Below are 72,089 nucleotides of genomic sequence, written 5' to 3'. Positions count from 1 at the left end.
TTGGGCCTCTATAATCTCATCAAATTCAAAATGATTTTTCATGCCTTAAATCCATTCCATAAGTACCTATACATCCATTTTCCCACTAAAAATAGGTATGCCTTCTAACGCTTTACCACTTAATGCCTTCAAGGCTTTGAGAAAAGGTTCCTCTACTAATGGAGGATCTAGTGTATGTGTTATTTCCTCATCTTCTTTCTCCTTTCCTTTATCTCTTTCTACTTCTAAATTATCTTTCATGTTACCTGCAGTTTCTATCAATTGTTTTAATTTTTGCTTCATTTCCTCAATAGTTTCCTCAAGAACTCTATTCTTCTCTTGCTTCTCTAAAAAATCCATTTCCAATTTTGCATTTTTCACCATGGCTTTTTCACCTATGGATTCTACTTCTACTGACATCCACTATTCACTTCCCAATCCTTAATGGATTTGATACCACTTTGATTAAGAGTTTCTCACACTTAGAGCCTTTTTTCACTAACCAAGGCTTTCTCGAGACTTCTTAGGGTTCCTTCTAATACCCTACTCTAGAGGATATTTTCCTAATCCTCTCCAACCTAGAAAATCACCTATCAATTTCAAATCACACTCCTAACCCTTCAAACCCCAACTAAGAACTTAAGTGTTCACCAAGTAGACAAACACAACTAAGGCTCCCAACATGGCCAACATATTTTTTGGTCATCCCTCAATATTCTTGGTCATTTACCAACCACTCTACACAATCTTTCTAAGTCCAAGACTTCAAAATCACCAAATTTTTCTTTTAGGCCTTATAGCCCTATGAGCATCAAATAAGCCTCCTACAAACAAGGAAGTTGAAATAACTTTAGAAAATCCTTAACAAACCCTATTGGTTTCTTCTAGAATTTATTTCACAAACACCTAGGCTCAAGGATTTTATAGGTTTTAGACTTCTATGGCATCCGTATAGTACTTTTCTAGAAAACCTTATTTTTTAGGGTTTCTAGGGAAATGACAACAATATCTTCTTGGTTTGTTTGGTTCTACTTATCATAACTTCTCCTCTAGCCTTCATTTCCCCAATCAATATTTTTTCATCCCAATCGAGCAAACACATTTAAACCTTCTTGCAAGCATCTCAATTCCTAGCCAAACAACTCTAGGCTTGCCTAGGGATCACTTGAAAAAATAGAAAAACTTATTCTCCCAACCTCCAAAACCCATATTTACATAATGTAAGAATTCTACTTCTTTAATCCCAAAGGCCGTTAGGTTTTATCCATGGGCATTCAACTTAGAGATATTCTAGTGCAGACTACTAAATGCATAACCTAATATAGGTTCACAATCAATAACATCTTCACAATCTAGAGTAACAATAAGTTGAAGAATACCATGCATTGATGGATGATGAGGACCCATACTTACCATCATGAGGTCTTTCTCCCTAGCAACCATAATCATAACTCTCTCTTGGTTAAAAAAATCAACGAGAACGAAAAAAAGAATGTCTAATTAGGATTCAGAATTTAATAAAACATAATTTTTGAAAATGAAAATTTCATTCAAATCAAAGTCAATGCAGTCCAAAAATATCTAATTGATTGATTAAATGTTTTTAATGAAGTCTATCTTTTTTGAACGGATAAATTAGAAGTCATTTATGTTTACCCACAATTTTCCACAAACCTCTTTGTGACAAGTAGTCTCTTATGTGTATGTTTAAATGTTTAGTAAGTTTTTGAATTCAACTAGTTAAATAATATACTTGAGATTAAATAGATCCTCTTTGTTCTCTATGAATCAAAGAGGAGTGAACAAACAAATTTTTGATCCATGCAAAATAGAAGAAGAATCAATCCAAAACAGCATGTCTTATGGCAAAAACATGGTTTCTATGTATTTCTTTCCTTCTTTCACATGAATAGTTTGTACAAGCCAAATTTCAACCATTCACAAATGATTGATTTTTCCTTTTTTACTTTGTTTCTAACTATCCACACCCTTATTTTGAATCCCAATCCTCTTTAGTGCCTATTCCTAAATTTGAGGAAAAGTTGTCATGACAACTTTGCGAAATTGAAAAGTTGTAATGAGTAACTTTTGCAATTTTTGAAAAAAATTACCTTTTAACCCATAAAACCTACCTAGTTGGATTCAATCTCATCCAAATTGATTTAAAAAATTCTATGGACCTTATTTTAACAAAAATTTATCAATTTTGAGGTATTTGGCAACTCTGACCATAATTGACCCTATCAGGTCCTTGTAGCACTAACTAGGTCTTAGCAATTAAAACATGATCAACTTTTGTTCTCAACCTTATAACACATTCTTCAATGCACCTTAGGACTTTATAACCAATCCTTATTTGTTCAATGGTTAGCTAAGCCATTTACAAGCCAAAAATGACTATTAGGGTTTGCCTTTCCCTTAAGATGCTCCTGCACCACTCTAACTTTAAATAGATACAATTTCATTAGTCATTTCCATGTTGGAAAGTTCTCCTTCAAATTAGGTACCTTTCTCTTATACTTCTTGATATTTATCTTAAATCCTTAAAATTTTCCTTACAAGTAACAAAATCTTTCATACCAATTGTTAGAATATTTAGAGTAATTAAGAGGGGGTGAAACAAAAATCCTCAGGTCCAGATATACTAATTCAACTTTTACTAACTTTGAACAACTTATTCAGACTCATAAAACCACTTGGTCCATATAGAAACTCACCAACAACTTAATACATGCATTCATCTCTTAGCTCTATTTTCAATATATGTCAACCAACAGTACATATAATGCATCAAACATATAACATTCACACATAAGTGACACTAGTAGTTAATGTGGAAACCCAATTTGGAAAAAACCATCAAGTAACATGCTACCACTTTTCACTCTTCTGAAGTGATCTTAGTTAAGAACCAACCTTGTTAAAGGTTACAAAACAAAGTGTTAGTTATGACCCTATTAAAGGATTTATCACCTTGTTAGGAGTGACCTATGTTGAAATAATGGGTGTTTTACACATTGCATAATATTGTTATAATGTATTATTTTATTTTATTATGTAATGTTGCACCTAGATGGATGTACAACATGTAAAGACTCCCATGGGATATACTTGATGAGTTTTATTGTAACATTGTAATAACATTTCATGTAATTATTTAATATTGAGGAAAAGAATTAAATTTTTAATATTAAATGTGGGGTCAATGGGTTAGGTAGCACATGGTTTTAGAACATGGTTTATGTAATACCACTTGGTGGTTTTGTTGGAATTGCTATTATATAAGAAACCACAAGGGAAGTTGTTGTAGTAGGAAAAAGACAAAAGGTAGAAAGGGAAAGAGTCAAATAGGACAAGGCTAGATAGGTTAGCCAAGGTAGCATTTGTGAAGGTTGGAAGCATGGTATGGGATGTGTAGATTCATGCTTGTTCACATCAATTTCTTAGTTGTGGCTATGGCTTTGAAGGCTTACATGTATGTATTGGAATGATTTTTTTTGTCGAATAATACATGGTAATGGATGCTTTTGGACACTAGGTTTTTTTCCCTTAATGAGGGTTTCCCAAGGTATATCTTGTTTCAATTTTTTTGTGAGTATGTTGTCTATTCTCTTACATGTAGATTTTAATTGCATATTTATTTCAGATCTATTATGATTTATGTGGAAACAATTATATTCTTTGTTGCAAGTCTCCTTACAAGTGGTATCAGAGCTATGGTTTTATTATTGTAACCCTAGATTGAATCCATGGTAATGCATGAGAGGATAAAAGAAATGGCAAGATATATGAGTTATTTTTTGTGAATCTGAGGCTTTTAGGTTTTCTATTATGATGGGATGTTGGTAGATTTTTGGCATGTGAAATTGTTTGACAAAAGGGTTTTTCAAATGTTTCATTTCAATGAGGGTTTTGTGGGGAGCTTGCAAAAATGACCTCCTAGGTAAAAGCAAATCTCACTATTGCATTTGCTCAATGTTTCCATAAATTTTGATGTATAATATGCCCTAGCTTGGACATGTTGAGAGGAAATGAAAGAGTTTTTAGTTTTAGCCTATGATGGCTATCAAATTTAATTATGTCAGATTATCGTCACAAAAAAAATTATAGTTAAAATGGTAAAAAAAAACTAGCTTAGTAAAATAGCCATAACTTTCTCTCAAGATATTGGATTTCAAACTTCTTATAGGTGTTGGAAAGCTAATTCACAGAACTACAAGTTGGTGTAGGTTTAGTTTTGTGATTTTGAAATTTTTTTAGGTTTTAAGAGCCTAAAAAATAGATATTGTCTATTTTAATCACAAATTAGAGTATAACTTGGGCATACAGAGTCAGATTTTGGACTTCAAGTAGTCAACAAAAATCTCTTGGAGATCTCTACACATTGGTTTAGATTTGGTGTAGGTTTGGCATGGTTTATTTGATGATACATTAATATGAACAGTTTATGGTATATATTGACTATGGTAGCATTATGAGCTTATGACATTGTATGTTTGGAGATTTAAGATTTGATTTCATTGTTTACTCAGTTCATATTTTAGATTGGTCTCATGATGATATGGTTATCAATATATGTATGATGACTTGTTGGGTTTGCAAGTTGTGTAGTGTTGTAAGTGGTCTATACTTATAGGTTGCACGTATAGCTTGGTTATGGGTTGTCTTTGCCCATTGATCTTTCATTATTGATGCATATTCATATTGGTAGCTTGAATTTGGGTTGTCTATGCCATAAGTCACATGATTTTTGAATTTTTTTTCATGTATAACTAGATGAAATGTTGTTACCAGGTACATTCATTGTGGAGGATTGTGGTTCACTATTTTATGCTAACAGGTTGGACATATTCAGAGTTAGTGTCTTAGTTCATGGATGTGATCATGGTGTCATGGATTTTGGCATGACATGATTAGATATATAGGTACATCCTTGATGTTTATTGGTTTGGATTCTTGATTTGGTTATGGTGGTATATCTTCTTGGTTGAGGATCATGATTATTTTGGTTTTTTTGAGGAGCTCATTATGTGCACTTTGAGTTCTTTGATAGTTTTATGCGTTGGTTGATTCTCATTGTTAGAGGATGGCTTTTTCCTCATGATGTCATGGATAGCTTGGATACACAATTTAGTGAGAGATTATGACAACAATGAGGTGATAATATAGGATTAGTTCCTAGTTTGGTTTGTATCTTCTTGGTTTTGAGATTTTAATTTCACTTTGTATTAACACTTTGGTTGTGTGTATAGAACTAAAGGAAATTCATGTAGGATATGAATTTTATGATGCCATAGGTGACTTGGTACCACATTTGAGTGGGATTTTTTTTTTGGCATTGATATATTTTTGAGTGTTTGCAGATGTTGAAAGTTTTTCTTAGATCCTGTCGTTGTAAAAGTGTCTTTGACATTTGCATGGTGCACTTGTTATCTTCATGGTGTATTGAGATGGTTCTTCATAGTATGTGGAGATGGTTTTCTTCATGGTGTGTGGAGATGGTTGCATCTTGAGGACTAATGGGGTTCTTGGTAAAGGTGTGGTTTATGCTTTCATTAGACATGTTATCCTTTATATTAGGATGGTTTCATTTTACATCATGGTATACTCTTGATACACATTTAGAGTTTTGACATGTTATAGTATGTTTTTTATTAAGCAAGATAGGATTTTTATAGGGGTTCCTGAAACCCACCAGTTAACACCATAAAAAAAAACCTAATAGTTCAAGTCTAGCTACTTAACAATAGGAAAAACAATAGGCCTAACCCAACCAACAAATGAAAGCAAATTAAAAAAGGCTAACAGCTAGATTACAAGAAAAAACTAGGAAGAGCAATCAAGGAACAAGATCGTTAGCCAACTCGTATTTCTTTAACTCCATCTCTTCCTTGGCCTAAGCCTCATTAGTCTTTGAGTGACTATTGTCCTGAGAAGCCAACTCATCCCTCTTTCTCTTTTCCACCTTGCTCTTTCTACTCGGGCTCTCCTCGTACAAAGACTCCTCCTCCTTAGTCCCCCTAGTTTCTTATATGTCCTTATCCTCCTTACCCTTTTTATTTTCATCCATCATCCTATGCAACTGAATGATGTTATCATTTAGACCTTTACTAATGCTAAGGCTCTAAATTTTCAAGTTGTGAAGCTTAATCTCCATCCTTTCCACCCTTTTTTCAATCTCTAAAATCCTAGCCTATCCTATCCCTACAATCTGAACTTTATTTCCTCAATTTCATGAAATGTCCATTTTATGGATTGAAAATTGTCCACAGGGCTATTTCTAGCATTGTTAAGGAAGTTCATACCCATCTCTTGTGCATTGTCACTAAGAATCACCAGGCCTGGACCAATAAGCTCTTCCTGCTAAATTTTTCCATCCCTTCCCTCAAGCACCTCTAGGTTAACATGTTCTTTGACAAGCCCCATCTTCACAGTACTAGCATGAAAATTCCTCCATACTATTTTCCTTCCCTTTTCATCCAAAGAAATCATAGTTTTTACCAAGCCCTCTTCCTACTTCCTTTCTCCTTGAGCTTTAGAAATACTATCCTTTCCCTTGCCATGGGCCCTCTCATCTTCCTTACCCCATCCTCTTTTCCTTTTGATTAATCTTTCCACCTTCCTACTTACATGCACCTTACTAGGTCCTTCCTCTCTCACATTGCCTTCCCTATCCATGTCCATCCCCACTTCCTCATCATTATACTATTCCTCTAAGTCCTCTTCCTATTTTATCATTTTCTAAGCCTCTCCCTAGTTTTCTTTTATTCTTCTTACCCATAACCTTCATGATTTTTAGCACCTCCTCTTCTTCTTTTGAGTGCATACCTACACTATCCTCTATATCTGATGGGAGGTAGGAGCTCTCTATTTCCTTGGAAGAAACTACCTTTTGGGAAACAACCCTTCCATGAGTTTGAACTTTAAAGTGCTCATATAAGAGAAGTAAAAAACCCTCATGGAAGGTAGGGTTAGATTATACTTTCTTCTTATAGTCCATTATACTCTTATTAGCAGAGAAAAAAAATAGTAGGGAATGAAAATCTTGGTGTCGTACTTGAAACGATTAAGGATTACAAATTGGTGGGATTGAATCATGTAAAACCTAGTGTCAAGTGTAATATAGGAGATAATTTTCCTTAGGAAAAACCTCTATAGATTTTTTATATACATAGGCTCATAATAGGTACCATCTTCACAAGATCCTTCATTTCTTTTGAATCCCTAGCAAAGTCCTTTACTGCATTTAGGGAAATTTTATTGTCCCTATAGAATTTAATGCCATAGTTTGGAAAGATTATCACCTTGAAAATAACCTCTTCACTAATCTAAAAGTCCACCCCATCTATCTTCACCTTCCCCTTTGTCCATGTCTTCACCATTAGGTTAGTAATCTTTGGGTCCTAGCCATGAAGTTTTTCAATGAAGAATGAGATACCTCCTTCCCTCAATTTCTCCCACACCTTCAATCACCTCTTCTACTTCTCAACTTCCCCCTCTAGATCCATTATATGCCTCTCCCCTACCATGTTTTTTCAAATAGAATAGTAGAGCCTTGTTTTTCTAGTCTCCTTGAGCTGAGACCTAATTTTTCTCCCCAAAATTATACTTGACATTGCCCTCAAACAAGAAAAAGATAAAGCAATTACCAAAAACCCCTAAGATCACCCATAAAAATGTGTTCTCCAATTATGAAGCCTTTGGATTAGCTCGTGCCATCCTCTCAGTACTTTATATGACATATTAACAACATTAAATACCATAATTACCCTTAATGTTGTTGATTTTCACTTGAATCCTTTCCAAATCCATAATACTTCTTGTGTCTACTAGAAAATCTCTCCACTTGACCATCTTTGTGATGTGTCCCTCCTTATTTCCCTATTTTCCATCCAATTAGTAGCCATGTCACCTTCATGGTACACATGTGGTGCAAATTCCTTTTCAAAGGAAAGAAAAATATTTTTTGTTTCCTCAATTGTATTCTTTATACTCCAAGCTAGATGGTGATCACCCCTTAGGCATTTGATAATGTTTTTAGAGTCCCCCTCCAACCATAGGCATTTGACCCAAACATCTTTAGCCAATTTCATAGTTTGAAGGGTAGCATTGGCCTTAGCATAATGGTTTGTTTGAAAGCATAGGGAGAAATTGATCAGCACAATCCCATACCCTTGACTATTTCTTATCACTCCCCTATATCCAACCTCTCTCGGGTTGCCTTTAGCTACACCATCAAAGTTGGCTTTGTGCCAACCTTTTGAGGGTAAGGACTAGAAACACTTCATTCTTTTAGTTTAAGAATCTATAGTTCTTTTGTTATCACATGTAAAAGGGTTAGTTCATTTTATAAACATATAGTTTTCCAACAGGGAATTTTGAATTTTATCGAACACAATTTAGCTAAAAGGTTAGTATCCCTAAAAATCCTATTATTGCATTCCTTCTAGATACCCTGGCCAAAATGAGGCAAGGCCCATTTGCTTATAGTCTAGAACCCTACCAAGAATTTTCCCACTACCTTAAGAAATCTATAGCTAAGTTGGGAACACACCAACTGATCCCAAAAGCTTGACTGAATAAAGACTAGACCTCTCTAGAAAAAGACTAGTGTATAAATAGATGGTCCACCTTTTTTGCCTAGTTTTTGCAAAGGAAACACCTATTAGGAATAGGATGTCCCCTCTTGCACAAGCTGTAAATAGTTAGAATCCTATTAAGATCAAGGTACCAAGATTTTTTCCATTGTAGCCTCAAATCCTATTTCATAATAGCTAGGTACCCCAAGGCCATTGAATAGGTTCCATCCGAAGTATTCTCCCAAACAATCTTATCCTGATCCTCATTAACAACCACAAAGAGTAGAATATTCATAATGTTCATAAGGGGTTTAAGGTCCATATAAATGGTAGTTAGATCACTCCAACTCTGATCTTGTCTATTCTTTGATACAAATCTCCCAACCTTTAGATGCACATGCAGCCCCATCTCTCAAATTTAGGGATGGCAATAAGAGGCCCTTGAATTAGCCAAGTATCCTTCCAAAAAAGAGTTTCCTCTCCACTCCCAACACACCATTTTGTCCTACTAATTGCTACTTCTCTTGCACTTAGAAGTCCATTCCAAATATTAGATCCTCTTAGAATAGATTCACTAAAAAATAAGCTTTTAATAGAAGGTCTACAGAGATATTTATCTTCCATGATGTCCCTCCACTCCTCTTTACTAGAAAAGATTCTTCATATCTATTTATCCTGGAGGACTTTATTGAAAGGACACAGTTTCCTTATCCCCAAACTACCATTCTATTCTAGAAGACACACATTATCCTAAGCCACCAAGTATAAACTCTTATTACCTTCTGACCCTAACCAAAGAAAGTCCCTCTAGATCTTCTCCATATGATCTGCAAACTTACTAGGAATCCTAAAAAGACTCAAAGCATAGGTTGAAAGGTTCTGGAGAGTAGCTTTAACCAACTAAATCTTGCTAGCTTAGCTTAGAGTAACCCCCTTCCAACCAACCAAATTTTTTTTAAACCTATCTAAAATATTATTCCAAAAAGAATCTAGGGGCCTCAAACCAAAAGGGAGGCCCAAATAGCTTGAAGGAAGACAACCTATATCACAACCCAAAATAGCAACAATATTCCTCTGACACTCAGCTAGAGTATTAATGAAGAATATAAAACTCTTGTTCTAGTTGATAAGCTACCTCAATCCCCTAAAGTAAGAGCTCAAAATATTTTTCACTACCTTGGCTTTACCAACTATAGCTTTCCCACCCATAACAGTGTCATAAATAAATTATTAATGGGGAAAAAAAGGGGCCTAAAGAAGGTTTAATACCAGTCAGAGCACCTAAAATTATATTAGCAAAAATCATCCTTTAAAGACATTCAACCAAAATAATGGAGAATAGGGCATATCAGATCCCCTTGACTCAAACCTCTGGAAGGCTTTAAAAAGGCCAAGGGGGATCCATTAACCATCATAGCCAAGGAGGTAGTAGTAACCAACTGGCCAATAAGTTTGATAACCCTAGAGCTAGACAGAAAGGCCCTAAGAACAATGAAGGGAAAGGTCCAATCTACACAATGATAATCCTTAAACAAGTGAAGCTTTAGGAGAAACCCTTATCTCTTACCCTCCTCTAAAGAGTGGATCACTTCATGGATAGTCATAATAGAGTTTATTTTTTTTCATACAAGGACAAAACCAGATTGTTAGGGAGCTATAATAGAGGGGAGAACCTTGATGATTCTTGAAGCCAAGACTTTGGAGATAATCTTATAAAAAAAGTTACATAGATTGATAGGTTTGAATTGGTCCATAGATTTTTCCCCTACCACCTTCGAGATGAGCACTAGGAAAGTGAAATTAATCTCCTTGAGAAGGCTTCTAGCACTAAAGAAGTATTTCACCACTTTAGTTACATCTTGTTGAATTACATTCTAGAATATCTAAAAGAAGGATAGAAACCCATCTGGTCTGTGGGATTTTTCCATAGCTAGGGAGAAAACAACCTATTCCACTTCTAAAAGAGAAGGAATAGCCCCAATCATCTCATTCTCCTTAGGTTGGATCAAAGTCAAGATGTTAGATAAGATTTCCATCTAATCTTGTTCCCCTAGGTTATGGTTGTTTGCAAGAATATCAAAAAAGAAGAAGATAGCCTCACGTACTATTTCATCATCTTCTTTGAAAACCTCTTCACCCTTCTTGATGTTGCTAATTCTTTTATGGGCTCTATGTTTCAATGAAGAGGTGTGGAAGAACCTAGTATTCCTATCCCCCTGTTTCAACTAGGATTCTCTTGTCCTGTATTTCCAATAGGTCTCTTCTTGACTAATAATATTGTGAAGCTCAGACAAGATTGATTTCTCCACCTCCTTTCATCATTATATCACTCCTTTTGAATAACTTCCTGAATGATTCCTAGGTCCTCTAAGATCTGAGATTTGGACTGAAAAATATTACCAAAATTAGACTTGTTCCACTTTCTAATGTTCAACTCTACATTTCTCAATTACTTAGCCACCTTGAACATAGTAGATCACTCAATATGGATATTCCAGCACTCTAATATATGCAACAAGATATCTAGGTGAGAAGTCCACATTTTCTCAAATCTAAAAGAGAAGTTATGCTTTATATCAATAGGTTCTAAAGTGAGAGAAATGAGAGAGTGATATGATCTAGCATTAGCTATTAACAACAGATTGCAATTATAAGACATCAACTAGACTAAGGAGATAAGAGCCCTATCCAAGTGGACCTGAGTACAATCTATTCCCACTCATCTATTACACCAAGTGAAAAGACCTCCATAAAGATCAAAATCAAGATAGGCCAATTCATTGATAAAATCTGAGAGGTATGTCTAACTATCCAGGTCTGGAGGCAAACCCCCCTTCTTTTTATCCTCCCTTAAGGGGGTGTTGAAGTCCCCCATAATAATACGCCTTCCCACATGGAATATAGATTTAAAAAATCTTTATTTTACCCAATAATTCTTCCTACCATTCTTAAATTTAGGAGCATATACATTCAACAAAAACCAGAATTCTTTATTTTTAATGTTTTCAACAAGAATGACAAGAATATGACCTTCACCATAAATAGCTTGAGACTTAAAAGAAATAAGAGCTACAAAGGGTAAGTATACCTCCTAACACTCCTTTCAAATTCATTGCAAATCCCTCCAATGTACTACTACTAAAAGAGATTCCTTCCACTACCTCCTTTCTCATTTTAGTTTCTTAAATAAGGAATAATTCAAGCCTATGATCCCTAACCATATTTAAAATTACCTCTTGTTTGTGGGCTCCATTTAGCCCCTTTATGTTCTAGGATAGGACCTTAATTTCTTCTTAGCTTGAGACATGTTATAGTATGTTCATATAGAGCATGCTATCTCTTTCGTTGAGATGGTTAGATCATGTTGTCATGTTTATGTTCCTCATGCCATGCTTGGAACTTTGGCAATGGTCTTGGTTCAATTTCTTGGTACTAAGTACATTGATCATAATTTGGATACTTCATGATATTGTTGTGTTGGATTTGGACTTAGCATGGATTGATTGGTTATAGGTGCTCATGGATACTTAGAGACAGTGGTGATGGTCATTTCTCTTGGATTAAAGAATTACTTGTTTGGATAGTTGATGGTTTTAGTAGGAAGTCTAAGGAGAATTGAAATGATATGGACTTGAGAGTAGATTGTTCTTAGATGATTCTTGGTTGGTGGCTTGGATATTTTTATGAGTATTCTCATTCCCTACTCTTGGTCTACTTAGCAATTTGCTACTTTAGCCCATTGTTTCTCTTAGGTGCATTATGTTTATGCTTTTCTTTCATGGATGTGGATCTTGAGCTATGGTACATGAGTTAGTACTATATGGTTCATTTGAGAGATGGTTTAGCATTGGTTGTCTCCATTTTCATATATTGTTACATTGGTTCAATTTAGGAGATGGTTTTATATTGGGCATATTCCTTGGATTAGGAATGGTTTATGAGTTTGATCTTCTTGTGAGAGGATTACATCCATGATTAGTTATATGGTATGATTTGGGTCTTGTTGAGGTTTCCTGGTTGGGGTTTTATGGAAGAGATCATTATTGTACAATTTACATGTAGAGGTGTGTGTAGAAGGACATGATATTGGTTATGATTTGCATGGTTTCTATTGGTCTTGGTTATCTTCCTAGATGTTCAATTTTTCTTACATTGGATTTGAGATTCATTAGAGATTGTGATCACTAGTTTTTTCTCTTGTATGTCATGTGAGAGATGACATGGTTATTCCTTTATCTCTTTCCTCCATCGGTTTTCAAGAGCTTGGGAGACTACTGGAGATTTTTTATGGGAGTTGTTCTTGTAGGATATTGGTTTATGTATTGTGGACGTCCCTGATACTACATGGATTCACTTCTTTGAGATGTTGTGAGTGGATTGGTTATAGAATTGGCATTATCTTTTGCAATGGCAGATTCTTGGTATATATGTGGTAGGTATTGTTCTTGAGGCTTTTGATTGTAGGTTATAAATTGGATAAGTTAGTGATGTGAGATTCACTTGGTATACCTTTGGAGGTATGGACAATTGGATGGGTTTGGCACTTGTTGTGGGTGCTATTTCAGTTATGGATATTTTGACAACTATAGATACATGAGATTACCTCTAGATAAATTTTTTTGTGCTTGGAATTTTAGTTGATATGGGATTTTATGATCTTCTAATGTGATAGGTTGGGTGGCTTTCTCTTTGGATGGCTTTTATGTATGTTCAGTGGTAGTGGCATAATAGGAGGTGAGATCATTCATGTTTGAGAAGATAGATACTTTGATTTTGTTGTGGGTACTAGGATGGAGCACTTGGTGTACTTTAATCCATATGGTGGATGTGCTAGGAGGGGTTGTTATTTATGTGGCTATATATTGACCATATGCAATGTATACAAAAAGTGGGAGATTATTGAGATAGTGGGTGTTGCACACATTGCATAATATTTTTATATCATATTATTTTGTTTTATTATCTAATGTCACACCTAGATGGACATGCAATATGTAAACATTCTCATGGGATATACTTGATGAGTTTTATTGTAATATTGTGATAATATTTTATGTAATTCTTTAATATTTGGGGAAAGAATTAAATTTCCAATATTAAATGTGGGGTCAATAAGTTAGGTAGCACATGGTTTATGTAATACCACTTGATGGTTTTTTGGGACATACTACTATATAAGTAGCCACAAGGGTAGTTTTTGTAGTAGCAAAAAGATACAAGGAAAAAAGGGAAAGAGTCAAGTGGGACAAGGGTTGATAGGTTAGCCAAGGGGGTATTTACGAAGGTTGGAAGCATGACATGGGAAGTGTGGATTCTTTTTGGTTCACATAGATTGCTTAGTTGTGGCTATGGCTTTGAAGGCATTCATGGTTGTATTGCAATGGTGTTTTTTAATGAATAATACATGGTGATGGATGCTTTTAGAGGCTAGGTTTTTTTCCCTCAATCAGGGTTTCCCAGGGTATATCTTGTATCAGAATTTTTTGTGGGTATGTTTTATATTCTCTTGCATGTGGATTTTAATTGCACATTTATTTTAGATCTATTATGGGTTATGTGGAAATAGTTCTATTCTTTGTTGCAAGTTTTCTTACAACCTGTTTAGAGGACTTTGGATCTTCATTAGAATGTCACCTTGATTATAGGATTTATAAAATGATTATTAGGTCAACCTTGATTAATGGATTTTGACACCACAATGGTTAAAAAGTAACAACAAGTTTGATATGTTTAGATACCTCTTGCTTTGGAAATTCAAATATCCATTTAGCTCATTTGTTGGTTCATTGACTAGACTTCATTATCATCTCCTTCTTTGATCTTCTTGGCAACCCTTCAAGCAATAACACTTCACCAATCTTCTTAGATCTCCTCTGCTACTTTGTTCTTCATAGGTTCTCCATAAAATTACCAATAAACCAAAAAGCAACCTTATAAAACATCTTCTATGCCTCCCTAAATAAGTAGCTAATGTATATGCTAATTGTGGGTCTCTAACTTAAACACACTTCAACATGATCTTTACATGTTAGAAACATCTCGAAATGAATATAGGATAATCCATTCAGAATGATCCAACAAACTGATCTATTGCCTTCTAACTAAATGGAATTTTTTGTCCACTCTTAGAATTGAGAAATCAGCAACCGGACCACTAGTACGAAGGATTTAATCTAGATGAAATGTAAGATTAAAATAAATAATGAGCGTATTATCTAAATGTATGCATTTCAATCTATATTAGAAAGTATATAAAGTAATGGAGTTATTAATGAAAATACTTGAGTAAACAAATTGGCATTAATTTGATACTTTCCATATGCATCTCCTAAAATGAGGGGTTGAAGGTTTCTTAAATAAACTCTAAGAATTTGATCAATAGTCAAGATAAAACTGAATAAATGGTTAAGATTTAAGATGAGATTCAATCAGAATAGAAAATCCTTTATGAAAAGGAAGTGTTAGCCAAAATTGTCTTCCCACCAAAAATTGAATTTAAATGCAAAAGCCCACCCAACAGTCACTTCCACATTTGAATATTAAATGCCAATGGAAATAAAAAATAAGAAAAATAAAAAACCTTATTATATTTCCATATGAATCAAGTTATTTCTATGGCCCACAACTTTCACTACCACCATATCTTCCCAAATATATAGCCATTACAATCTTGCTCTACCAAGAAGCATGAATTTTAGCGAATGTGAGGAAGTGATAGGTCAACACCTGGCATGGTGGGTCCATTCCTCTCTAGTGGGTCCGTTCCTCTCTAGTGGGCTACAACAAGTTTTGGATGTGTTAGAAGTTATACATGTGGCTCATTCCTATTAACTAGGTAATTGAATCTACATGCAACTTTAGGGTTTGATCTTCATCGTCAAATCAAAGAAGATCTGCAATGGTTTCTCATTCACCTTTTGGAGTTGCAAGGTTTTTTTACAATGTGAGAAAAAAGAGGTGGAAATGTGTATATGGTAGGCCTAGTTGGAAGGTAATAACATAATTAGTAGTAATAGCTAAGGGCAAAGTCAGTTAGATGAAGTGTTCTAATCTTACAACGAAGGAATGTAGTAAGATTTTAGGTGCAATTGATGTGACCCCTAAAATCATGTCAAAGGGTTAAGTTAACTATGATTTTAGGTTTGTAAGGATTAAATTTTTATGTTCTAATGTTATTTAAACCACAATTATAAGATCATAAGGTTAGTTGGCTATATTGTAACATTGCAAGGAAAAATTGAGGGTTTGGTGACTGGATGACAAGGCAGATCATAAGCTCATAAGGGTAGATTGGTAGGCTTCTGATGGTACAAAATATTGGTGTGTTGTAAGATTGTAAGAAGGGTAAAAGGAGGGCCTTATGTTAAGATTAGTTGATGAGCATAAGATCATAGAGGTTATAAAGGAATATTCAACCAATAAAATTATAAGAAGGGTATAGGATGAAGATTGAATATGTTTGACTTACTAATATATCTAATTTGCTGAGTGTCAAGAACAAAAAGATGGTTCTTAATGATAAAATTGATCTTTTCATCATCTACAACTACTTTTTGCTTTCTCCAAGCCTGGTAAATGAATTTTCTATCTTCTTGTAGCTGTGAGTTATCCATCTACCCAATCTTTAATTATGGTCATCATTTTTGTCCCTTCCAAAGTTGAATATACGTATTGAAATTAGATTTTTTTCATATTGGCACACACCTTAGAAAATCCTTTTGTATCAGCATTGATGTCTCTCTGAAACTTGATAATAGTGGTTGATTTACTAGCCTCTAGTAGAATTTTATCAATTATGCTTAAACTAAAAAAGCAAGTGTTGTACCATTTAAAAGGGTTGAGCTTTCTTTGATTCTCCACTATTGCTTCCCATGCATACTGCTATAATTTATTGTGCCTTTGAGCTATTTTAATTCTTTTTTGTATCTCTTTCAGCCATTAACATACTATGCAAGACTCATTTGCCTCTGGTTAATGTTCTTGTATATTTTCTACAATTTTCTTGATTGTATCTATTTTTGGCATTTGAATGATATTGAGTGAAGCTTCTTCCTATAGTATTATTTTCTTATCTGATCTACATGTGGTTATTAGATTAAGCAAGATTTGAATCTATATTCTTTGAGGTTATAACTAGTTAAGTGTGCATTTGTAGGTAGAGATAAGATCAAACACTCTATTTTGGTGCATCACCCCTTAGGTTAAAATAAGTAGATTTGATTTCTTGCATCTCCTTCTCCCTTTTCCTCTCCAAGTGTAGTTAGGTACATCCTAGCAATAAAGGAAGTCAGCCTTCTCTAAAGACTCAACCTCATAGTTCAAGTCCCACAGCTTGGAGGTCATTTCCATATTTCACAAGGTTGTCCTTAGGTAAAACTTTGGACAACAGTGCAAAATTTTGTGACAACAAGAAGTTAAATGATCATTCTGAGTGTAATAGGGAGTTAACTGATGTAATTCCTCTTTTGATTTTAGTCCACTCAGTGTTTCCAATTTTGAAATAAAGAGAGAATTTAATAGAAGATATTTGATTTTAAAAGTTAAATATGATCTCATAGTTGAATAATCTAATTAATTAATAATTTAATTCAATAATTAGAATAAGGGTGTATTAATTAAATTAAATATATTTAATTCCTTTTGTATATTAGCTAAAGGGGTGAACTTAATTTAATTAAAGTACTAATACTTGTAATTAAATCAATTTAATTAATAGGTTTTAACTTAGCTAACTTAATTAGTATTTAGGAATTAAATAAAGTATGTGATCAATGCAGATTAGGGGTTTTCTGCATTTGACACTTAGGTCAAGAAGATATTATGAAAATAAAAATTTCCTAGCACAATAGGACTTTGAGTAAAATTGATAGACTGAAATTGGTTCAACATACTAATGTGCCAATTTAGGAGTAGCACATTGATTCAAAGAAATCAAAAGTCTAAGAATATAGACCAAGAAGTGAGATTGGTCCCAAGATTGATGATAAAGAGACCAATAGATGAGCTTTTTAAGGTTATCTCCAAAATGAAGCTTAACCTTAGGGAATCTAGATAGAACACCTAGATACTGATATGAAAGAACAAAGCTTATCAAACTTCATAGAATTGTTCCTAGAACTAGACTCAATTTTTAGGAATCAAGGTTAGATAGCCTTAATACCTATCTATTAGAAGCTGAAAAAATTAATCACAATTCATATAATTATCCCTAAAATGAGGCTTAATCCTCAGGAGTCAAGGTTAGATCACCCCAATGCTTGTCCATTAAATAGTGATTAAAAGAAAGAGTTTAGAATTATCTCTAGAATGGAGCTTAATCCTCTAGAGTCTAGAAAGAACCCCTAAATATTGGTCCATAAAAGATAACAAGATCCAATCATGAGTCATAGATTCAATCCTAGAATGAGGCTTAATCCTTAGGAGTCATGGTTAGAATACCCCAATACCTGTCCATCGAACTATGACAAGAACCATTATAAATGTGATCAACTGATCAAAAGATGAGATAGATGACATATGATGCCAGATTGACGGAACAAGGATATCCTAAGTGATGAGATACCCTGAGCAACCAAGACATAATTAATCTTCAGATTGAGTTGAAGCCAATTTTGAAAGATTCAATGATGTAATCAGCCTACCCCCTTGGGAGTGAAATCAAAATATGACACACCAGAACAATGATGAAAAGCCATAGATTAGAAGACACTAAAGTGATCCAAGATTTAGAAGAATGTAGAATAGATTAGAAGAGCATGAAGAAAATTTGGAATTGATTCAAAGTGATTTTGAGGTCCAAAAGACCAAGTTTGACTTTGGTTGACCACATTTTACCAGAGTTGAATTTTCCAAAAAAGTTGGAAAATTTCAAAGAAATATGATTTGAAAATATTCCAAGATTCTCAAGGTATTAGTAAAATAAACTTCACAAGCATTTGATTGAATCGGTCTCAAAAAATTTAAGTGTGTTTTTTAGTTGTGGAAGTGTGTCAAATTTTGAATTTGATCCTAGAAATAAGTTCAAAACTACCAAATTAGATAATGGGGTAGTTTTCATGTCAAATAGAGTACTTTGAAAAATTAGGTCAAAACCTATATAAGGGCCCAAAGGCTCATTTTCAATTCACTTGTGCATTTTGTCTTTTGTGGAGAAGGAGCTTTGAAGAAAAAATGGTGGTCCCCATACATACTCATCGATTCGAGTGTTCGAGGCAACATAGCTAGCCAATAGACTATTAACCTCTAATGAATAGCTGATTAACCTCCTTGTCATTGAAATTTCTTTTCTTTTCGATCATGTTTTAGCATTTTTTGAATATTTTAAGAGTTGTTGTCATTAAGTCTCATGTAAAAACCCAATTTTTCACACTAGCCTATAAGAAAGCTTGTGTGAGGAAGCACACTAGGATACTTTCTTGCATAAGATGTTGGGTTTCCTCATGCAAGAGGTGCCCATCTCTCACACAAGAGACCCAAAATCCCTTTTTTTTTTGCATGCTTTAGTGGATTTTGCAATCTTGTGGAAACAAGTGAAAATTCATGCAAGAATGTGAAATCTTGCGCAAAAATCTGGTGTTTCTTTTATGTTGAATTTGTCAAAATTTTAATAGTTCTAGTCATTCTTTTTCATATTCATCAATTGATGTTGTATGTATTAAGTAGGTTGTAAAACATGTAGAGATAGTATAATGTTTTACATGTTAGATACTAATCGGGTTCATGTTGGTTTCATGTTTGCAAGTTAGCTTTCTAGATGTTGCATTCAGATCTCGCTATCCCCCATTGGGGTGTTGATTTGTCAATTAGATGTCATAGAAATAGCATATATTGGTTCCATTGGCCTCTCATATCTTTATGATATCCCTAATCTGTGGGTGAATCACGGGTTACTGATAGCACTTGTAGAGTATATCCATTCAGAGACAAACACTTTCCACACTCCCTTTAGAGAGATGACAAACACCCTTGAGGACATATACAAGATTCTACAAATACCTTTCCATGGGTCACGGGTTGAGTATGATATTCAGCTAAGACCAAGTATATTGGCACTAAGGCCATCTTCTAGGAGGATCTCATCATGGGTAGGACCATTGTGTGGGAGGAGTTGGTGCAGACATATGGTCCTATGCACAAATTAGCAGCAATACTTGGTATATTCCTCAGCTTCTTTCTGATGACTGAAAGAGGTTAGAATGGGCTTGAGTATTGATGGGGGTGGATGTTATAGAGGATACTAATAGAGCCAATAAATTTTGGATGGGGTCAATGTATGTTGGCCCATATGTATGATGAGATGCATGAAGTGGTATATCAGGAGAAGAAGAGCATGGCAACATGCTTGTATTTTCTACAGGTATGAGCATAGGAGCACTTGCCCATCACAAGGTTGATATGTATTGAAATGAGGTAGGATCATGAGTAGTATATCTACAAATACTAAGGGAAGATGACCAAGATAACTCTAGGTAATACTAAGTAGTGGTGAGGTTAGCTAAATGATCTAATAGCAATAGTATGTTTGTCATGGAGAGATTCAGAGGCATGGAATGATGCACAAGTGGAGCTTGGACAAATATTTTCCTCTCAACCACTGATTGGTCAGTTCATCTAGGTGATTGAGATATTCCCACTAACATGTGTGTGGCAATAGTGTGGCAAGCCACAGGATACTCACAAGAGTACTACACTTATGCCCACTTTTCCATGGAGGTGGAGAAGGGGTGGTCTATTTGATTAGATCCTGGGAGGTCTATGATTGATGTGCACTCCCTCACCCTAATACACTAGGATTATATGTTAATGGGTATAGATGGGGCAAAGGATTTGACATATAAGGAGCATTTTTTGAGTCATTCCTTACCTCAATTCACAAATCTAGTGGGGATGCAATGCCCATATAGCCTACGCAAGCACCACAACACCAGCCATAGTAGTCACAATAGCCACAGTAGTAGGGTCTAAGACTAAAAATGATGCAAGTGTAGATCCCTTCTCATTAGATGAGATTGGATCAAGATTTTGGTAGTAGTGGGATAGGACATATATGTCCTTGGGGTGACATGGGTAGTTTGGGAGCCATTGGTGAAGATGCACAAAGGCAACATGTAGAGGAGTATGTAGCTTAGTAGGATGAGCCTATAGTGGCAATGAGGAGATGTAGGATAATATTTATCCTAAGCCATATGGTGGAGACATCCTGGCACAAACCCAAGATGTCTTCAAGAGAGTTAGAGATAGATTGATAGTGGCATAGTAATAGCTGGGAGATCTTTAGATCCAAATTACCATGAGAGATACATGTTTAGTATAATGAGAGTGGGATAACTACAAGCTACAAGAGTAGATGGAGTGATATCAGGATGAGTCTTGGCTATAGTCAATGAGACTAGCATACTATTATGTAGCTTATTCTGGGGTAGTTCTAGATGCATCAGAGCACGTGCCACAACTATTAGAGTAGGAAAGAGAGTTAGGAGGTGCACATCCTCTAACTAGAGTAGTTTTCCATCCTCCTCCTCTACCTAAGTATGGAGGAGAAGCATAGAGTTAGATGTTATCTTTTGATCTTTTTCTGGCTATGTATTGATTGGTGTTCCAACACCATTTTATATCATTTTGAGATCAACAGTGCTTGAGTAGCATACAATTTTTTTTGTATCAATGTACACTTGACTCCATTGGAGATGTGTGTGTGTGTGTGTGTGTGTGTGTGTGTGTGTGTGTGTGTGTGTGTGTGTGTGTGTGTGTGTGTGTGTGTGTGTGTGTGTGTGTGTGTGTGTGTGTGTGTGTGTGTGTGTGTGTGTGTGTGTGTGTGTGTGTGTTTGTGTGTGTGTGTGTGTGTGTGTTTGTGTGTGTGTGTGTGTGTGTGTGTGTAGATTGATATGATGTATAAATATACTATAGATGAACTAACATCTCACTCATATTTCAATTTTGTTATCAATGACAAGTACCCATGAAAGTCAAGAGGATGAACCAAGGAGTTGAACACTTGTGCAGTCATGTAGAAACATGATACTTTGAAAAAACCAAGAACCTCTCATGTCAAAATATGCAAGTAAAGAAATGATCAAACTATGCTCTTATGTAAGTGAAGTATGAAATGAAACCCTATGCTAGATGCAACCCTAGGTCTAGTTATTGAAATCATATAATTATCATCACTGAGTGTTTAGTTAAACCCATAGATGTAATACAATTCACACTAACATTACAATCATGAGAATATGAATATGACATGTGTCTTATTTTTTTCAAGATTAAATGTAAGAATTAAGGCACAAGAAGGAAAAATGACCATAAAATTTTTCCCTTTTAATATAACAAGCTAACATAAGCATCAAAGCATAAATGATAGGATGACTAGATTGTTTCTTGCATGAAAACACACCAAACACACAAGAGATCCTTCTTATGCTAAGTATTTAGTAAGTTTCTATCTGCAATGACCCTTGCATTTGTAACTTGAGATAAAACTATGTTAAGTATACTCACAATGACCCATGAATTCACTTAAAGGGATGAGTATTAGTATTTACTATAGCATAGAGAATTCACTCAAACAAGCAAGAAAGAGAACCAACCTCATTGAAGCATCTATATAAAATGAGTCAAGGTACACACAACCATCCAATATGAGATAGAGGCTCTTTTAGTGGAAACCCTTTTTATAGGTATGTTTTAGATCATCGAAACTAAACCTTCAAACAAAAAGCAAAGAAAAGATCATGCCCTCAGTCCTCACTTCTCTAGTCAAAAGGGACATCCTCAAGTTTCTTAAAGGGAAATGATAAAGTGAAAGAAAAATAAATAAATAAAAGCTCAACATATTTCAAATAGTGTTAATTTTATAGGATTGATTTCAAGTGTCAATGTTCAAAACTTATGTGAAAGAAATCTCTTCAATAGGAGAACAATAGTAGACAAACTCATTTAGGAAACTAATGACTAATGCCAAAGAGAAGTCTTCATTAAGAAGACCCTCAGTAGGAAACTAAGTGACAATAGAAAGACACAATTAGAACAACTAGTGATTGAAGCTTAAAAGATCTTCTTTAAGAGGATTTTTTGTAGTGAAGCAAGCTACAGTAGGAAGATGTAGTTAGAACAACTAGTGACTAAAGCTTAAGAAACCTTCTTTGAGAGGAAACTTTGTAGTGAAGCAAGTGATAGTAGGTAGACATAGTTTGAGCAACTAGTGACTGACGTGAAAGAGATCTTCTTCAAGAGGAATTTATGCAGTAAACAAAGTGATAGTAGGCAAACACAATTAGAATAACTAGTGACTAACACGAAAGAGATTTTCTTCAAGAGGAATCTCTATAATGAAGTAAGAGATAGTAGGAAGAAATAGTTTGAATAATTGGTGACTAAAGCTTAAGAGATCTTTGAGAGGAATCTCTATAGTGAAGCAAGTGATAGTAGGTAGACACAATTAGAACAATTGGTGACTGATGCAAAAGAGATCTTCTTCAAGAGGAGTCTCTATAGTGAAGCAAGTGACAGTAGGAAAATGCAATTAGAACAATTGGTGACTGAAGCTCAAGAGATCCTCTATGAGACTACAGGGTGTTGCCCCCAAGACTATGACAAGGTTTTATTTATGGATACATGAGTAAAAGAAGAAAATTAAAGTAGGAAAGCAACTATGCAAGAGCAAGAAGATGCAATGCAAGGTGTAGCATTTGAAACAAGAGGCACATGTTTACTAGGTTTTCACCTCTTGGTAGAGATTTTAGTTTTGCTACCATGATGCATGTTTTCTAGGTTTTCATTGATGACACATTTTTGTTTTCAAATATTCTTTCTTCTTTTTTATTCTTTTTTTTTTTTTAATTTCACCTTTTTTGGATTTTTTGATTTTTCACTTTTTTGGTATTACCCTACCTATTGCTAGGTTTTCACCAAGATAAAAAATTTTAGGACTTTTCAGTATGTATAAAGAGTTTTTGAAAGCAAGTTAGTTGTAGAACCACTTTAGATGAAGAGTGTTGACCATCTCTTTGAGTGATTCTTCCTTAGTTGTTGAAAGTTGATAAGCACCAGATCCAAACACTGCAGTAACTATGTATGGACCAAGTTAGTTGGGTTCACACTTCCCTTTTTGTATCTGTTGTTGTTGATTCTTAAGGTTTTCCCTCAAAATAAGGTCACCCAATTGGAAGTCACATGGCTTAACTTTCTCATTGTAGCTTTTAGACATACATTATTGATAAGCATAGAGATGATCACATGCCACTTGTTAGCATTCATCTAACAACTCTTGCTCTTGAAGCTAAGGTACTCTTTAACCATCATTAGTAATGAGGCCTTTCATAGATATTCTTAAAGTAGGAATATTGACCTCAATTGGAAGCATAACATTTACTCCATATACCAAAGAAAAGGGTTTTTTCCCTATTGGAGTTTTGATGCTTGTTCTATAAACCCATAAAGAAAGATTAATCTAATTGTGCCAATCCCTTCTAGATTTTTTGACTGTGTGATGTAAGATCTTAAGGATAGCCTTGTTGTATGCTTCTACTTGGCCATTACCCTAGGGATAATAAATAGAAGACCAATGCTTCTTAATTTAAGATACTTGTTTTTAAACTGTCCTCCATTGTTAGTAATGATGGAGGATGGTACATCATACTTGCATATGATGTAGTTAAGAATGAATAGAACTACAATTTTTCCATTTTCTACAAAAATGAGTGCTTCCACCCATTTAGTGAAGTAGTTTGTAGTTGTGACAATGAAATTGTAACCATTTAAAGAAGACAAATGAATATGACCCACTAGATCAAAGGCCCATTATTTAGATGGCCAAAGCATGATAGATGGAATAAGCTCCCTAGTTGGAGCACAAATCAGATTCCCATGGAGATGGAATTTTTTACAAGACTTGGCATATTTAATTTCCTCTTGCTCCATATTTGGCCATTAGTAAGCAACTCTGATAAGTTTACGAGCTAGTGTCAGGCCATTAGAGTGAGATGCACAAATGCCCTCATGTACACTGATTAATGTGTGTTTGGACTCATTAGGTTCTAGAAACCTAAGGAGTGTCTATCAAGACCTCTCCTAAAAAATTCATCAATAATAATGACATATTGTGATGCACTATGGATTTGGTGACATTTTTTGTTCTAGGTTATATTGTCTAGAATGATTTTTTCATGTAGGTACGAACAGATATGATGGTAGTGCGATGAATCATGTCCTTTAATAGAATAGATCATCTGAGATTCACATGAATTATAAGTAGGGTAAAGTAATGTCTCCACTAGGAATTTGTGTCAAAAATCATTCTCAAGCATTTGTAGCATGGAAGTGAGAGTAGCCATTACATCTTGTTGTCTACCTAAGGAATTTGTTGAAAATTGATGTGAGCAAAGTATTTCTTTAAATCATCCACCATTATTTTATAAGGTATCAACTTCTCATCCTTTTTCAGACAAACAACATTGACTTAGTTGATTATGAGCAATGAATCACAAAAGATATTTAGTTCATCTACTCTCCATTCAACTACAATCTTCATCATTTTGATTAGGGCTTCATATTCTACAATATTTTTGTACAAGGAAATAGAATCTTATATGCCTTAGGAAATGAATACTTATGTGGTGTAATGAATAAGAGCCCAACACTGAATCCTTTTTGTGTGAAGGAACTGTCAAAGAACATCACCCAAGTTTGATGTGTTAGCATTAAAATAGATTCATCAGTGAAGTCAATATCTAGTGGGAGAAGACTTCACATTGGTGCTTCTACTAATTAATAAATAATTTCCTATCCTTTGATAGCCTTTCTTTCAACATATGTAATATCAAACTCACTTAGTATCATGACCCATTTGGCTAACCTCCTTGTTAGAGTTGCCTTGCTAAGTAAGTACTTCAGTGGATCAATTTTGGCAACCAATCACGTAGTGTGAGCAAGCATGTAGTGTCTCAACTTTTGAGAAGCAAAGACAACTGCCAAGCAAGCCTTTTCAATGATGTTATAGTTCATTTTATATGAAATCAACATGCGACTAAGACAATAGATAGCTTTCTCCTTGTTATCATTGGGTCCTTGAGCTAGCAAGATACCAACAGATGATGTTGTTTCTAAGATGTACAAAATAAGGGGCTTTCCATAAATAGGAGGCATTAGGATTGGTGGATTAGCAAGATATTATTTTATCTATGTTAAATTCTTATCAAAATCCTTGTTCCAATCATATTTCACACCTTTATGCAGAGTCTTAATAAAAGGTTGTGACCTATATACCAACTATGGAATGAATCTATGGATGGATTGAAGTCTTCCTTGTAACCCCCTCATTTGACTAATATTATAAGGTGGAGGTATTTTCATTATTGTTTGAACTTTTCTTGGGTCCACCTTGATTCCTTTTGTAGAGATAATATAGCCAAGTAGCTTTTTGGAAGTTACACCAAATGCATATTTCTTGGGGTTGAGTCTAAGGCTGAACTTCTCAAATTTGATCTAGGATTGGTGCCAAATCTTGAAGATAAGTGTTGCATTGTGTACTCTTGACCAAGGTGTCATCGACATAGTCCTCCATCATCTTATACAAAGATTTTTGTAACTACCCTTTGATACATGGCACCAACATTCTTCACACCAAATGGCATCACATTCCAATAAAAGGTACCCCATGCACAAGTGAAACTAATTTTCTCTTGATCTTTTGGTGTAATTTTAATTTGATTATAGCCAGCTAAATTCTCCATGAGTGAGTACATTTCATATACTATTTTTATATCCACTATCATATCAATATTAGGAAGTGGAAAATAATCCTTTGAACATGCTAAATTTGGATCTCAAAAATTTGTACAAACTCAAATAGAGTTGTCATGTTTCGAGACTGCAACAATGTTTGAGATCTATTCAGTGTAATCAATAGCACAAATGAAACCAACATTGAGAATCTTTTCCAATTCATCTTTAACGAGTAATGTCACATGAGGATGCATTTTCCTAAGCTTCTATTTGACCGATTTTACTCCTAGAGCAATAGATGAATGATTTAAATGTCCCTTTTTTTGATTTTATATGATATTTTAAGCCTCTAATCAGATTTTCAAAATCAAACAACCAATATTACAAAGATCCACCAATTTCTCAATAAACTCCAAATCGAGTATGTCCGAAATAGTGCCAAAAACTTCACAACTTCACAAGTTATTAATAAATCTGAAAATGGACATTTTTAAAGAAATTTAAGCAACATAACAGCCTATAAAATTACATTTCTATATCTTTATATCATTTACACAATATCTCACAAACATAGGACAAAAACTATGCTCATCGGGCTCCCGAAATTAACACAAAAATGCCTAGAAACACCACAAAAACACTAATAATATATCTAAAAAGTTTAACCACGTCCCAATACATATATTCAGATCTATTTTAACATCTTAAAGTCTGAAATACAGCAGCAACACAAACTAATATAAAATACTCAACTGAAAAAGCCAAACTCTTACAAAAAACACACCTGAAAACCCACAAATTTGCACTATTTAGCACAAGGGAAAACTCTGCATGAGCTTGCACATGGAATGGATTCAAACTCCCATCCTTAGCCTTCCTTGAAATCTACAAACTCCCATCCTTGGTTCTCCTTCTCCACAGGTTTGGTAGCCTCTGAAGAACAACAAAGCAATAAGTGAAAATCAAGTTCCAGAATGACCCCAAAATGCCTCCAAATCCCTTAAAAGAGGGCATAACCCTAACTCACATCCAAGAGGGGTTAATAAAACATATTTTAATAATAATTTTATTTATTATTCCATTTTTTTCCAAAGATTAGCCCCTTTTGCCGAAACTTCACCTTTTTTGGGCCTGCCTGCATTAGCAAAGATTATTATTTTTAAATATTTAAAAAGGGGACATGACAAGTCCTCCCCTCCCAAATATTTCTTGTCCTCAAGCAATAAATATTTTAATGTTCAAGAATATGTTCTCCTTCCCAAGTTGCATCCTCTAGTGGTAATCCTTTCCATTTGACCAAATGCTCTATGATGCTCCTGTTTCTCAATCTTTTCTCTCTTGTATCCAAAATCTCTTTTGGTATCAAAACTAATTTCCCTTCATCATCAAGAGGTGGTAATTTTGTAGATACTATGGTCTGTTGGCCTAGAACCTTCTTTATGCAAGATACATGGAAAACATTATGTATTTTGCTGTTTGGTAGGAGCTCCAATTCATAAGCTACCTCTCCTACCTTCACATAGAACTTTGGCTTGAGTTTCTCTGCCCCACTCCTCTTCAAGGTGCTTTGCTTATATGGCTGCAACCTGACAAATACCAAATCTCCCACCTCAAAAGATCTTTTAGTCCTTTTCCTATCAGCATACAACTTTTGTTGGTTCTATGCATGTTGTAGATTATCCTTGAGGGACCTTATTATGTCTTGGCTTTGCTTGATGAAATCACTTGCTGTAGGTACTCTGCTATCTGAAAGTAATAAATCAACAAAGGAAAGGGCATCATAACCATAAAGAGCACAAAAAGGAGGCATACCAATAGACATGTGATGAGATGTATTGTAACAATACTCTCCTAGGTGCAACCATTTCACCCAAGCATGTTGTTGATTTGAAATATAGTTTCTCAAATATCCCTCTATCCATTTATTAACTATCTCTGTTTGTCCATCTGTTTGAGGGTGATAGCTAGTACTGGGAGTGAGTTTAGTTCCTGCCAAATGAAAGAGCTCCTTCCAAAAAGAGCTGAGGAATCTACTATCCCGGTGACTGACAATGTTTCTAGGCAAGCCATGTAATCTAAAAATCTCCTTGAAGAACAATTGGGCCACTTGTGATGCCTTGAAATCAGATGTGATAGGAAAGAAATGTGCATACTTAGTTAGTTTATCTACCACCACATATATGCAATCCTTACCTTGAACCTTGGGCAACCCAGTGATGAAGTCCATGGAAATACTTTCCCATTTTTGTTCAGTAATAGGAAGTGGCTGCAACAACCCTGCAGAAAAAATTTTCTCACTCTTGCTTTCTTGGCATACCATACATTCCTTAATGTGTTTAAGGACATCCTCCTTCATACCCTTCCATGAAAACCACTCTCAAATTTTCCTATATGTCTTGAAGTATCCCTAGTGACCAGCCAAAGGTGTGTCATGAAAGGCCCTCAATATCCTCTCCTTAGTTTTTGATCCTGGCACTAAGAAGATCCGGTTCTTGTAATAAATCAATTCATCAACAACCTTGTACCTATTATCATCCACTAACTTATCCAAAATCTTGGTGGCAAAGGAATTTTTAGCATACTCTAGAATTATGGAGACTTTCCAATCAGCAGAGATAGATGTTAAGGAACACAGAGTGGGCTTTCTTGAGAGAGCATTAGCAACCACATTACTCTTTCCTTTCATGTATTCAATATCAAAATCATAAGCTTGCAATTTTCTTACCCATTTTTGTTGATGATCATTCAAATCCCTTTGGTTCAAGAAGAACCTGAGGCTATTATGTTCTGTCTTTACAATGAATCTCCCACATACCAAATATTGTCTAAACTTATGAAGTGCATGCATGATTGCCAACATTTTCTTATCATATATGGAGTAACCTTTCTCTAATTGATTTAGTTTTCTAATCTCAAATGCTATTGGATGTCCCCTTTGAGTTAGGACAGCCCCTATACCTTCTCCAGAAGCATCACATTCAACAACAAAAGGTAAAGAGAAATTTGGAATTGCAAGCACAGGGCATGAACTCATTATCTTCTTAAGCTTATCAAATGTTTTTTGTGCCTCTTATGTCCAAACAAAAGCTCCTTTCTTTTTCAAATTAGTCAAGGGGGCAGCAAGCTGAGAAAATCCCTTGGAAAATCTCCTATAGTAGCTATACAACCCAAAGAAACCTCTCAATTGTTTAAGATTAGTGGATGGAGGCCAATCCAAAATTGCCTAAATTTTTTGTTGATCAACTTGTACTCCTTTAGAACTTATAATATGTCCCAAATATAGGATCTCTGTCAAACCAAACTCACATTTAGATAGCTTAGCATAGAAAGATTGCTGCTCCAAGATTCCCAAAACAGTGTCTATGTGCTTCAGATGCTCTTCCCATGTTTTATTGTAAATCAAGATATCATCAAAAAATTCCAAAACAAATTTTTGAAGATGTTGGTTGAATACCTTATTCATACAAGATTGGAATTTTGCATATGCATTAGTGAGGCCAAATGGCATAACAAGAAATTAAAAGTGCCCATAGTGACATTTGAAAGTAGTCTTTTCCACATCTTCACCCCTCATTTGGATTTGATGGTACCTTGATCTTAAGTCAATTTTTGAGAAGTATACAGCACCATGTAACTCATCAATGAGTTCATCCATGCGTGGTATGGGATACCTATTTTTTATGGTCTTCTTGTTTAGAGCCCTATAGTCTATACACATTCTCATTGTACTATCCTTTTTCTTGACAAGTACCACAGATGATGTAAATGGACTGGAGCTAGGCCTTATGAATCCCATGTCCAGGAGTTCCTTAATAGTTTTTTCAATTTCTTCCTTATAACCTCTTGGATGGTGGTATGAGGTTGTTATAACTAGTTTGGTACCCTGTTCTAACTCTATAACATTCTCAAAACCTCTATCTAGTGGTAATCCTGGAGGCAAGTCATTGAAAACTATACTATGCTTATCAAGAATATTTTGAATTTCAAAATGGAAATTACTTTGATTCTTTGGAGAGCTTGTTGGATGGATTATGACTCCTACTACCCATGCTACTTGTCCTCTTTGAAAATTCCTCTCCATCCTCTTTGCAGAGACCGCCTTAGGTGCTCCATTTGATAAGCCTCTCAATAAGACTTCTTTCCCATTGGAATGAAATTTAAACTCCATAGTTTGATGGTTCATGTAATAGCCTCCAATAGAGTGAAACCATTGAACACCCAATACAAGATCTGTCTCCCCAATGCCAACAACATATAAGTCATCACATAACTCATAATCTCCTAAGGTCATCTTGAGTTGTTTCACCACCTGTGTGCAAGGCATAGTGAATCCATCAGCTATAGTAACATTGAATCCTTCAAAATCTTCTGCTTTAAGCCCTCTTTTCATGACAAATCCCTCATCAATAAAATTATGAGTTGCCCCACTATCAAGAAGAACTATCAACCTTTTCCCTACTAGTACCCCTCGAATTTGAAAGGGATGGTATCTTGGAACTCCTGATAATGCTACTAAAGTGTCATCCTTGCTGATTTCTTTTTCTTTCTCTTCTTCTACCTCCTCCTTAGTGTCATGAAATTCCTCATGCTCATCTGCATTAGATTCTGAAGCAACTTCAATATAGTGCACTTGACCTTTCTCCAAACATCTGTGTCCTAGAACCCATGGTTCTCTACAAGTAAAACAAAGCTTTTTCCCTCGTAATTCACTCCTAGTCTCTTCATCTACCTTATTTTTTGCCACATTTATCACATCTTTTGGTGGTAGTGTTGGGAAAGTCTTTTTTTGAAAATTCCCCTTATGTTGCCTAAGATTTGGGGATTTTTGATTAGTGATTGGTTTCATAGGCATGCAAGTTTCAAGTTGCAAGCTTCTTTTGATAGCTTCCTGTAAGGTTGAGGGTGAGAAAGCCTTAACCAAACCCTTAACAGAATCTTCTAAACCATCAAGAAAAAGATAAACAATCCTCTTTTCACTCATATCAGGTACCATAACAGCCACTTTTTGAGACTCTTCTATCTACTCATTAACTAATTTGGTTTGCTTCAACTTTGACAATTCTTTAAAGTACTCTTCATCATCCTTGAGGTTAAATCTATCTATCACTCTTTGACTGAAATCATCAAATGTAGTTACCTGATCATGACCTTGAGTAGTCATTCCATGATACCACCAATCATAGGCTGCATCTTCCAAGTGTAGACTTGGAAATTGAATAGCATCACTCTCCTTCATGGGGTTAAGTGTGAAGAAAGTTTGTAATTTTTGTAGCCATGCTCTAGCTGAAATTTTATTTGTTCCATCAAAAGTGGGTGATGTAAACTTGCTTATTTTATTTTTGAGCTCTCTTCCACTTATGTCATGCTCCCTCCTATTCTCTTTCTTGTGCATCAAAGTGTTCATCATATCCACATATTCTCTAAAAGGAACCAAACTGCAAAAGTCATCATCTAAGCTATTGTAAGTAGCTCTTAATGCAATCAAGTTACCTGTAACCTCTCCCACAAGATTAAGGGTTAGATTTGGTACTAGTGGCTCATCTGTAGGTAGGAAAATAGTTTTTGTTGATTTAGAGGGTGTGCATTTCAGATTTATTGGCTCCTCTGAAGTGCTCCCTTTCTCATTAATAGATGCAACTCCTTGCAATTTTTCTATCAATATCCACAAAGCCTCTCTAGTTTCTGCCAAACTATCCACTGTTTGCTTCTGAGTATTTTGGATGTCTTGGAAAAATTTCTTTGCCATCTCATCTTGATCAGCCATGATTTTTCCTTCCTTGGATTTTGTACTTTTACTTTTAACTGGAGGTTTGATCAAAATTTCTTTATTCTTTTCTCACTGCAAATATCTCTTTTCTCTTTCACTTGGTTGCATGCAAACTTCTACAAACCCTCAGGCTAGCAAGATCATAGCTCTGATACCACTGAAATTTCCCTTTTTCTAATTTTATATGATATTTCAAGCCTCTAATCAGATTTTCAAAATCAAACAACCAATATTACAAAGATCCACCAATTTCTCAATAAACCCCAAGTCGGGTATGTCCAAAATAGTGCCAAAAACTTCACAACTACACAAGTTATTAATAAATATGAAAATGGAAATTTTTACAAAAATTTCAGCAGCATAACATCCTATAAAATTACATTTACAAATCTGTATAGCTTTTACACAACATCTCACAAACGTAGGACAAAAACTATGCTCATCGGGCTCTCAAAATTAACCCAAAAATGCTCAGAAACACCACAAAAACACTAATAATCCATCTCAGAAGTTTAACCACGTCCTAATACATATATTCAGATCTATTTTAATAAATCAAAGTCTAAAATACAATAGCAACCCAAACTGATAAGAAATACTCAACCGAAAACACCAAACTCTTACAAAAAACCACACCCGAAAACCCACAAATTTGCACTATTCAGCACAAGGGCAAACTCTGCATGAGCTTGCACATGGAATGGCTTAAAACTCCCATATTTAGCCTTCTTTGAAACCTACAAACTCCCATCCTTGGGTCTCCTTCTCCATAGGTTTGGCAGCCTCTGAAGAACAACAAAGCAATAAGCGAAAATCAAGTTCCAGAATGAGCCCAAAATGCCTCCAAATCCCTTAAAAGAGGGCATAACCCTAACTCACGTCCAAGAGGGGTTAATAAAACATATTTTAATAATAATTTTATTTATTAGTCCATTAGTTTCCAAAGATTAGCCCCTTTTGCCGAAACTTCACCTTTTTTGGGCCTGCCTGCATTAGCAAAGATTATTATTTTTAAATATTTGAAGAGGGGACATGACAATGATGCATTATGAGGTCAGGATCTAAGCTTGGCATGTCTAAGTAGGTCCATGCAAAATTAATCTTTTTTTCTTGAAATAAGTTAATAAATTCCTCTTTTTCTTTTGTAGATAAAGACTGGGAAATTTGTATCATGTCAAGTTGTTCCTTTGTTCCCAAGTTGATTGACTATGTTAGTTCTATTAACACTAATGATATATCCTAAAAATGACTAGGAATTGCATCAAATATCTCATCCTTAGACTTCTTAGAGAGGTTTTCAGCTTCGGATGCATCTTTATTTTTCACTATTTTGGGTTATGATACTGCCAAAATGTGGTTTTCACCATCAAACCTTCAATTTCTTTTTCTTTTAATTGTGTGAGTAAGACACTCAATGAAAACTTCAATCATATTGACACTTTTTTCACTGGTGGAGAACATTACTGGTTTGACGATGTTTAAATAGCAGTAAAGAGTATAGTCATTTTGGAAAATAAGGACTTCACTAGATGTATTGGAATTCCAATCTATGAGCTTAGGATAAGTGAGTGAAAGAGATGTAGTAGGTTTGATGGCATTCATAGTATAGTCATCAAATTCTTGGACAAGTAATTCAAGACATAGAGCAATTTCATTTAAAGGTGATTTAAATGCCTTTGAGTTATAACAATATTAATTGAATACTCGTTGACACTAGTTGGATGAGACTCATCTGAATGAACCCTAAAATTTTTCACCTATTTCAAACTAATTTTCATATATTTGAACTTGATCTACATCCTTGTCTATAGTTGCCTCTGGGAGAGAATCAAATTCATACTCTCAAGAATTTGTGCTACATGGAGTTAGACTATAGAATTCCCCAGTAGTGATGGGAACCCATTCTCCACTTTCATTATTATATTGATTTTTACAAAGGTGTTCAACAACTATAGTATGACTAGACTCTCCTTGTTCTTGTTGAATATTAGTAGTGTTTTTAGAAGAATCATATCAACATCAATAGTACTAACACATGGTATGAGTCATCCTGTTCTACAAAGAATTTAGCTAGATCAAAAGAAGTTGGATAAGGATAAGTATCCTCATCATTAGAGCTATCCCCATGATTATCTAACTCAATTTGTGACTCATGTTTAGATGAGCTTTCAAATTCTAGTATGAATTTATCAATCCCTAGATGAAAGGCTTCTTGAAACCTAGACATATTATATCTCAAGACCTTCTAGATATTTCTTGGATAGGATCAATCAAACCATTTTTATTATGCTCAATTAGACCATTTCCTTTGTAACAAAATAATTTCATGAGCTTAAGACATGGATCATACTTTTTAGGAGTAATTTCACAAGATTGTTCTATGAGATCCATTCAAATTTCCTCTATATATATCCATGCAGTGATGACTATATCTTCATCTTCCTCTTTCATAGGTATAGTAGCTTTGGCAAAGGTATCATTAAACTTAGTCTAAGGCAATATCACAAAAGGTCTTTTTTCTTCATATGGTCTCCCATAATGACATGGAGACTCAAGAAGAGATGTCAAAGATAGAATAGGTTCTATGTGATACTTGACCATCCCATTTTCTGTCAACTTGACTGACATCTCCATTTCTTTCAACTTATTAGCATTATGATCCATACATTCCCTATTAGCAGACACAAATATTTTAGCAGATTTTAGCATGTTGCAAGTGTAAGTAGTATTAGCAAGTATAGTAACTTCAAAGCCTTGGAATGGAAACTTGATGCATTGATGGTACATTGAAGATGAAACATTCATTTCGTGTATCCATGATCTCCCTAACAAGATATTAAATGCTAATGGAATGTCAAGGACTTGACCAGTAACATCTCTTTCTACTATACCAACTTGAAGAGGAAACACCAGAAGACATAGGGATTTACACTCAACTTCATCATATGCCTTAATGGTTATTTTTTGACAAGGATTAAAAGACTCTTTAGAATAGCCTAATTGCTTGAGAAAAGTAGCAAAATAGATGTTTAGATCAGCTCCATTGTCAATGAGCACATGAGGGACACACTTTTGATGTATCATAACTTCAATGGGCAATGGTTGGTTATGAGGATAACTTAATGAATTATCATCCTCTTCAGAAAAGGACAAGTAATTCAAAGATTTTTATTTGAGTGCTTGTTCATTGCAATTGGTCAAGGATACTATAGTTGGTAGCTGTGGAACATGTTGCAATTTGTATACCTTATCCAGATGGACCAGCAATAGGTTTTTCTTTGTGTTGATCTATCTTAGGAGTAGAAGGTGTAGGTCCTTTAAGTACTATCTTAGCACAACAAAATGTAACAGCATTGGCACAAGATTTAGATTGTTCTTCATCAATTGTAAGAGATGTAGCACCTCTTTACACAAATAGTGTTTTTGGTTTTGTATTGTCATATTTTCCTTTAATCATGATAGCATCAAAATGTTCAAAGTCCATGGGTTCAACCATGTTGATCACATCATTGTCATAGGTGTACATATAATTGACCTTGTTATTGGTTTTCTATTTAGATTTTTCTCCTTTCTCATAATATAGGAATGGTTACTTAAAAGCCTTGTGCTCTAAATTCTTATTATGTCCATCCACAATAATTTCACCATTGTTAATTAAGTCTTGAAATTTGTGACATAGGTTGATGGAATTTCTTTTTTTGTGACCCTTGTTCTAATGGTATTTGCAAAATGCATTCTCAATCCACCATGTGGGTCATGGTTGTGTTTCATAAGGATGAGAATTATCTAATGAAGAGATGGTCTTGTTTTGCAATAAGGTCTTATAGACAACATCAAGAGGTTCACCAAGGGGTGTGTATTCTCATTTTTGTCAAGATGAGTTCTTTGTTTTTTTCCCAAATGTCTTATTATTGGGAGGATATTTGTTAGCATTCTTAGATTCTTAGATGTTGTCTATGAGATTGAAACTCATTTTAGTGAGTCTGGGAGTAATGTTATCAACCACTCCATCATGCACTACATCTTGATTCTTGTTTTCATACTTGGATTTGTCCTTACTAGAGGTAAATCCTTGCTTAATGTCCTTTTGAAGGGTTATTTCACCCTTTTTGACCATGACCTCCTCCATTCAGATAGCTTGTGCAATTATATCTTCAAAGGTGTGTAGACCTTGAAGTTTTACTTTATACCCAAAGTTGGGCAAAAGATTATATGAAGATATCACGTTTTTCTATTTCAAGAATCTCTCATGAATATTTGGTATACAATCGTTGCCACCTTTAAAGAAACATGAGGAAAGGTTCGCCAACCTTTTTTTTTGGGTTACACAAATTGTGTATGTTAACTGGATGTTTTATGTTGTGTGAGTATTACTGAACAAACATATTAGCAATCTTGTCAAATATTTTAATACCAACAGGTAACCTTGAAAACCATTCCATGGCCTAACCACCTAGACTCTATGGGAATAAATGCATAATATATGTCTAATTGTGCATGAATTCCATAGACAAAGCACTAAATTCCCTCAAATAATCTTGGGCATTGGATATTTCAAAGTATTTTTTGTATTTGGGTAGCTCAACTCCTCTTGGAAAAGGAGGCATATCCAAACCTTTGTTGAAAGGAAATGGGCAGATAGTGTCTAAAGTGTATGTTTTCATTGGTTTATCGTTGTCACACATCATTTGGGCCAATTTTTCTTGTGTGGCCTTAAGTTTTTTTGTAACTTGGATGATTTAGTTTCTTCTTCTTGTTGTACAATTGTTTCAACATTAAAATGTTGAGGTAGTTTTGCTCTTTCTTGAGCAAGCTTAAGGAAATATTTCTCTTTCTCCTCATTGAGCAATATCTTAATCACTTTTTGAAATTTTTTATCCTTATGAAATTTATCTATGTCTTTGGAAGGTATTTCTTTATTATCCTCATACTCATTTGTGTAGTTGTGAGGTTCTTTCAATCTTTCATTTCTTTGTAGTCTTGATTGTATTGTCTCCTACTATGGTCTTCTATTTCTTGATCTTGATCAACCATTTTAGGAGTGTGGAAGTTTTTAGTGTATGTTAGTTGAAAATGTGTTCTGAATAAGAATTTAGTTGTGTTTCATTCAAAGACATAAGTGTTCTATCAATTTTATGATGTTCTTGATATAATGAATTCCTAGTTTATTGAAAGTTTATGGAAAATGCTCTTTGAGGACTAGGTCTACCAATAGATGAAAGAGATCGTGAGGATCCTTCACTAGATTTAGACTATGTGTAAACTTGGGATTGACCTCTACCATAAAACAAAGTTTAAACAAGGATCACACTAGAACATTTTCTCAAGGTGAGTAAGAGTTTTGTATGTCTAGGTATGAATAGTTAGAGAAATGGTTATAATGGCTAAGAGTTTTGACTATGTGATGCAAGGTATAACAAACACAAGAGAACAAAATAGGACAACTAAGGAGACTAGTTCGTGCACAAATCACAAGTGATCAACTATGCAAGAAATCAAAGTTTGACATTGTTGCAGTCGGAGAAATGATTAAATGTTTCAGTAATAGATCAAATTTGGATCAATTTTTTGACAAGGGAGCTCAGAATAGCTCACTATTTTTGGACAAATTTATATAGACTTGCATGAGGAAATAACATCTAGGCAAGAAAATACAGACAACTAGGTGAGAAAACATTGCTAGCAAAGCAATTTTGATGGTTTTAGGACAAAATCCCATGCAAAGATTCACACAAAGCCATGTGAGGAAGTAGAATGAACCAGATGAGAATTCAAAACAACAATTTTGAACTAGTTTTCTTGCACAAGAATTTGGTAAAAGCCACACAAGGAAAGAAACAAACTGAGAATAACGGAAGATTTTTTACTCAAATTTTAGTTTTTTGGTAAACTTTTGTGCGAGGATTCACATCTAGAAATGCAAGGAAATGCATAGAACCACACAAGGAAACTTGAGTAGATAGTTTTTTCGCATGAAATTTTGCAAAACTATAAGCCAGAGAAGGAGAAAACTGATAGGTTTGGACTATACTTTAAGAGATTTTCAATGATTTTGGTAGTTTTTGAACAAAGAGTATTTTGCAACTTTCAAGTAGATGTGGACATCACTTTCAAATTTTGAACATCATGTTGATTTTTAAGTAGACAATTATTTTTCAAACAAGGGATACGAGTAGTAGTCTCAAACAATCTAACCAAGGACAAAGTAACTCAGAAGAACGGGGAAGTCTTGACCTTTTGTTGTTTAGATGACTTGGATAATTTATAGACCCAAAAAGATACTTTTATCCCTATAACCAAAAATGGTAGAGGAAGCAAAACCTTTGTCTCACAACTTATGTGCATGTGTTCACCTCACATAGTCATGTCACCCCACTGGAGGGCACCCATGTTTTCCAACGACTTAATAATATATATTCTCAATGAGCACCCTTGTGGTATGAGTCAAGGGCATATACTACCTTACAACATCTAGGTACATACCTATGTTGAGTATCTATAGGAGAGATTCTTCCCCCTCCTTGCACAAAGATTATGCCCCCTTTCAGAGGTGAACTGAGTAGCAACTATCTAAATTTTTTTACTTGGCTTCCATTTACATTAATCCTTGGTGGCTTCACAAACAAAGTTGAGGCTAGCAACCCACATTAGCATCTATAAGTGCACACATTTGTCTAGAAAGCTTGGGGGTGGTACCACCTAGTACAATAGATAGAGCCTCTTCTTGATATGCAATATCAGATTGAAGAAGATGAAATTAGCATGGCTTTAGAGCCTTTCTTTCTACAAAGCTTCTTTATTGTAGTGAATTGGAATCATTGGTGATAGTGTGTGCTCACTTGGGTCATTCCCAAAGGGTGGATCACTCAGGCAAGCCCTCTTAAGGTTGACTCAGACTATAGCTCAGATTCAAGGGTTAAATTTTTTGATTTTCCCAAAGGGAAAAGAGCATACTCCTCTACCTCATCACCTTACCGAAACACACACATAATATGTTCATCACCAAGTTAGTTTATCAATCCCAATGTGTCTTTTTCCAAGATTTTGATTTTCCTAAAAGAAATTCATCATTTCTTCATAAAAATATTTGTATGGGAGAATCATTAACTTTCTTTCCTCCCTCAGGCACCATCTTCTAAAGGCATCTAGGTTTTTGATTTGCTCTTGGGCATCACTTCCAAGTAGTAAAGAGTATATTCCCCTATTCCTTTTTCTAGAGCCCTACGAAGTTCACAAGCCCTATTAAAAAATGTGTGTAAGAAAGAATTAAATAGACAAAATACTTGAGTGGTTTAAAATACATTCTTTTACAAATGAATATTTGACCAAACGTCCTACAATCAAACCATTAGTATTATTTGTATCTTCAAGGTAAGGTATCTTCAACAAATGATCTGTACACCACTATTAGGTTGTTTCAAAAATAAGAAATAAAAAAACAAATTCTTTGTAAATAAGTGTTAGATCAATCAACATTATGAAAAATAATATTTAAAATTTGTAATTTACTTTTACCAGTGTATAGTTTCGTGTGAGCTTCTACACAGTCTCATGTGAGAATAGGTTGTGTACCATGCGAGAAATTGCTTTCTCACATGTAAGGATACACTTTTTTGCATGTGAAAGTACATAACTATAGGCAAGGATTATATTTATTTGCACAAGGATTGATCTTATCACATGATAATTTTCTGAATTGTACGAACAAAACACTAGAAAAATTAGAAATTGAAAAATGATCAAAAGTTGAGGCCAAAAAATTAATTTTTCTTCCCTACAATGGTGCCATAAATGTATGTGCTAATTGTGGGCCTCTAAATTAACTACACACTTCAACATGATCTTTACATGTTAAAAACATCCGAAAATGAACATACGATTGTCCATTTGGAATGATCCAATAAACTAATCTATTGCCTTCTAACTAGACATATTTTGTTGTCCACTCCCAAAATTGAGAAATTAGCAACCTGACCACTAGTATGAAGGATTTAATCTAGATGAAATGCAAGATTAAACTAAATTATTAGAATATTAATCTAAGAATAAAGTAAATAAATTAATATAAATGTATGCACTGTAATCTATATGAGAAAGTATATAAATAAATAGAATTATGAATGCAAATGTTTGAGTAAAAAAATTGGCATTAATTTGATACTCTCCATATGCATCACCATAGATCTTAGAGTTAGGTCATATTCAATGAACATATCCATTATATTGTCTTTCTAATCATTTATTGATACTTCTAGAAACTTCTCAATAAATCATTACTTTTGGTCACATAAAAAAATCAATTCATGTATTAAATGTGTTAAACCATCAATCCTTATCATTCACACATTTTGACTAATCCAAAAGAATTAACTATATCGGCCTCAAAGTTGATTCTTTCAAAAATTGTTATTTTTCTAACATGTAGTCATCATTGTGTTCTTTTATTCAATCACCACTATGTAGCTCAATCTCAATTGTTTTGTCTCACTCATCTTTCACTGGTTCTCTCAGTCTTCACTACGCAGCTCGCTCACTACGATATTTTCTTCTTCATCTTGCTTGGCCACAACAAGGCTAATATTGTTTACTTTTCAACTATTAAGTTCTTTAATATTTTGCTTCATTGGCCTAGTAAAACTATCACTCAACTAAGCTTAGTGTTTTACTCAACTTTTTTTCTTCTCTTCTCAACATGAACTCAATTGGCTTCTTCACTTCATATAATGATTAAACAACACATTATCTTATCAAAGACTAACTTATCAAGTACACATTATAATTACTTCATACTTCTCCTCTTCACTCAACAACCTCACTAATTCATCTAGTTATCTCTCTTTTCAAATCCTCTTCATCAATCAACTAACATGACACTCTACATTGTTAGTAAATGTCTCTCCAGTAGGTTTGACATCAATGAAAACATAAAAATTGTTCCAATTGTATTTTCCAAAAATCATCCTATCTCTTCTAGTAGTCAAAAGTTCATCATTATCATGATTGAGTAATTTACTAAGTGGGTTGAAGTTGTCCCTCTTTCTACTACTATAGGAAAATACATGTCCCTCTTCATACTGAATCACATAATTTGTCACTATAGAATTCCTCTATCTATATTCACTAATAATGGAGGATAATTTAATAACAAAGATTTTAAGCATCTGTGCAAGAAATTTAAGATTTTAAAACATCAATCCTTGATTTACTATCATTAAGAGAATGAATAGTTTGAAAATTATAATAAATTACTTTTGAAAGTCTTGTATAGGATGTTGAAAAGAGATTGTTTTAAAGTGAAAAACATGTAATGGAACAATCATTATTTTGTCAATGATGTCAAACCTTCTACCTATTGCAATTGCTTTTCGGTTTGAATGCTATCATGTGGTTGATTGATGAAGAGGATTTAAAAAGAGGAGATAATAAGAGCACCTAGAGAAAGGTTGAGTGATTTGGTGTATAAAAGAAGCACTAAGACCAAATAAGACATTGATACTATAGTGTATTGTTTATCTACCTAATGTCTAAATTGATAGATTACTCAAGTTAAGAGTGAAAGAAGATCAAGTAAGAAAAGTGTTTTCCAAGCCTTATCGAGCAGTTAGTGCAAGCCAAGTGGACATTATGAGAAGCCTAGTGAAAATTAATAGGTGTTGAGAAAAGATGACAAATAGTGCAACCCAAGTGAATGTTAGTATATGCCGAGTAAAGTTTAGTTCGTGTCAAGCATTAGTGAACTTTAGTATATTTGAAGTGAACTAGTGTTGGCCAAGTGACAAAATAGTATAGATGTCAAGTGATAGAAAATAATGTTAAATCAAATATTTGACCAATACGAGTCAACTAATTTAATTTCTTGAATTGTGTGAAGCATGTGGAAGATAACTATGATGAGTTGGTGGCATAGAATTCAAGGTAAACTATTTTGAGGCAAGTTCAAGGAAGATTGTAGAGGAAGTTTCTAGAGGAACAAAATAGAAAATTTGGTAGATTCATTTAATCATACCTAACCTTAAAATAGATGATTGTGGTTAAGCAAAAAAAGATATAAATTCTCTATTTATAGAGATAGCTAGTCAAAAGAAAAGGTTGTCATGTATGAGAACCTAAGGAAGACAAGGAGTCTAAGGTATTGCTTCATTTAGTGGTTGAACATAAGAGACTACAATTAGCATACAAAGCAAGAAGGCTTAAGGGGATGAATGCTTGAAGGTTGAAAAAGCTATTAGAGCTGAACTGTATGAATTCCAAGTAGAATGTAGGACTCAAATAGATGTTGGAAGATTGGATAGATTGTTGGAAGATTGGTTGGAAGCATGAATGTTGATGATATGTACACACAAATTTGGAGGAATTTTACTAGTACAACAAAGCTAGAGATTATACACACAGATCGTAACTATCCCAAAAAGACTAGAGGATTCTATGGTAAAAGGTATTTCATGATTCTAGTTGATGATTTTTCTAGAATGATGTGGGTTGCATTTGTTAAAAAGAAATCTGAGGCATTTGATGTGATGTCCCCATTTTGGCCATTAATTTAAATAATAAATACATATTTTATAAATTAATATTAAAATATTAATATTACATTACAAGTAATATTATATAATAAACATATTATATATTTTTTGTATTATAATAGTAGTATAAAAATACGAATGAAATAATAAATAATTGAGATATATTTTAATATAGCAATACTATTATAATATAATATAATATATCTTATGATATTAATTAATATAATCAAATTTTATTAATAGATAAATATATAAATATAAATATATAATTAATATAATTATATAATTATTTGACTTTATTGAAAGGGCACGTCTCTATGAAATACCATCTATATATATCAAATATCAACTTTGAGAAGATATAATATGAAATATAATCAATTTTACAAAACTCAAGAGGAAATTATGGAATGTCCTAAAACAAGACATTACAAATGGTATCAGAGACAACATCTTGCCAGCCTGTGGAAAACAATCAATGCAAAAACACCAACGAGATTAGAGAGCTCTAGAAAGAGAAGGAAGAAAACATTAAGAATTTATACAAATAAATAATTTATGCTCATGGAGTTTGCAGTAGTTTGTCAATAATATTTGTTCACAAGGTTTGAAACAATCTGCTTAGAGGTCTGCTTGAGTTTCCTTGAATAGGAAAACTTTATGTAATGATTGATTTAATAAGATCTAGGAGTTGAAAAAATGCATGTAAGAGTTGAAGAAACATTTTAGTTGTATACAGATATGCATAAGAAATTATCAATCGCCACCCTATTTACCTAAATTTATTTAAATGGAACTTTCAAGAAACACCTTCCCTCGGTGAACCAACAATGAGTTCCACATCGATTCAAGTATAATGAGGATTTTTTTTTTTTTTTTTTTTTTGAGCCAAATGGAAAGAGAAGTGTTTCAGTCATTGACAATAAACATGGATGGCAGCTTGGAATGAAAAAAAGAAAGTTGGGAATAAAAAATGAAAACAGAAGTAATAAACACTTCCCATCACACCCATGAAGAAAATGCGCCAGGAGTAAAACATCCTACCTACGACCTCTACATACAGTCAAGACTGACAGCCGACTATGGTCTGTCGAGCATCAGAGGACGCTAGAATACAAAAACAAGAAAAGAGTAGACATGAGTAGAATTAGACCCTAAGAGAAGTGAGTTAATAGACTACAGAAACAACAAACAATAAATGTACTGATAGCAACAATGTTCATTAAAGACTAATTACAAGAATAAAGAAAGGAATTAGAGTTATTAGTTTAGGAAAAGCGATTTGTTAGACAACGATTGAAGTAGAAAGGAAGTGCGATTAAAGAATTCATCTGTGATAATTAATAATTACAAAGAGACAAGAATAAGGAGACATGACTCCTTTTGGAAAAGGCAGCCACTTCTGAAGGACACATATTTGTAAATAAATGTTGAGATATATCTAGATGAGGCCACAATGAGGAAGGGAGGATATGAAAGATGGCAAACATTTAAGAAGGTGTGAAATCTAGAGCACAATAGACACATCATCGTCGGATCATATTTAAGATAAAGGATCAGCGTAAATTGAAAGAAAGTGGGAAACAACCTTGTGCAAGGACATATCTTCAAATTAGAGATCATTTTTTCAAGATTGTATATATTAAAGAATCCATATCAGATACGGTATTCATTAAAACCATAGGAACATCAGACACAACATCTTGCATCCATATAGATATAGCTTTCACTTACACTCACTACAAGACAAAGATTAGGTATTAATTCATGATGGGTTTGTATGCTACCTATCAATGATGGACCCAAAGTGATGATAATTAAAGAGAGGATTAAGATAAAATATGTAAGGATATCGCCTGATATAAGGAACCCTCCATTAATAACCTCTGATCATATATGAAAAAAAAGTCAACCAGTCATATGAAATAGATTAGATGTACTACGAAGAATCTAACCAAGAGGTCATTCAGAATAATATACAATCTGTAGCAATATGATAACGAAGGAAGATATATATATTTACAAAACCCTATACAGATATAGTACTAGTTATTTCTAAATATGGTGTGGAAGAAATATGAGATTGTTAAAATATAATGGAACTTGATGGTCATCAAAGAGGGAAATAATTTAATTTTCCAAAGGAGGAATAAAAAAAAAGATGATACATAAAAGGTAATGAGGTAAGTTATTTATTATCTTTGTATATTTTCATGAAATATTATTATTAGTAATTTTGATGAATATTGAACATTCAAATATCTATTATTCGTTTCTATAATTGAATAATTATAAGGGAGTGTGATTATTTGGCCAAGTTAATAGGTTGTAATCAAACAATTAAGGAATAAGATATTATCAAGTTTTCAAATTTTTAAATGAGATTAGTTTTCAATTTTTATCACAAATAATTTTGTTAAACTGATTAAAAGGTCATCATCTTCCAAGATAAAGTAAGGCCTACAGTGGAATGGGTCGGGTGACATCACTTGGGGTACCAGATAAAGCCTATGGGTACCGGGTAAGGCCTCGGTGACGGGATATCTCAGGGTACATCATACAAGGGTGCTAGCTTGGAGATGATGGTCAGAGAGAGATAACAATAATGAGGGAGAATGGTGAGCCCACTGATTGGGTAACAAGGCACCCCATTATGGTTTCTCCTCCTATAATTGAATGATAAGATTAACTATCTAATATTTCAAAGATTATGCTTTAAAATATTTCTTATTGGAAAATAATTGATAGAATTACCTTAGGATCATGATTCTCCAAGTTGAGATAAGGCCTATGGTGGAATGGACTAGGGGACATCATATGAGGTACTAGATAAAGCCTACAGGTACCGGGTAAGGCCTCAGTGATGGGACATCTCAGGGTACATCATACAAAGGTGTCTTCTTGGAAATGATGATCAGAGGAAGGTAACGATAATGAGGGAGAATGGTGAGGCACACTAGTTGGGTAACAGGGCACCCTATTATGGTTCCTTCTCCCATATTTAGAAAATGATGAGTTAATAAATAGAGTGAGACTATAAACACCCTATCAGGAGATTGATTTATATATAATGTATACTAATGATTTTTTTTTTGCAAGTTTACAATTAAGGAAATGCATAATGTGTGTCTTATGTGTTTGCATCATGTTTGCTCTGTGTCTTCATCTGTCTGCATCATGTCTACTTCATGTTTTCATGATCTGTCTACATCGTGTATGCTTCATCTTTTCATTAAATGTATATTTCATAAATCTTTCTGATCTTTTGAATGCAAATATGTTTAATGTCTATGACAAAGCTTGCATATGAATGATTTTGCTTGAGGACAAGCAAATTCGAGAGGGGAGGACTGTGATGTCCCCATTTTGGCCATTAATTTAAATAATAAATACATATTTTATAAAGTAATATTAATAAGTAAGATTAAAATATTAATATTAAATTACAAGTAATATTATATAATAATCATATTATATATTTTTTGTATTATAATAGTAGTATAAAAATACGAATGAAATAATAAATAATTGAGATATATTTTAATATAGCAATACTATTATAATATAATATAATATATCTTATGATATTAATTAATATAATCAAAGTTTATTAATATATAAATATAAATATATAATTAATATAATTATATAATTATTTGACTTTATTGAAAGGGCACGTCTCTATGAAATACCATCTATATATATCAAATATCAACTTTGAGAAGATATCATATGAAATATAATCAATTTTACAAAACTCAAGAGGAAATTATGGAATGTCCTAAAATAGGACATTACATTTGACAAGTTCAAGATATTCAAGAATGGAGTTGAGAATGAATCTAGTGTGAAGATTAAATGTTTAAGATTAGATAGAGGAGGAAAATATGCTTCAAATGAGTTTAATATGCTTTGTAAGGAAAATGGAATTAAAAGATAGCTATCAGCTCCAAGAACCTTGAATAGAATGGCATTGTAGAGAGAAGGAACAAGTTTGTTACAGAAGCTGTAAGAGCTATGTTAGTAGAGAATAATGTAACCAAGACATTTTGGAGAGAAGTTTTGAATACAATAGTCTACACTATGAACAAAGTGCAAGTCATGAAGGATACAAATAAGACACCTTATAAACTATGGTTCAGTCAGTCACCTATAGTTAAGTATTTTAGAATATTTGGAAGTAAGTGTTGCATAAAGAGAGATGATGACATTGGTGAGTTTGATGCTAGAAGTGATGAAGGTATATTTCTTGGTTATTCATTGAAAAGAAAAGCTTATAGATGTTATAATCAGAGAACTAAGACTATTATGGAAAGTGCAAATGTGAAAATTGATAAGAAGTTTATAATACAAGAGAGAATAGTTTATTACAATTCAAATGATGATGTTGTTACTAAGCCAAGGAATGATGAGATATTTTTTTAAACTAACAATGATTTGCAAAATGAATGAAATCCAAGGTAGGAATAAAGCTCGAAACCTCGAGTAGAACCAAGAGTTGAGATAACAACTCCTACTTTAGGAAAAAATATGATAAAGAATCATCCATTAGAATAGATCATCAAAAGCAAAGACAAAGGTGTGATGACAAGGAGAAAAGTGAATGAAGAACTATGCTTGATATCTCAAGTTTAGCCTAAGAATGCAAATGAAGCATGTAAAGATGATTACTAGAAACAAGTCATGAAAGAGGAATTGGATCAAATAATAAAGAATGAGATATGGGAATTGGTCCCCAGATCAGTGGATAAGAATGTAATAGGAACATAATGGGTATTCAAGAACAAAATGAATGAGAAATGAGAAGTTGCAAGAAACAAAGCAAGACTAGTATGTAAAGGTCACGCATAGCAAGAAGGAATAGATTATGAGGAGACTTATGCTCTAGTGGCTAGAATAGAAGCTATAAGATTATTCTTAGCCTATGCAACACAGAATAAATTTAAAGTATATTAGATGGATGTCAAGTCAGCACTTCTAAATAGAGAACTTGAAAAAGAGGTATGCATTGAATAGCCTGAAGGATGTCCTTTGAGAGATGACACAGACATAGTATGCAGACTAAGGAAAGTATTGTATGGATTAAAGAAAGCACAAAGAACCTGGTATGCAAGGTTGGACAAGAATTTTCCGAAGCTTGGATATAGAAAAGTTATGGAAGATAGTAATCTATATTGGAAAGAAACTGATGATGGTTTGATGATTTTGGTAATATTTTTTGATGACATTATATTTGGAAGAAATGATGAAGAAAGTAAGAATTTTGTACAAGAGATGAAGAAAGAATTTGAAATGAGTATGATAGGAGAAATGAAATATTTCTTAGGATTGTAGATATTATAGAATAAAGAAGGAATATTTCTTTCTCAGACTAAGTACTTGAAGGATTTACTAAAAAGGTTTGGTTTGGAAACATGCAACCTATTGGAACACCTATGGTAACTGTACACAAGTTATCTACTAAGGATGAGACATGTACTATTGAATAGAAGAAGTACAAATCTATGATTAGAGGATTACAATATCTGACTCACACAAGGCCAGATATAGCAAATGTAGCTGGAATTGTCGCAAGATTCTAGGCTGATCCTAGTGAAGCACATTATGCAGTAGTGAAAAAGATATTTCGATGTCTGAAAGGAACATTTGAGTTTATATTATGGTATGACAGATCTAATGATTTTAATCTAAGTTCTTATACTAATTCAGATTGGGTAGGCAGTATGGATGACAGAAAGAGCACTAGCGGAGGAACTTTCTTTCATAGAGTAAGATTGGTTTCTTGGTTAAGCAAGAAGCAAGATTGTACATCTCAAAGTACAACAGAAGAAGAGTATGTTACAGCAACAAATAATTGAAATCAAGTTATTTGGATGAAATAGATGCTAAAGGATATAAGGATAGAAATCAGTGAACCTATTTCTATACATTTTCACAACACAAGCACAATTATAAATATGTCTAAGAATCTAATATTGCATTCAAGAACAAAGCACATTTCTATTAAGTATCATATGTTGAGAGAAAAAGTTTCAAAAAAAGAAATTAGATTAGAGTATGTGAGAACAAAAGAGTAGATTGTAGATATATTCATTAAACCTCTTCCCAAAGATGCTTTTGAGTATTTGCGAAGTATGCTTGGGGTTATGCCCCTTCCTACATCAAAGTAGAAGACACAAGAGTGCATTAGTCTAGGGTAACAAAGCACCATTATTTGTCTAGATTGAATGCTGATGCTTACTAAATGGGGGAGTATCTAAAATGGACAAAGTCATTTAGGACTCTTGTTGATGTTGTTTTGAAAAGTGTCTTTCGACACTTGAGCTAGTAAGTTGTTGCAGAGTTTATTACAAAGATGTTGGTTGCAAAAAGCTTCGACATTGATATCAATGGGAAAGAATTTTGGCATGAAAAGAATTATGCTAAGGAGAGAAGTTTGGTAGTATGCTAAGGAAGATGATCAGCATAAGCACAGTATGTGGAATGACAGTTTGGTAAAAAGCACATTGAGGTATATCAATGGGGGAGTAAGATTGATGAAGAGGATATGAAGATGGATAGTCTTTTGTGTTGGAAATATAGGAGTAATTGAGAGGGGCGATGAATCAATTACTACTAGAATAAATATTAGACCCCTTAGATGTTAACAATAAAATTTAGACTGAGAAAACTAATTGTTGCTATTACTCAGTAAACACATAGAAAATGTTGTAACTTAGTAAATGCAGAGTGTGATTTACTTTTAGTAGATCTTAAAACATTGACAGTAATTAACTTGTAAGTATAAGATAAATAACATGAACACATGAGACACCAAGATTTAATGTGCAAACCCAATTTGGGAACAAGCACCAATATAACTAGTTACTATTTTTCACTCTTCTAAAGTGAGCCCTGTTACACACCAACACTATTAAAGGTTATAAAACAAACTATTAAGTGTGACCTTGTTAGAGAATTTAATCATCTTGCTAGGAGTGGCCTTGCAAGAGGCAGAAACAAACTTTGAAACAATTCTCTATATTAACCAACAAAAGCTCAGTTAACACTATGAACTTGCAAAACCTTTAGCAACTAAGTGAACTTAGTGAATACTAAATATGTCCAACTTTCCCTTCATTAACTGAGTGAGCTTAGTTAACACTCTTTTTTGCCTCAATTCCTTCAACATCTGAGTGAGCTTCAGTAGATACTGTCATCTATTCAAATTAAACTTGTGAACGCTCGGTAGACAAGGAAAACTATCTTCACTAACCAAGAGAGCTCAGTAAGCACTGACTGAAAACTAATATGACATTTGTGTAACATCAAAGACAACACACAATTAATCAATTGTATCCAACAATATCCCTCTTTTGCATTGATTGCAACACATGTCATAGCATTATGAAATTTTGAAAATGAGATTCCTTTTGACAGAAATTTACTCCTTCTTTGATTTTACACAAGAGCTTCTTCTTTATGTTGTATTCTCCTTTTGCATAACTTCTTTTCAAACTTCTCCCTCTAAAAAATTTCAAAAAGATATAGATATGACAATAAACTTCTCCCTCTTTGATAACATATGCCAAAGACAATACATGCCAAATTTGTATCAATGTACCTTGAGTATTGATTCATATGCAATATTCTCTTAATTATGCTACATCAACTGATTAATCTTTAACTTGGTTCTTGTTGATGCATCACTAAACTTTATTTAGTGAGCTTTAGATAGGGGAATGACCCATAGCTTACCTCTTAGATACAAGAATGCATCATTGGGTAATGGCTTGGTGAATATGTCTATAATTTGTTCTTTCTTACGGACATATTCCAATCTAATTTCTTTTTATTGCACTAGTTCTTTGACAAAGTGATATTTTATAGCAACGTGCTTTGTTTTGGAATGCATCACTGGGTTCTTTGATATGTTAATTGCACTAGTGTTATCACAATACATGACTATTGGCTCTTTGATTTCAACCTTCATTCCTTCCAGCAATTGTTTAAACTGTTAGAACAATTCACTACTGCTACTACATACTCTGCTTCTGTTGTGGATTGGGATGTGTAGTTTTGTGTCTTGCTTGTCCAAGATATCACCAGTTGTGTTTTTTCTATCATCAAGATTTCCTACCCAATCAGCATTAGTGAATACCTTTAGGTCTAGATTTCCTCCAAGTTTGTACCATAAGCCATAGTCCTTAGTACCTTTCAAATATCTCAAGATTCTGTTGATTGCCATCATATGATTTTCTCTAGGTTTAGCTAAGAATCTTGCCACTATCCCAACTGCTAAGGCAATATCAGGCTATAATTTTCCAATCATTGATCTATATAAGGTCTAATCTACTTCTTTAGAATCATCATCTTTGGTAATCTTGAGTCTAGTACACATGGGGGTATGAACTAATTTTGAATCTTCCATACCAAATTTCTTGAGTATCTCTTTTACATACTTGGATTGGGTGATATAGATACCATTTTTGTTTTGTTGTATCTGCAATCCAAAAAAGAATTTTATTTCACCAAACATGGACATCTCAAACTCTTTGTTCTTTTTTTTTGAAAATTCTTTGCATAGATCATCCTTTCCTGTAAATAGAGTGTCATCCACAAATATCTCTGCCAACACAATTTTTTAATTTGGTCCTTCCTTGATGTACAAACTACTAATATCATTTTTTCTCTGAAAACCAATCTATATCAAGTAGTTATATAGTCTTTTATATGAGGCTCTTGGAGTTTATTTGAGACCATATAGAGCTTTGTGTAATTTACAGACCATGTCCCTTTTGTCAAGATCAACAAAACCTTCTAGCTCTTCAATGTAGACTTCTTCATCAAGAATTCCATTTTGAAATGCATATTTAACATCTATTTGATATACTTTGAATCCTTTGTGAGTTGCATATGCAAGTAGGGTCCTAACACCTTCTAATCTTGAAATAGGAGAAAAAGTTTCACCATAATCAATTCCTTCTTCTTGAGAATACCCTTTACACACTAATCTAGCTTTTTTTCTTGATGCTTGTCCATCTTCTTTCAACTTATTTATGAATATGCATTTTGTTCCAATTACATTTTTATATTTAGGCCTAGGAACAAGAGTCCAAGTTTCATTCTTTTCTATCTAATCTATTTCTTTGTTCATTGCCTCAATCCAACTTTTATTTTCTATAGCATCCTTAACACTTCTAAGTTCAAAATCAGCAAGTAAACATGTACCTTTCACTTTTCTTCTTGTCATAGTACCTTTTGATTTATCTCCAATAATCTGATCAAGTGCATGATGCCTTCTAACATACTTGGCCAATATATGTTCTTTGCATTTTGAATGAATTGCATTGTCTTCATTTTGAATCTCAACTTCTGGCTTGATTCGTTCAAACTTTGTAGGCATTGGCTTGGTAGCTTCAAGATGTGACTCAGGTCCCTGTGACTTAGTTTGTACTTCTTGAAAATTAGTAGTTGTGGAAGACTCGGGAGGTGAAGTATCTTTATTGTTAGATGTGTCTGGCAATGTATCAGGTTTGAAGTAAACTAATCTTTTTGAATCTTCTGGTTCCCTTTTGCTTTATTCTTCAGTCCTTTTTGCAAACTCATCAATTCTAACATGTGCACTTTCTATGATTTTGTGAGTAGAAAAATTCAAATATGTGTATGCCTTACTTCTACAAGAATATCCTAAGAATATACCTTCATCACCTTTCACATCAAATTTTCCTTTTCTAGACTCTTTCAAGATGTAACATTTATTGCAAAATACTTTTAGGTAACTTACATTGGGTTTGTAGCTATACCATAATTCATAGGGAGTTTCATGTGAGTCCTTCTTCAACTATACTTGGTTCAAAGTATGAACTGCAGTGTTGATGGCTTCCTTCTAGTATTTGATAGTAACATTCTTTTCAATTATTAGAGTCCTTGCACAATCCATGATGGATCTATTTCTTCTTTCAGCTATTCCATTCTTCTTGGGAGTACCAGGGGCTGATACTTGCCTTTTTATTCCTCTTTCAATGCAAAAATTATTGAATTCATTGGAGATGAATTCACCACCTCTATCTAATCTTAAGCATTTCGATCATTTTTCTAGTATCTTTTTCTACTCTTGCTAGATACCATTTGAATTTCTCAAATGCTTCTAACTTTTCTCTAAGATACATAACACTCATCATTCTGGAATAGTCATCAACAAAAAGAATAAAGAATTGTTCTCCACTATAACTTTCTATTCCAATGGATAAGTTCAAACCCATTAGCCTTTGCAATTCCTTCTATAAAATTATCTCGAAAGTTTTGACTACTAGGCTTCTCAATGTCCTTCATCTGATTATCTCCCTACAACAAATTGGCTTTGTTCTAGGGAGACAGATTCTTGACTCTATTATTATAGTCCATGAGGTGATTCATTCCTTGGAAGCTAGGAAGAGAGAAGGATTTCTACTTAAGTTGGATCTATCTAAAGCTTATGACAGGGTGGACTGGAATTTTTTATTAGCTATCCTTTAGGCTTTTGGATTTGATGCCCAAGTTTGTAGGCTCATCCTTCAGCTTGTCTCAACCCCCTCTCTTTCTATTTTGGTCAGTGGCTCCCCCTTGAATTTCTTCTTCCCCTCAAGAGGATTGAGATAGGGTGACCCTTTATCCCCTATTCCTTTCATTATTATGGTAGAGTTCTTGGGGAGGTTAATTCTAAGGAAAAGATAGGATGGGAGCCTACATGGCCTCAAGCCTTCATCTGAGAAAACCTCTTTCACCCATCAATGATTTGTGGATGACACTATCCTAGGTGGAGATGCCTCAGTCTAGGAGGCCAAAGCACTTAAAGGCTTGCAAAATTCCTACATGAGTGGTTCAGGATAGGCTATTAATTGGGATAAAATCTTGTTTTACTTTACTAACACACCTATGGAGATACAAATGAAAATTTCTTGTATCTTGGGATGTGGTGTTGGGTCTCTTCCAGCAAGCTATCTTGGTATGACATTGGGGTCCAAACCTCTGAAATCCTTCTAGAATGGTATCATCAACAAATTCAAAAAGAAGTTGGCTGGTTGGAAAGGAGCCACCCTCAGTCAAGTAGATAAATGTACTTTGGTGAAATCTACCCTACAAAATCTCCCTACTTATGCCCTCAACCTCTTTGAGATCTCGATCAAGCATACTAATAGAATGGAGAAGATTTAAAGAGACTTCTTATGGATAGGTGTTGAAGATAATAAGAGATATCATCTTGTTGCTTGGGATCATGTCTATTTTTCTAAATTCTATGGTGATATTGGCATTAGAAAAATGAAACATCTCAACAATGCTCTATTGGCCAAGTAGATATGGCACATTTTTCAAAGCTCAAGAGAATGGAGGGACATAATGGTGGAGAAATATCTTAGAAGGTAGTCCCTTAGTTTCTTGCTTAGTAAGTCTAAGATACCTCAAGGATCTTACATATGGAATGGGATTTCAAAAGCAAAAATTTTGGCCAAGTCTAAGGAAAAATGGAAAGTAGGCAATGGGGAAAACATCTTTTTTTGGTAGGATAATTATCTTTGCTAGGGACCTCTTGTTGACCATCCTAACTATGGGAGATGGGTAGAGATTTGTACAAGAAGATTTGGTCTAAAATTTAGTGACTGCAGAGCTGGTCAAGGATGACAAGATCTATCCCTAGTCTCCTAAGACCTTAAACCTTTGATGATTACTTTGAATGCAATGATCCTTAATAAAAAGAGGGATGAAGTCATTTGGGGAGATAACTCAAATGGGCAATACTTTGTTGCTTCAGGTTACTTCTCAATATGGGAAAGAATGGAGAAACCCATCTAGGCTAAGGCCTAGATTCTTGGTCTTACCCCAAAAATTAACATATCATTTTGGCTGCTTCTCCAAGACAAAGTTCTTACCTTGGATAACTTGGTAAATAAAGATCAGATTATCCCTAATAGGTGTAGCCTTTGTAAGCAAGACCTGGAGATGGTTAACCACCTCTTTATTCATTGTCCCTATTCTTTTGAGATTTGGAATCATTTGACCAAGGACCATGGGGTCAGTTGGTGCATCCTAGTAAACATCCAAGAGTTCCTCAAACAATGGAATAGTGTGCACATTGAAATAAAGACTCAGATGTTATGCTCTTGGTCTCTTCCACATTTCTATTGGGGAATATGGTAAGACCAAAATAATCATATCTTCAGAGATAGGGAATCCCCTACTTTTTTTATTGCAAAAAAAATACAAGGATCAATGAAGGAGAATTTTGCAATCAGAAAGGGAGGAGATATAGAAGGAGGAGACAACATAGAAAAGATAAAGGATAGGAATAGGAAAAGATAGGAGGCTAGGTGGCTTCTTCCCCCTGAAGACTGGCATAAAGCCAACTTTGATGGGGTAGCCAAAGGGAATCCTAGTCCTGTTGGTTGTGGAGGAATTATCAAAAATAGTCATGAGGGGGGCATTGCAACTTTTTCTTATCCTCTTGGGACTTAATCGAACCATTTTTCTGAGGCCAATGTAGCTTGTCACATTGTTAAACTGGCCCTAGCTTTTGGGACCAAGAACCTTTGGTTGGAGGGGGATTCCTTAAATATTATTAACTGTTTAAATGGTCAATCATTGCCCTCTTGGACTATTGTGAATGTGCTGGAGGAGACAAAATCTGAATTGGGAAAATTTAAAAAGGTCCATATAATCCATGTGTATAGGGGGGCCAACTCAGGCGTAGACTGGTTTACAAATGAAGCAGTAATCAAAAATACGATGGTGACATTGCATAATGGTGATACCTTTTTGGGGGTTGTTAAAGATTTACTATTACTGGATTGTATCTAGGGAAGTATTAAGGCAATCCAATTATAATTATAAAAATATTTGTAAGATTGCACATCGAACAAGGCATAAATGAGAATCATGCAAATTTATTAACTTTCCATCAAATCAAGTACATATGGCATGCTTTATGGATCAATTTTCCTTCTACCATTTTATTTGCCAAAAAGGAAGCTGAATTTTGTGAGAGAACAAGGAACAAGTGTAGGTTTTTCAAACTAGAGGACATTATGGTTGGGGAAAGAAGTAGGAAGGAGCCAATGGGGGAGGCAAAAAATTGGAGAAATAACTCAAAGGTCTAGCATAAGCTGGAGAAGGGTGGCATTACTAGATTCATTGAAAAGCTCCACGATTTTGATAATGAGGTCACCAAGACAATGGTGAAATCTTGAAAGGAAAAACAAGTTAAAATTGATGGGGTTATACATCAAGTTAATGTGGAACTGGTCACCTAGGTCATAGAGATCTTCTTGGAGGGGATAAAAAATTTCAGAGACAAGAAAATGTTAGCTAATGCAGTCAAGGACTTTGTGAAGGATGAGGATGAAAAGAAGAAACTCATGAAGATTGAGATGTACTATGAAATAGAGTCCATTAAAAAGGTTTGGAGGTATGTCTTAAGGTTATTATCAAATATATATCACTGAATACTAGATTCAATAGAGTTAGAACCCATCACTTCATTCTATTAAATCACTTTAGGCATGGAATAAAGATTTCTTTTCATTTTTATCTTTTCACCTCCATGAGTAACGGCATTGAGGGTTTTAAAAAGAAACCCACTGCTAACCCAGCCCTTCATGAGGGTTTGCTCCTTTTGGTATATGAGTACTTAAAGACTCAGACTAGGGGCAAATCCCTTGATGATGTTGGCAATGTTTTTGAGGAAATTGAGAGTTTAGACTCTGAGGAAGTACAGAGCATAAATTTAGAAGATGAGGAAGCTTCCCCCTCTAAAGGCAAGAAATCAAAGGAAGGGGAGAAAGTCTCTCCCTCTGCTAGCATTTCCCCTACAAAAAAATCCCTAGGGGTTTAACACCTAACCCCCCCAAGACTAAGGAACAAGAGGAGGAGGAGCATAGTGTTGAGGAAGAGGATACGAAATCAGAGGAAGAGGTGAAGGGGGCAGATAGTGAGAAGGTTGAGGAGGACATGATTGTTACATTAGGGAACCCCAAGAAAAGGAAGGCTAAGGAAGCTTCATTGCTGGAAGAAATAAAAGACCAAACTCCTTTGTTCTCAAGCCCTATCCCTTCTATTTCTTCACCATAGGGGAAGATAATTTCTCTGGTGGAAGATAGTGGGGAGGTGGTTCTGAAAGACAAGAGTGGGTCATGGAGAAATTTTAATTCTAAAATCACAAATATGGGGGTTGTCAGAGAGATGATGAACCCCCAAGTGATGGAGGAAAAAGATGGTAAATTCCATTTTGATGAAATTCTTGACCTAGCTCTAGTTGCAATATCTAACAATGCAAGAGAATATTGGCTCAATCTACTAAATAATGCTAAAAATAGCATGATAGATAAATTTTGCTCTATCAAATGGATGTTTCATGAGATAGAAGAGCTCAAGGAGAAATCAAGCTAGAAGGACAGCCACATGAGAAGTAGCAACTAGGGATACCATTCTAACTAGGAGGACCATATCCCAATGGTTGAAAAAAGAGTTCCAAGGATGGAGACTTCTAATTAGAACTTGGCTAATCAGGTGATTGCAAATTTGAACACCCTGAATGAGAATATCAATAGTTTGGGTGAATCACTAAAGGAAGCTAGTTTTGGTAGGGAAAAAGAAGATAAGGCCAGTATGGACTTTGGGAAAACTAAAGGAGAAGAGAAAGAGACTAGGGGATCAGCAGATGATCAAAACTAGGACCAAGTGGGTGCAGAAAACCGGAAGGCCAATGAAGCTGCAGAGACTCTTTAGTTTCTAGATAGGGAGAACTAATAATTTTAGTTTTCATTTTTTGTTTCATCCTTATCTAGGGTTAGTGGTTTTTATTTCTTAGTTGTGGGCTTGTCCTTTGGTTTTGGCTTTTTATAAGCAGATGCATACTAGCTGGACTTTACTTTTTATTTCTATTTCAAATATTATGTAAAATATTTGGGTTTTAGGATCCCTGTAAAACCTATTTTACTTAATCAAAAACTTTCTATTCCAATGGGTCCACACAAATCAGTCTACACAATTTCCAAGACATCTTCATACTAATAGTTTTTGCTCTTAAAACTAGTCTTTCCCATTTTGCCAATCTAACAATTTTTGCATACTCCAACATATGGTTTCTTTAAACTAGGGATACCTCTTACTTTTTTTAATTTACTTATCTTGACCATATTATCAAAGTTTACATGACATAGTCTTCTATGCAATAATGAAATTTCTTCTATTTGAGCAATAAAACATGAGAAATCACCAACATCAAGATAAAATAGGTTACCTCTTATTTGTTTACCTGATCAAATCATATTTCCTTTGTCATCTAGTAGTCTTGCCTTACCATGCATTAATTGTACCTTGAATCTAATGTTGATTATTTGTGCCACACTTAGCAAATTATGTTTCACTCCTTCAACCCAATAGGCATTGTCACATACAAGTTCATTGGTTATTGAGATTTGGCCTTCCCTTTTATGCAAAAAGGTTCATTGTTTCCAAACCTTATACTACCTCCATCATAGTGTTCAAAGTGTTCAAATTTTGTTTGATCTCCATTCATTTGATGTGAACATCTACTGTCTATGATTAATGTGTCATTTTTACTTATCTTCTTCTTCATCAAATTCATCTTTTACAAAAATGTACACTATTTCATCATCACTATTATCATAGTCTTTAATCATAAAACAAGTCTTCTTACCTTTGTCTTTGAAGGATTTGTGACTTTTGGATTCCTTCTTGCCTTTGTACTTGTGGCTCTTCTTCTCATCTTTTCTTTCTTTGTTTGGGCACCTGGTAGAAATATGACCAATTTCTTCACATGAAAAGCAGATTAAAGGAACTTTACCTTTGTGCTTTCCTCTACCTCTAGAATATTTCTTTGCAAGTAAAGCTTCAACAACTTCAAGATCATTGTCAAAAATTTCCTCTATTTCCTCTTCACTTTCTGACTAAATGTCTTTTATCTTCTTTCCTTTCTCTTTGAGTGAAAGTTTAGTTTTAAATGTTGACTCAATATTTTTGGAAGCTGAAACATAATTGTCAAAGTTGTCTAGCTCAAAAGTTGTCGATCTTCCTACTAAGGCATCCAAACTTAACTTGTGATTTGGATCACACCTCTTTTCTTGAATAGAAGATACTCTAATTTCATAGATAGGAAGCAATGTTCTGAGAACTTTACTTACAACAGTTTCTTCCTTGATTTCTCCTCTAGAAGCTTTGAATGCACTAACACTAGCTTTGATTCTTTCCACATATTTGGCAACATTTTCATCTACTCTCATTCTCATATGATCAAACTATCCTCTAAGGCTTTCTTCTTTGTCTCTCCTCACATTGTCATCACCACCATAGATGTCCTTTAGCTTGTTCCACATATCAAAAGTAGTTTTGCAGTCTTTGATCTCATCAAATTCATCATAGTTGAGAGCAGATGCAATATAAATCATCATGATGTTATGGTTCTTTTTCTTAGTAAGATCTCTAACAGATAATGTACCAATAGGAGTTTTTTATTCTTCATCAAGGTATTTGCAACCTAAATCACTAATGGTGACTAGATGAAGTCTCATGAGTCCCTGCCATGCTAAAAAGTTGTCTCTATTTAGCTTTGGAATTTCTCTCTTGTAAGACATCCTAGTCTTTAGCTTAGGTCCTTGAAACATTTCCTACAAGCACTAGAAGATCTAATACCAATTTTTGGAAATAGAGAAGGAGTAACTAAGAGGGTGGGTGACTCAGTTACTACTAGAATAAATCCCAGATCCCTTAGATGTCAACAATAAAATTTAGACTAAGAAAATTGATTGTTGTTGTTACTCGGTAAACACACAGAAAATGTTGTAACTCGATAAATGTAAAGTGTGATTTACTTTTAGTAGATCTTAAAAAATTGACAATAATTAACTTGTAAGCATAAGAGAAATAACATGAACACATAAGACACTAGGATTTAACATGGAAACCCAATTTGGGAAAAACCACCAATGTAACTAGGTACTATTTTTCACTCTTCTGAAGTGAGCCCTATTAGGAGCCAACACTGTTAAAGGTTACAAAACATACTATTAGGTGTGACCTTGTTAGAGGATTTAATCACCCTGCTAGGAGTGGCCTTGAAAGAGGTCCTAAAGGAATTCAATGGAATTGCCACCTTGTTAGAGTATTTACAATTGGCTGTTAAACCAACTCTGTTAAGAGATTTTAGATCACTACTACAATGGTTAGAGAGTAACAATGAAATGACCTGATTGTGATGTAACTAAATTGCTGAATCCAAATCTCTTTTCTTCTTATACTTGATCTTTCCTGATCAAATATTACTTTTCTACTCCACAAGGATGCATGTTTATCCTTCAAGTTCGCTTCCTCTCTTTTCTTTTCAATTCAATCAACACACTTGCACACACACTATAAATCTCAACTTGACCTTTTATTTATACTTTTAAAAATTTCAAGTCAGCCCAAATTCAAATTACAATAACCAATATCCATCACCATAGTTAGCTAGAATCAATACATAAAGTAATTAAGCTCCATATGACAAAACAAGAAAAATCCTTCATGAGCCTACCCTGCTCAGTAGAAACAAACTTTAAAATGATTCTCTGTGTTAACCAATACAAACTCGATTAACACTACAAACTTGTAGAAATCCTTTGGCAACCAAGTGAACTTGGTGAATACTAACTCTATCCTACTATCCCTTCGTTAATTGAGTGAGCTCGGTTAACACTCTTTTCTACGTCAATTCCTTCGATGCCTGAGTGAGCTTCAGTAGACACTATCATCTATTCAGAGTAAACCTATAAATGCTTAGTAGAAAAGAAAAACTATCTTCATTGACCAAGTGAGCTCAGTAAGCACTAATTGACAATTGATATGACATTTGTGTAACATCAAAGACAACACACAATTAATCAATTGTATCCAACATTTTTTTGGTATTCTTGGAACTAAATTTTTTCAACTATTTTGCCATCAATGCCACAAGGGGAGATTGTTGGAAGATTGGAGAGATTTTTGGAAAATTGGTTGGAATCATGAATGCTTATGAGATGTTACATTCATGACTAATTTTTTCATTGATGTCAACATAGCATGTTTGATGTCTTTTGTCGTATCTAATAGAAGAATAGAAAAAAGATCAAGTTGGTATAGATGGTTGGTTGAGCATGATAACCACCCAAGCTTACGAGAGATGCTTTGGACTATCTAGTAGATGAAGTTAATGTTGAAAGTAGAAAGGATAAGTCTAGAAGAATTTATGTAAGTTTTGGTGATGTCTATAGAGGCATGTTCTAGTGAACTTGTTATATCTCTTAGTAGATTTGATATTTTAAGGATCGAGGTTGAGGAAATGGAGAAGACATGTTGAGGATGATGTGGCTAAGATCACTCATCATAATATTGCATGTAAAAAAAGTTATTCAAGTTTTAAGGCAAAAGTTTAAGGTTAACACTAAGTGCAATGTGTTCTTAATGTGGTCTTATAATAATTAATTGAGAAGGTCTAACAACTGACTCATAGAATTTTTTTATGGACTTGGTAGAAAGGAAGGAGATTTTCCTTTATTATGGCATGGATATATGTGAATTATGAATGTTTGATAATTAGTAGAAAGTACATAATGCGAAGTTGAGCAAAGCAACACAGAAGTGAAGGAAACTTCAGTGTTGAGGTTGTATCGAGTGATCCAATGTTTGGTATTTGGATCCAAAGTTTGTGACCTAGTTTACAAGGTCTAATAATGATTGGTCTGGTTGAAAAGATAGAGGAAAAGACAAAGGAAAGAAGAAGATACCAATAAATTACTTATTTGAATAGTAAGCTCTTCTTGTAGTTGAAATTTCACATTTAGGTAGTGGGCTCTTCTTGCATACATTATACCACAACTCCTAATAGGGTTGGAATCTCCTAATAGGGATTCAAAGTCTCCTAACAAGAACTCATTGTACCAAATATTGTAATAGACTCCTAACAGGGTCCATCCTTGAACAAGGAATGTTTATATTAGTACATCATCTTGTGGGCATCATTCCCACTCTTGGTGTTTTAAAATGCTGGAGGGTTTTAAATTATCCCAATGAGAATATGACATGTCTAGGGGCAACTAATTGCCATCTTCAACACATCATTTTAGACACCGAGCCAACTATAAGGCTTGACCCTTCTACTTCAAGCTCTGCAAGACCTAGGCCGGTAGACCTCATATTCAATCGATATCATACCAATGCAAAACATATCCCTAAATCTATTTATTGTAGATGAAAACCCCTTATATCTCCTAATAACTCATGAAATGACATAGATCTACAGTAGCTAAATGCAATTCTATGATATTCACAAGCTGAGAGAGGGTTAATTCTTTTTAGCCCACTACACAACATGAAGAACTAAATTTATTTGATTAAAATAATTTGTGCAAACAACCTTCATATTAGCTTGCATCTAATTTAGTGATTAGTGCCTTATCCATTGAAACATAGAGTCATTACCAGCAGGACAACTTAACTAGATTGCATTGCAATCAAGTTTTATCAACTAAGATCCCCTAATCCCATACTTATGCAATATCCCCTTCATGCACCCAAAAACCCTATCAGAATGATGAAGCATTTACTTGACTGCTTGAGTCAAAAGCAAGAAAGATCTGACATACAACTCATCCAAGCTGCCTTAAATCAAATTAACATTATCCATTTAATCCCAAAGTCAATAACACATGAAGAATTAGGAGATAGAACAAGAAAAATTAGATAAATAATGTAAATTTCCCTTTTGTATTTATCCTTTGAAAGACCAAATACATAAACTAGTAATACAAAATATAACTCAAGATATTTCACATAATCTAGCAACATTTTTCAGTATCTCAGAACAACAATGCATAATATGAAATGAAAATCTACACAGGGTGGATGTGTGGCCTTCACTACTAGAGCTTAGCTCAATAGTCAGGAAGCAAAATCATCTACAATCTTGGTTTCAACAATAGAACACTAGAACCCTACTGGTATTACCTAAAGCAAACTGCCAACAACTACAAAAGAGAAGAAGGAAGAAAGATATAGGAAGGAAGCAATTCTTGGATTGAATCTACAATTGACATGTGTACCCTCAAAATTCCTTCCCAAGAAAATGAAAAGCCTCTCTCTACCTTCTCTCTATAACTACAAATCAAATCCCCATGATTCTAGCTCTTAAAAGCATAAAGAATATCAAAAATTTGATTCATCATCATAAAAAGTGAAAATTAGTTAACTGGCCTTCAAAAGCCAAGAAAATATCTCAGAATTGATTTTATTCACATCTAGACTTCAAAAAGCCTTCATATCTGGCTGTTATCTGATCCTAATGTTCCATGATGAATTTTTCTTATTCCACTAAGAATCCCCCAAAAATTACAAAATTGCTTATAACATGAACTCGTGAATTATTGTGCAAAAACTGATCCCAAATCTAGAAAATTCAGCTTCTCCTAGTTCCAATGATATATGATAAGGCCTATTTTGGACAAAAAATGCCCCTCTAGTAGAAGTTTGAAACAAATAGGTCTAGACTGTATCGGAGCTTTAAAAATGAAAAAAATTTAAAAATTATATAGTTAAAACTATATAAAACTTTAAATATATTTGAATTTTTCATTTAAAACCATACGTTTGAAACATCTTCTAAATTTTTACTTTATGTTCAATACTCTCCTTATCCCTCCAATCTAAAGATGCCATATGTCAAAATTTGATTGGTCGTGACATTTGAAATATTAATTAATTCCCCTTTAATTTGATTACTTCCATTTCCCGTAGCACCATGAGCAATTGAAACCTTCTTTACACTCTCACTTTCACACTTTGCTTTACGTCTTTATGACCTCAGCATAAGACTGAGCCCTTTCAAATTTCATTTTACGACCATATGTTGAATGCTGCCCTTTACGCTCTGATGGTGAACGTAAGCCCAGGACTCTTGAAAATTTGTTTCACGCTCTTATGAGTGGCTTTAACCATCGAAGGATCGGAATGCCTCTAAATCAAGACTCATGCTCATACGCCATCCTCTTTGGTCAGAAGAACAAATAGTCATCTTTGTCCTCCTTATGCTCATACATGATCCTCTTTGGTTGTAAGAGTGGATAGTCATCTTTGTCCTCCTTATGCTCATACGCGAGCCTACTTCTCTAGTCAAAACTTTGACTTTCGATCCCATAAGCCCCTCCACATAAGCCTGCAGCTTTAAAAAGCATGCCTTTTAAGACACTCGCATATTGTGCGTTAGAGTATTTAAAAAGATGGAGCTTTTTCGACATAACGAATATGGGATAAAAGCTTCTATCTTTTTCAACCTCAACGTGTTCCTTGATCCTTGCACATTGCGTGATTGCTCACCACTTCTCCTAATTTGGCATGTGCAGCTCTTTTGAAACAAACTTTGTATCCATCGACTTCAAATATTGAAGTCGTCCCCCATTTTCCCTGCTCCTTACATTAGAAACTTTGTTCCTTGAGTTGGGCATTCCTTTGCAATGGATGCATGGGCTCCTTTTGTTTAATCTAGTTTTTAGGATCTTCCCTACCGTGGCCTCTGGTTCTATGGCATCCCCTTTCTTTAATGTGTAGACCTTTGTTTAATCTCTTAAAAAATGACTTCATTCTCAATGGCATAGAGTTCTTTTTTATTTACCTACCTAGGTTCTCACTTGCACTGGCTTGGAGCTGCTTCCTTTGGCATCTGCCTACTAGAGGCTGAGGCTTTGACTCCTTTTATTCAAACTTGGAATAGACTTCCTTCACATTCGGCCTCTGCTTTTTAAAATGTGTATGACTTTGAACTTTGCTTCATCGTTGACCTGTTAAACATGTTGCAGCTTCTTCCTATTTCTCATTGTGTGGGATCCATTTTAGCAGGCCGTGGAACTTGTTTTTCTGCCCAACTCCTCTGTTTAACTCATGGGTTGCCTTTTCTCAAATGGCAGCTTCTTTCCAAACTCTCTCCTTATATGCCACTTCCTTTCAAACCATGCGCAAAAGTAGATTGTTGATCAATTTTCAAAGTTGTGATGGATGAAAGAAAGGTAAGATTGTAAAAATATTTGTGGTTGAAAACTAATTGATCATATGATGAATTGGGTGTATGATTTGAGTTTAATTTAATAGTTGTATTTCTTTATGCTATTATGAGTTCATGGCATGGGCATTCCCCTTCTTTTATGCATAAAGACATATGAACATATTCATCCACTTCTTTGAATAATCAGAAGTTCAAAATTCTAAAATCTCAACAAATCACATATTGAGAATAAGTCATCTTTCATTAGATAGCAACACCCTTATGATCTCGAATCAACCCATCTCAAGCAGTCAATCGGACCCCAAAGTGGGTCCGGCTAAAAAAATTTCATTTTCAAACAACTGAAACCTCAAACTAGACCACTAATTGCCTAATACTGATTGGAATCAAGTTTGATCACTGAACCATCATTTAAAACTCATTTTATTACTTCTTGTCAAATTGTCAAATTGGTGGCAGGAGGTACTTTGACTGGCTTTGAAAACTAACCCAAACCTCTGACCAGGTTTTAAAACCTAACCCACTGATTCTTTTCTCTGCATTCTTGAAGCTTGTCAAATTTCATCTCATGATGAATTTAGATTCAAAAGATATTCACTGTCAAATTTGACCTCTCACAATGACCTACATAAAAACATGTTAGAAAGCAATAAACTGGGTTTGGATTTGGCCTTGAAAACTGGGCAAATGAATAGTTGGGAAAATGAAACTTGGGGCATTAGTTCACTATCATGAGGAGAGTGTGGATATATGATTTGGGCTCATGATGAATAATAGGGCACAAATGGGGATTAGTCAAAGTGGGCTACTTGGAATTTGCAGACTGGAAACAATGTCTAAAAAGCAATTTTTGGAAATGGAATAAACGTAGAAAAGTGTGCATATGGATTCTTCAAAACCTAGAAACTAGCACACTTAGAGTATTTTTAGAGGAAAACATAGTGGTATAATCCATTTGATCTTACCAATCATGGATTTCAAGATACAACATCATGAACATGGGTACTAATCAATCTGCAAATACTGACACCAATAAAACTTTAGAAATTCTATTTGGAATTGTGCTTGAAAAATGATCAAATAGATTTGTCATGAGCTGAAACTTGAAATATAACAAATCTCTGACATCTACAATACAACACAAAAGGAATTTCAAGATTTTGGTTAACTGGATCAAAATTATAACTCATCAAACAAGGCCTCCAATAATTCAGGATTAATTGCAAAAGCATGAAAATAGTAACTGACCAACTTTGAGGGATTCATAACCTAGTCAAATGGATTCAAAATGACTCAAAATCTAAAACATAGGTTCTTTGGCATGGACACTAAACGCTCCCAAAGAGTCAGGTCATGACACATTTTTGGGTGTGAGATATTCACTTGCAAACATAGCCTCCTTTCGCTATTTGACACTGGTGAAAATGCAGATTTGGCAATTTCTCAAAATGGGACTTCACGAAATGACTCAAAATGATGATTTAACCTCATGGAACAGGTAGACACACTAAATGAAAGGTGTTAGAAATGTTAAACACCTTATGGATCTCAAAAGTAAAGCTCGATACAATCTCATTTATGGGCATTTAAAGGGCTTAAATTGACTCAAAATTTTGAAAAGACACTCAAAATGAGAATGCAATTTTGAATGCCAACACCCACCAAGGTTTTCCTTTTGATCAAGGGTTTCCCTAGTCAATATATCTAGTGTAATTGTCTATGTGCATCTTTTTATGGTTGTTTTTTACTTTGGTTGAATGATTAAGTTTGTTTAAATAAGATAAATGTTGTTGGATAATAGATTCACACCCACCCCCCCAACCCCCTCGAGGACTATTATTTCTAACAACATAGATATGTAATCTGCAAGTGAGTTATAAGTTTTTATCGGATCAATTCCTATTGTTACTTTCTAATAACTATACCAATGTGGATAAAATACTTTGGATTAAGGTTGACCTTAATTTTTTTTAGACTACTAGGTAACTTAAACCCAATACCAGAAAATATAAGACAAAAACAAACCTAAGGATGAGCCAAATCCTATATTTAGTATGATCAATCTTAGCTTTTGTATCAACTTCAACAGAGTATATGAATACTCCCTTCACTTTAGGCTCTACGAGGCCAAGGTGGGAAAAGCTTATGGATTTATGTAAAAAAAATTATGATACTTTTCTCTTCAATATTATTCCCTATAGCAAAAAATGATCATAATCTTCTTCTTTGATGTGTAATAAACTTTTTGATTACAATGGCTATTTTTAAGAATTTGACTTAGGGAAAAATTCACCCAAGACGAAGGAACTCAAGCATAAGCACAATAGTAGACCAAAAAATTATGATCAGAAAAATGATATGATATTCAATTCCATGTGAAAGTATACTAAGAGCGCCTATATACAAAGGCCTTTGGAATGCTTCTACAATGCCTAGGAATCAATAACATGATAAGTCATAAAACCATGCACATGTCCACCAAGTGTGGATTATCCCTCATTAAGCACAAGAGTAAGTGTGATGATGTGAGGATAAGCCTACAAAGGTGTAGCATGCAAAATAATGTTGTAGACACCATGTGCTAAAATAGGAGTGCAAATAACTATGTTGTCTACATGACAACTTGATTAATTATGCAAACTCCAGTGTTGTGGACACCATGTACTGAATTAGAGTTTCTTACTCTAGTGTTGTCAACATGACAACTCATAAGAGTATGAAAATTCCTAAGTGTTTCACTTAATAAATAATAAAATAATGCATTGACCTAAGTAAACTTAAGTAAAATGTAAATAGTGAATTTTTTTTACACTAGCACCGCCCCCCCACCCCCTTAAGTGCAACTTAGGAGAATGCACTTAAGCTTATAAAAGCTAGGATGAAATGCAAGATGGGTCTTGGCTACTAGGCCATGTTATGTACCCATGAACAAAATGCAATGCAATCTCTCATAAATTAGAGAAAGAGGGAAAACCTCATGGGGAAAACCCTCCCCCAAAAAGAGAGATGAAAAGACTGGATGCATGGATAAATGGAGTAATCAAGACCCACCTATTACAACATACATCAAGTATATACAAAAGAGAAGTATGAGAAGTAAAAAACCCCATAAGAGGAAAAATTCCCTCCCATAAAAGAGAAGAAGAAGAGAGACAATGTAGTCCCCCCCCCCCAACTGAAGAATGTCGATCAATGATAGCTGCTCCAATGTAGAAGTTGATCCAAGATTGCTGAATAATGTTCCTCCCCTTTGGAAGAAACAATAGCATTGGTACATATTAGATGCTTCCCCTATGATTAGAAAGAATCATGATGATCAATGATGCCTCTAAAACTTGTTCAACTATCCCTGTGTTAATACTAACTATCGGCCTTTCCAATGCTACTAAAAAGAACAATGTTGGATCTAGCAAAGATGCATGTAGAACCTATCCTAGATAACCTATTGTCTTATCAAATGATAAAGAGACTTCCTACAACTATTGTACATAAGAATCCACAATCATATAAACCTGTGAAGATCGATCATGTAGAGAATGGACATGAGGGTTAGAGTGAGCCCTCGCAACAACTAAAGAAGAATCTTCTCCATCAAAGAGAAGATGTATATCATCAATGATTTCTCCCAAATCTACTATGTATGACTCCACAAACAAACCTAAAATATCTGTCAAGAAGTCATCCATTGATGTTGGAGCTAGAAGACTAGGTGTACTCTACTATGCTAGACCTATCACTGTGGCTATATATGCATGTGGAATGTGTTGATGATGTGACCTGTAATTGTATCTGTCAATAGGATCCCACATATCTAAATCTCTTGAACCACTATTACTAGTGTCACTATAAGTTTCCATAATGTATGAAGTGTAGAGAGGATTAGAGGATAAGCTAGGTGAACTTTCCCCAAAGTGAACATTCCTCTCTATGAAAATCTCATGTGTCTCAGGATCCATAAGTTTGTATGCCTTAAAACTGTCTTCATATCTAATGAAAGTACAAGGCCTAGGTGGCAGTGTCTTGCATCCCCTCGAAGATATGTTTTCCAATGCTAGAAAACCAAAGACTCTAAAGTATTTCACAACTAGTTTTCTATCACACCATGCCTCAAAAGGAGTCTTTCCATCTAAGACATTACAAGGGGATCCATTAAGTATGTGATTGGCACTTCTTATAGCTTCAACTTCAAGTGATGGATCAAGAGACTTGGCTTGTATCATACAACTTGCCATAGACTTAAGAGTTCATAGCCTTAGTATTGCAACATCTTTCTTATGTGGACTGAATGCTGGTGGATTCTAAAGATCAATACCCTCAAGTTTGCAAAAGCCTTTAAGTCTTGTGTTCACATATTTACTTTCATTTTCCATCCTAAGAACTTTGATGGCTTTACTTGATTACTATTCAATGACTCTTGAAGGCTAGAAACTTGTCCAACACTTCATTCTTATGATGAAGAAAGTAGATCCATGTGTAGCGTGAAAAGTCATCAATGAAAGTGAGTTTATAGCAACCTTGGCTAACTAATGTCACTACAAAAGAACCTGCTAGTACCATGTGAACCAACTAAAGAACAATTGGTGCTCTTGAAGACTTCCTTTTAGTAAACTTCTCTGCTAGATGCATACCACTAAACATGTTGAACATTCCCCCTTAGAAAATTTGATTGTAGGTAGACCTTTGACTATGTTTTGTGAGCAAAGTTGATGAAGATAGCAAAAGGCGAGATGACCATATCGCTCGTGCCATAATTTGATTTGTGGATGTGATTGAGTCAACAAGGAATGTGAAGAAGACTTGGGCACAAAGTGGGAGAAATAATATAACATTATTTCATGATTAACTTTCCCCACTACAAGCACTAAATCATCTTTGAGAGTTTGCACCATTACTAAATCTGGAAAGGAACTCAACTTTATTACCATCTCCATAGTGAGTGATTTGGTAAATTGAGGGGAGATTAGAGCTAAGGTTAGGAACATAGAGAACATCTTTGAATTCTCCATTTTCCATATCCACATGTCCTTTCCCTTCAACTTACATTTTTGTATTATCTCCTACAAAGATGTGTGCTACCTCGGACTACTTCAATGAAGAAAAGTATCCTTTTGAATAACCCATATGATATGAGGCACCTAAGCCAAGAATCTATTCTACTAAAGAACTTGAGTTTTTTGTAAGTGCTTGCCCTTTACCCTTTGAATCTAAAGATAAAGATCCTTTCTCCTTATAAGCATTAGGCAATGGAACATTTCATTTCTTAATGATGTATGTTAAATCATTAATCTTTTTATGATAACACTCATGTTCATCATGACACAACTTCTTGCAATAGGCACACTTTTTCTTCTCCTTATTAGTGTCCCCCTTTTTGTTTGAATTTCGAGAAGGCTTGCCTTGTTGATTTAACGATGGTGTTGTCTTTTTTTTATCCTCTTGTGTGTTATTTTTCCAAATCTTCTTCTTGCCCTTTCCTTTATTTGAAGTTTGACAAGATGAATTTTGAGAACCCTCATTATTGGCCACCAATGCCTTAGGCCTATATGACTTGAGAATCCTCATTTATTGCAACTTTTTTTCTTCATCATCCAATAGTTGAGCATAATGATAAAAAGTAACTTTCTGATAAGCAGCCTCTAATGTAGTCTTTGTGGTGTTATAAGAAGAAACAAATGTGGAGTACTCAAATGGCAACTTATTATGAATGAGATAGATTAACCTGTCATCTTTAATAGGACTACCACTATCATCAAGCTTTGTTCTTAATTCATTCACCTTAATGATGAAATCCTATATAGAATCAAATGTCTTAGGATCTAGGGAGACAAGCTTATCTTCAATTTTGTAAACATCCTCAAACACTTTACCATACAGGTTTTTGAGGGCATCCAAACATCCTTGGATGTTTTATACTTATCAATCTAATAAAGGATTTTGTCTTCAACCCCCAGTATAATATCACCTAGGGTTTTCCTATTTGCAAATTCCCAAGTAGAGATTTCACTTTTAGATACTTGATCACTTGTTGGTTTAGGAAGGGTACTATCTACATATTGAGAAACTTCATTATGCATTAGTTAACACCACATTTTAAAAGACCATGTAGCATAGTTATGTAGTGTTAATTTTGGAAACTTAAAATTTCCCATGATGTAAGAAATGAAATAAAATAGCAAGAAAATAGTAACATAACACCAAGAGACACTCCCCCTTTCACTAAATCAAGAAACCTTCCAAAAAAAGATGCTTTTATGCACTTTATATCGATAGCCACTTGGCAATTTTGGCCTTAGTGGACTTCTAATTTTGCCTTTTTACAACCTCCTTTTGGAGTTCAAAGATGGAACATTACAATGTATCTTAGATATACAACAATTCTAAAGTTATACCAAAGCATTACAATGCAAAAAAGGACCTAATTCTAAAAGTGATACTTTTGTACACACAACCCTATAATCTAATTGTATATCTAGAAAGTAGATGAAAAATAACATACTTTCAAAAAAAGGGAACCTATTTTTGAGTTGAAATGAGCTCATATGGAGAAATTGAAGTTTCAAAATGTAGGATTGGACAAGTATAGTCACCAAAAGATAATTTTTTGACAAATTCATGGACCAAAACTAGAAAAGAACTGCACCACTAAAAATTTCAAAAAATTCTAGCCAAAATCTAAAAAATTGCACCTAATTTGGCACCCAGATGACTGAGATATGGCCTCCCAAAGTCAAATTGTCAAATGAAAAGTGAATATGGAGAGGGGTTTGATCAGTAAAAGATGAGGTTAAATTTGACGGTCAAATGACTATCATAGTAGTTCAATTTTGCCTCTAAATGATGGTTAGGTAGTTGTCAATTTTAGCAAAATAAAATGTTGATTTAAGTAAAAAAAATTCCCCTTGATGACAACACTATGACATGGCAGTATGGAAATGTATGGATTGGCACCTATGGATTGTATGGACTGGTCGTAGGTTGACACATGGTGTAGCTGTACATATTTGGCTGACATGGTAGGTGTCAATACAGTGTCTGCATGGTAGGTACACATGTCTCCTGCATGTCAGTCATACTACTGACAATGTGCTGAGTGGGTGAGAGTTGTCAATAGCACTATACTACCATGTGATAGAGGGAGTGACAACTATCAGGTGTAGATTGTCATGAGCATCAGAGATTGATGTCAGACAGCAATTAGGATCTCGTTGGAGATCGATGTTTAATTTGTGGTCTTGACAAAAGGAAATTGATGTCAAGAATGTGTTTAAGGTTACTGGCGATGTGGGATAAAAATCCCACATGTGCTACACATTAAACCTTGAATATTTTTAGATGTGAAGCCTGCAAGCTCTAAACTAAAATGAATCTACCATGAGTTGTGAACTTGGTCGAGAGTGATATTTGTTGCCAAAAACCTATGATGTAATCAACCAAAAATATTGATAATGCTTGTCGATGGAATATGCTTTGCCAGACTA

This window comes from Cupressus sempervirens, chromosome 2 (genome assembly GCF_028749045.1).
Source record: "Cupressus sempervirens isolate cs-2001-9-10 chromosome 2, ASM2874904v1, whole genome shotgun sequence".
Taxonomy (NCBI): domain Eukaryota; kingdom Viridiplantae; phylum Streptophyta; class Pinopsida; order Cupressales; family Cupressaceae; genus Cupressus; species Cupressus sempervirens.
The sequence above is the reverse complement of the archived record's forward strand: the minus strand, read 5'-3'. Positions refer to the sequence as shown.